Here is a 72,089-nt window from a genome sequence, read left to right on the forward strand (position 1 = left end):
CTATTTGCCCCCAATTGAAGTCTTCAAGCGACCTATTTCCTCATCTGATGAGAAGGTCAAGGCACCTGCTGTTATCGATGAAGGCATTCGTCCATTGGATTGTCAGTTCCGCAAAGCTGCATCTTACTCCACCAATGATGACTCTGCCACTCATGACTCTGCCGCCAATGCTTCCAAGCAAAATCCTCAAGCCACAGCTCCAAGGGTGTTGACCGATCGTGAGCTTCTCCTCAGTCTTCACCAGAAGGTCGATCGCAACCATAAATGGGTCAAGCGTCAGTTTGGTTCAATTATTTAGAACATGGCCATCACTCAGAATTCAGTGAAGAAGAACCATTACTACCTCCATGAAGTATTTGATCGCACCTGGGCTGTTCTGACTCATCTCTACCGTGAAGATGACCTCAAGACGATGGGCTTCAAGCATGATTTTGACTGGTCTCAGCCACCTTCGAAGAAATTCAAGAAGGTCAAAGTTCCTCACTTGGTGGCCAGCTCTTATTCTTCACCGCGCGAGACGGATGAGCATGAAGATTTGGACAGCATTGCGGCAGGCCCTACTTCAACAACTAACCCCAACAACGATGGCGCTCCTCCATCGACTCAGTGATGCTATTCTTCAGGGGCATTAGTCCTCACTTTTCGTCCCTTTTGGTCATTCGATGACAAAAGGGGAGAAATTTGAGTTAGTCTTCAAGCGGGTCTGCTTATATGGGCTTTTTTTGCTAAGTTACAACTCTCGTTCTTCTGAAGATTTATTGGATCAAGTTGTAAACTTAAGTCCTATGGTGGTCTGATACTTTGTGCTATGTTCTTCTGCATGCTATTTCCTCATGTATGATAATGCACGCATGTTGAATTACATCAGTCACCATATTTCATCATGCATTTTAAATTATTCATATTATATGTTAAATGCGTGTATGAATTACAAGATATAGAGGGAGATCTCCATGATTCTACTATTCAAATGTGCATTGCCTCAAAAGCAAATTCCTCACTATGCACATCTTCATAGGGAGTTCTTCTATATCTTGCAATCAAATTCCTCAATATCAGTATTTACACTTCATATGTTTATCCCCGTTGAAAACTTAACCTATATTTTCATCAATCACCAAAAAGGGGGAGATTGTAAGTGCATCTAGTGCCCCTTAGTGATTTTGGTGTATTGAAGGCTTATAGGTTAAGGGACTAATGCGTTTGTGAGTGTACACAGGTCTATAAGTCTATGAGGAGTTTGATATTTAGAGAGAAAGTCAACCCCTAAAAATGAATGTCTTCAACTGGAGACTTTGGATTTCTGAAGACTTTCTGAAGACTTTGAAAGTGAAGAAATTGATGTGACCATGAAGACTTGATATTCATGCGAGGAACATGAAGCGTGAAGACTTTTGTTTTCATAGTCTCATTTTCTCTTTCTTGAGTCATAGGAAACACCGTACTGTTAAAGGGGGTCGAGGTAAAACTAAGGAAAAGTTTCCAGGTGATGCTCAACTCAAAATCCTACACCTACCAATCTCTTCGAGTGAAGCCATTAGAAATCTCATATAGTTCAGTCAATTTCTTAGTGACAGAGACGAAGTTCTTCTGCTCTCTGAGGAATTTGTTCTGACTGAGGAGTTAGGAATTCGCCAGTGCGGATTGCCTACAAGTGAGGAACATGATAGCCCTGAGGAATTTGAACCTCAAATTTCTGACCGTTGCTGTGCTATGCGCCAGCTGTCCCAAAATATCTTATCCACCTAACGGTCATATCATTGAAGGGAATTTATGCCTTATCATGTCAAGCTGCTCCCTAGGCTATAAATAGATGCCCCCTACAACCACTAGTTGGTTGGCTGCTCCGCGAGAAACTAACACTTGTCATTGAGAGCATCCCATCCTCCGAGGACTTTGAGCGAAAATCATCAAGTGAGGAAAAACCCAAAACCCAAACCCAAACACCTAAAAACCCAAAGTGATTAAGCATCACTGAAGAGATTGTTCCTGTGTGGAACCGACGCTTGTTACCTTTGAGGACTGTGCATCCTCGAGACGGTTAGGCATCATGGTCTAGAGCATCCAAGAGGAAATTGTGGATCGTCGAGTGACCAATTTTGTGAAGGTTTGGAAGTCACCTGAAGACTTACCATGAGTGATTGGACGAGGTCTATGTGACCTTAGTTCAAGGAGAATACAGTGAGGACTGTGTGTCTGGGACTGTGTGTCCTCAGGTTTAAATACCTAGCTGCTCCAACCAGACGTACAACTGTCACAGCAGTTGGAACTGGTCTACCAAATCATTGTCTTCACCGAGCTAACTGGTTCTATTTACTCAACCCTTCCATTTCCTCATTACTATGTTGTGTAACTATTCATATCTGTTTGAAGGCTTTGACTGAAGACTTTCTCAATTTCCTCAGTTCAATTTCTTCAGTCTGTTTGTCTTCACCCTATTTTATCTTGTGCTTACACTTTCTGTACTCTGTGTTTGTTTTCAATTCATCATGATGTCCATGCTTATGTTATGTCATGTCTGCATCTGAGTACTTATTCCGCTGCAAGTCGTTCTTCGCTTAGGAATTTCCTCGCCCTGAAATTCCTCAGTGAAGAATTCATAAAAATCACCTATTCACCCCCCTCTAGTCGACTTAACGCACTTTCACAAGCTCGCCACTACGATTGAAAGCGCGTTCCATTGTATGAGGCCTTGGTGGAGGAACGACGTCATGTGAAGTGATTGGATGCACAATGGTGTCAGTTGCAGCATTGGCTTCGGGCTCCACATTGTATTCAGTTATGACAGTGTCATTGGCTTCAGTGGTGTTGGTGGTGGCAGCCTCATTGTTTTCAACCTCCATCTCTTCAATGACTGGAGGGTCAGGCACTATCACATTCTCTTCTTGAGTGACTGGATCACTGGCAGGGGGAGTAGCGTCTCTCTCTTCTTCTTTTTCTTCTTCGGTTGATGCAACCGGAATCTCTTCAGCACCTTTAGCTTCAGACTCAGAAGCAGACACGAAAGGGATGGCTTCAGGGAACACTTGACGTGCTACTGAGCTTGTGTGTTGCACATCCTCTTCTAGAATGCTTGACATGGAGACCTGAGCCTGAGGCCTTTGTGAAGCCTGCGGAATGCTGGCGACGCCTTTGGAGAGGAAGTGGTCTGTTCCATGTAGTTGTCATCATCAAGCACCGGAGTGGTGACTTGAGCTGGTGGAGTACGTGGGATCTCATCTTGCAGGGGGTGTCTGGTTGTTGCTCTACCCATGAGTCATCTTGAGCAACTGGCGTCAAGGGACGACCAATGCTAATGAATTCACTACTCATGAGAGCGGGCGATAATACCGGTTGGGGCTCGAGCTGAGGAAGGACTTCATCATCATTAACATTGTCTTCACGACCAATGTCTTCAGCTGTGTTGGGGTCAACAACTGGAATCTCTTCACTTTCTGGAGCCTCTATGGAAGCAGGCTCATGAATCACAAGGCGGTGTTCGCGGTTGTCAGGTGGAGCAACAGAGATTGGCTTGACATTTAGCGGTACTTGGGCAGAGGCACGCTCTTTTCTTGAAGACTTTGAAGCCTTTGTCTTTAACTTCTTCTTCGAGGGAGCATCATCAGAGGTGTCTTTGTGCTTCCTCTTCCTGGCTTCGGCTTCGACTTGCCTAGTCTTTTTCTGCTCAGAAGCTGTTGAGGGGACCTTTGGCTTCGAGCCAGTCATGCTGGCAGGGAATACTATGATTGGTCGTTCCTGCCTTGGAGCTTCGGGAATGGCTTCAGCAGACTTCTTCTTTTTCTTCGCAGCCATCTTGGGGTCGATGCTAGGATGCCCAAGTGCTTTTCTCTTCTCAGCCTCGTTGTGCGCTTGCACACATTTCTGCGCATAGTATGTCATGCGCTCGCGTGAGCCTTTGGCTTCTTCACGCTTCTTATTGAACTTGGTCTTGAGGTCATTCATCATTTTCTTGAATATTTGCACATCAGCAACACTGAGCTTGGCCATGTGCTTCTTGAAATGTGCTTTCTCATGTCTATCTTGTTCTTTAGCTCGATTATTTTCTGAGCCAAAGCAAGTTCATTGGCAATGGCTCCATGGAAGGTGATGCTGATGTCCACAGGCAGCTGCAGATCATCAATGTTGATGCTTTAGTCCTCAAACCATTCATCAATGAAGTTGTTTAGTATATCAGCATCAAATAGAGGCAAATCGTGGAAGATCTCAGCCTCTTACTGTTGGGGAACGTAGCAGAAATTCAAAATTTTCCTACGTATCACCAAGATCTATCTATGGAGAGACTAGCAACGAGGGGAAGGAGAGTGCATCTACATACCCTTGTAGATCGCTAAGCGGAAGCGTTCAAGTGAACGGGGTTGATGGAGTCGTACTCGTCGTGATCCAAATCACCGATGACCAAGTGCCGAACGGACGACACCTCCGCGTTCAACACACGTACAGCCCGGTGACGTCTCCCACGCCTTGATCCAGCAAGGAGAGAGGGAGAGGTTGAGGAAGACTCCATCCAGCAGCAGCACAACGGCGTGGTGGTGATGGAGGAGCGTGGCAATCCTGCAGGGCTTCGCCAAGCACCACGGGAGAGGAGAAGGACTTGGGAGAGGGGAGGGCTGCACCAAAGGCAAAGGTGTGTCTTGAGAGGCCCTCCCTCCCCACTATATATAGGGACAAGGGGAAGGGGGAGGCGCCCTAGGGTTTCCCCTAGGGGGGGCGGCAGCCAAGGGAGGTTTCCCTCCCCCCCCAAGGCACCTAGGGGTGCCTTCCCCTTGTGGGACTCTTCCCCCCTTTAAACCCTAGGCGCATGGGCCTCTTGGGGCTAGTGCCCTTGGCCCATGTAGGCCAAGGCGCACCCCCTACAGCCCATGTGCCCCCCCGGGGCAGGTGGCCCCACCCGGTGGACCCCCGGGACCCTTCCGGTGGTCCCGGTACAATACCGATGACCCCGAAACTTGTCCCGATGGCCGAAACAGGATTTCCTATATATAAATCTTTACCTCCGGACCATTCCGGAACTCCTCATGACGTCCGGGATCTCATCCGGGACTCCGAACAACATTCGGTAACCACATACAAACTTCCTGTATAACCCTAGCGTCATCGAACCTTAAGTGTGTAGACCCTACGGGTTCGGGAGACATGCAAACATGACCGAGACGTTCTCCGGTCAATAACCAACAGCGGGATCTGGATACCCATGTTGGTTCCCACATGTTCCACGATGATCTCATCGGATGAACCACGATGTCAAGGACTTAATCAATCCCGTATACAATTCCCTTTGTCTAGCGGTACGATACTTGCCCGAGATTCGATCGTCGGTATCCTGATACCTTGTTCAATCTCGTTACCGGCAAGTCTCTTTACTCGTTCCATAACACATCATCCCGTGATCAACTCCTTGATCACATTGTGCACATTATGATGATGTCCTACCGAGTGGGCCCAGAGATACCTCTCCGCTTACACGGAGTGACAAATCCCAGTCTCGATTCGTGCCAACCCAACAGACACTTTCGGAGATACCTGTAGTGCACCTTTATAATCACCCAGTTACGTTGTGACGTTTGGTACACCCAAAGAACTCCTACGGTATCCGGGAGTTGCACAATCTCATGGTCTAAGGAAATGATACTTGACATTAGAAAAGCTTTAGCACATGAACTACTCGATCTTTGTGCTAGGCTTAGGATTGGGTCTTGTCCATCACATCATTCTCCTAATGATGTGATCCCATTATCAACGACATCCAATGTCCATGGTCAGGAAACCGTAACCATCTATTGATCAACGAGCTAGTTAACTAGAGGCTTACTAGGGACATGGTGTTGTCTATGTATCCACACATGTATCTGAGTTTCCTATCAATACAATTCTAGCATGGATAATAAACGATTATCATGAACAAGGAAATATAATAATAATCAATTTATTATTGCCTCTAGGGCATATTTCCAACAGTCTCCCACTTGCACTAGAGTCAATAATCTAGTTCACATCGCCATGTGATTAACACTCACAGGTCACATCGCCATGGGACCAACATCCAAAGAGTTTACTAGAGTCAATAATCTAGTTCACATCACTATGTGATTAGCACTCAATGAGTTCTGGGTTTGATCATGTTGCTTGTGAGAGAGGTTTTAGTCAACGGGTCTGAACCTTTCAGATCCGTGTGTGCTTTACAAATCTCTATGTCATCTCCTAGATGTAGCTACCACGTTCTATTTGGAGTTATTCCAAATAACTGTTCTACTTGGAGCTATTCTAAATTGTTGCTCCATTATACGTATCCGGTATCTCTACTCAGAGCTATCCGGATAGGTGTTAAGCTTGCATCGACGTAACCCTTTACGACGAACTCCTTTACCACCTCCATAATCGAGAAAATTCCTTAGTCCACTAGTTACTAAGGATAACTTTGACCGCTGTCCTGTGATCCATTCTTGGATCACTCTTGTACCCCTTGACTGACTCATGGCAAGGCACACTTCAGGTGCGGTACACAGCATAGCATATTGTAGAGCCTACGTCTTAAGCATAGGGGACGACCTTCGCCCTTCTCTCTATTCTGTCGTGGTCGAGCTTTTAAGTCTTAACTTCATGCCTAATAACTCAGGCAAGAACTCCTTCTTTGACTGATCCATCTTGAACACCTTCAAGATCATGTCAAGGTATGTGCTCATTTTGAAAGTACCATTTAAGCATTTTGATCTATCCTTATAGATCTTGATGCTCAATGTTCAAGTAGCTTAATCCAGGCTTTCCATTGAAAAACACTTTCCAAATAACCCTATATGCTTTCCAGAAATTCTACATCATTTCTGATCAACAATATGTCAACAACATATACTCATCAGAAATTCTATAGTGCTCCCACTCACTTCTTTTGGAAATACAAGTTTCTCATAAACTTTGTATACACCCAAAATCTTTGATCATCTCATCAAAGCATACATTCCAACTCCGAGATGCTTACTCCAGTCCTTAGAAGGATAGCTCGAGCTTTGCATACTTATTAGCATCTTTCAGGATTGACAAAACCTTCCGTTTGTATCACATACAACCTTTCCTCAAGAAAATCATCGAGGAAACAATGTTTTTTGCCATCCTATCTGCAAGATTTCATAAATAATGCAGTAATCGCTAATATAATTCCAACAGACTCTTAGCATAGCTACGAGTGAGAAAGTCTCACCGTAGTCAACTCCTTGAACTTGTCGGAAAACATCTTAACGACAAGTCGAGCTTTCTTAATGGTGATACTTACCATCATTGTCCGTCTTCCTTTTAAAATCCATCTGTACTCAACAGCCTTACGACCATCGAGCTGTTCTGCCAAATTCTACACTTTGTTTTCATACATGGATCCTCTCTCGGATTATATGGCCTCGAGCCATTTATCGGAATCCAGGCCCACCATCGCTTCTACATAGCTCGTAGGTTCATTGTTGTCTAGCAACATGACTTCCAAGACAAGATTACGTACCACTCTGAAGTAGTACGCATCCTTGTCATCCTACGAGGTTTGGGAGTGACTTGATCCGAAGTCTCATGATCAATATCATAAGTTTCCACTTCAATTAGTGTAGGTGCCATAGGAACAACTCTTTGTGCCTTGCTATACACTAGTTGAAGTGACGGTTCAATAATCTCATCAAGTCTCCACCATCCTCCCACTCAATTCTTTCGAGAGAAACTTTTCCTTGAGAAAGGACCCGATTCCAGAAACAATCCCTTATTGCTTTCGGATCTGAGACAGGAGGTATACCCAACTGTTTTGGGTGTCCTATGAAGATGCATTTATCCTCTTTGGGTTCGAGCTTATCAGCCTGAAACTTTTTCACATAAGCGTCGCAGCCCCAAACTTTTAAGAAATGACAGCTTAGGTTTCTCTAAACCATAGTTCATACGATGTCATCTCATCGGAATTACGTGGTGCCCTATTTAAAGTGAATGTGGTTGTCTCTAATGCCTAACCCATAAACTATCGTGGTAATTCGATAAGAGACATCATGGTATGCATCATATCCAATAGGGTGCAGTTTATGATGTTCGGACACACCATCACACTATGGTGTTCCAGGCTGTATTAGTTGTGAAACAATTTCCACAATGTCTTAATTCTATGCCAAACTCGTAATTTAGATATTTATCTCTATGATCATATCATAGATATTTTATCCTCTTGTCACGACGATCTTTCAACTTCACCCTGAAATTACTTGAACCTTTCAATAATTCAGACTCGTGATTCATCAAGTAAATATACTCAACATCTACTCAAATCATCTGTGAAGCAAGAACATAACGATATCCACTACACGCCTTAGCACTTATTGGACTGCACACATCAAAATGTATTACTTCCAACAAGTTGCTTTCTAGTTCCATTTTACTGAAACCGAGGCTTTCAGTCATCTTGCCCATGTGGTATGATTTGCATGTCTCAAGTGATTCAAAATCAAGTGAGTCCAAATGGTCCATTTGCATGGAGTTTCTTTATGCATATACACCAATAGACATGGTTCGCATGTCTCAAACTTTTCAAAAATGAGTGAGTCCAAAGATCCATCAACATGGAGTTTCTTCATGCGTTTTATACCGGTATGACTTCCGTGGCAGTGCCACAAGTAGGTGGTACTATCATTACTATCTTTTGGCATGAACATGTGTATCACTACGATCGAGATTCAATAAACCATTCATTTTAGGTGTAAGACCATTGAAGGTATCATTCAAATAAACAGAGTAACCATTATTCTCCTTAAATGAATAACCGTATTGCGATAGACATAATCCAATCACGTCTATGCTCAACACAAACACCAAATAACAATTATTTAGGTTTAACACCAATCTTGATGGTGGAGGGAGCGTACGATATTTGATCATATCAACATTGGAAACACTTCCAACACATATCGTCAGCTCACCTTTAGCTAGTCTCCGTTTATTCCATAGCTTTTATTTCGAGTTACTAACACTTAGCAACCGAACCGGTATCTAATACCCTGGTGCTACTAGGAGTACTAGTAAAGTACACATCAACACAATGTATATCCAATATACTTCTATCGACCTTGCCAGCCTTCTAATCTACCAAGTATCTAGGGTAATACTGCTCCAGTGGCTGTTCCTCTTATTACAGAAGCACTTAGTCTTGGGTTTGGGTTCAACCTTGGGTTTCTTCACTAGAGCAGCAGCTGAATTGCCGTTTCATGAAGTATCCCTTCGTGCCCTTGCCCTTCTTGAAACTAGTGGTTTCACCAACCATCAACAATTGATGCTCCTTCTTGATTTCTACTTTCGTGGTGTCAAACATCGCGAATATCTCAAGGATCATCATATATGTCCCCGATACATTATAGTTCATCACGAAGCTCTAGCAGCTTGGTGGTAATGACTTCGGAGAAACATCATTATCTCATCTGGAAGATCAACTCCCACTTGATTCAAATGATTGTTGTACTCAGACAATCTGAGCACAAGCTCAACAATTGAGCTTTCTCCCTTAGTATGTAGGCTAAGAAAATCGTCGGAGGTCTTATACCTCTTGACGTGGGCACGAGCCTGAAATCCCAATTTCAGCCCTCGAAACATCTCATATGTTTCGTGACGTTTCAAAACGTCTTCGGTGCCTCAATTCTAAACCGTTTAACTGAACTATCACGTAGTTATCAAAACGTGTATGTCAGATGTTCGCAACATCCACAGACAATGTCCGAGGTTCAGCACACTGAGCGGCGCATTAAGGACATAAGCCTTCTATGAAGCAATGAGGACAATCCTCAGTTTACGGACCTAGTCCGCATAATTGCTATTATCAACTTTCAACTAATTTTTCTCTAGGAACATATCTAAACAGTAGAACTAAAGCGCGAGCTACGACATAATTTGCGAAGATCTTCTGACTATGTTCAGGATAATTAAGTTCATCTTATGAACTCCCACTCAGATAGACATCCCTCTAGTCATCTAAGCGATTACATGATCCGAGTCAACTAGGCCGTGTCCGATCATCACGTGAGACGGACTAGTCATCATCGGTGAACATCTTCATGTTGATCGTATCTACCATACGACTCATGCTCGACCTTTCGGTCTCTGTGTTCCGAGGCCATGTCTGTACATGCTAGGCTCGTCAAGTTAACCCTAAGTGTTTTGCATGTGTAAAACTGTCTTACACCCGTTGTATGTGAACGTAAGGATCTATCACACCCGATCATCACGTGGTGCTTCGAAACGACGAACTTTAGCAACGATGCACAGTTAGGGGAGAACACTTCTTGAAATTTTAATGAGGGATCATCTTATTTACTACCGTCGTTCTAAGCAAATAAGATGTATAAACATGATAAACATCACATGCAATCAAATAATAGTGACATGATATGGCCAATATCATATAGCTCCTTTGATCTCCATCTTCGGGGCTTCATGATCATCATCGTCACCGGCATGACACCATGTTCTCCATCATCGTGTCTTCATGAAGTTGTCACGTCATCTATTACTTCTACTACTATGGCTAACGCTTTAGCAATAAAGTAAAGTAACTACATGACGTTTATGTTGACACGCAGGTCATAAATAAATTAAGACAACTCCTATGGCTCCTACCGGTTGTCATACTCATCGACATGCAAGTCGTGATTCCTATTACAAGAACATGATCAATCTCATACATCACATATATCATTCATCACATCCTTTGGGCCATATCACATCACATAGCATACCCTACAAAAACAAGTTAGACGTCCTCTAATTGTTGTTTGCATGTTTTACGTGGCTGCTATGGGTTTCTAGCAAGAACGTTCCTTACCTACGCAAAGACCACAACGTGATATGCCAATTGCTATTTACCCTTCATAAGGACCCTTTTCATCGAATCCGATCCGACTAAAGTGGGAGAGACTGGCACCCGCTAGCCACCTTATGCAACTAGTGCATGTTTGTCGGTGGAACCGGTCTCACGTAAGAGTACGTGTAAGGCTGGTCCGGGCCGCTTCATCCCACAATACCGTCGAAACAAGATTGGACTAGTAACGGTAAGCATATTGAACAAAATCAACGCCCACAACTACTTTGTGTTCTACTCGTGCATAGAATCTACGCAATAAACCTGGCTCTGATACCACTGTTGGGGAACGTAGCAGAAATTCAAAATTTTCCTACGTATCACCAAGATCTATCTATGGAGAGACTAGCAACGAGGGGAAGGAGAGTGCATCTACATACCCTTGTAGATCGCTAAGCGGAAGCGTTCAAGTGAACGGGGTTGATGGAGTCGTACTCGTCGTGATCCAAATCACCGATGACCAAGTGCCAAACGGACGGCACCTCCGCGTTCAACACACGTACAGCCTGGTGATGTCTCCCACGCCTTGATCCAGCAAGGAGAGAGGGAGAGGTTGAGTAAGACTCCATCCAGCAGCAGCACAACGGCGTGGTGGTGATGGAGGAGCGTGGCAATCCTGCAGGGCTTCGCCAAGCACCACGGGAGAGGAGAAGGACTTGGGAGAGGGGAGGGCTGCACCAAAGGCAAAGGTGTGTCTTGAGAGGCCCACCCTCCCCACTATATATAGGGACAAGGGGAAGGGGGAGGCGCCCTAGGGTTTCCCCTAGGGGGGGCGGCCAAGGGAGGTTTCCCTCCCCCCAAGGCACCTAGGGGTGCCTTCCCCTTGTGGGACTCTTCCCCCCTTTAAACCCTAGGCACATGGGCCTCTTGGGGCTGGTGCCCTTGGCCCATGTAGGCCAAGGCGCACCCCCTACAGCCCATGTGGCCCCCCGGGGCAGGTGTCCCCACCCGGTGGACCCCCGGGACCCTTCCGGTGGTCCCGGTACAATACCGATGACCCCGAAACTTGTCCCGATGGCCGAAACAGGATTTCCTATATATAAATCTTTACCTCTGGACCATTCCGGAACTCCTCGTGACGTCCGGGATCTCATCCGGGACTCCGAACAACATTCGGTAACCACATACAAACTTCTTGTATAACCCTAGCGTCATCGAACCTTAAGTGTGTAGACCCTACGGGTTCGGGAGACATGCAGACATGACCGAGACGTTCTCCGGTCAATAACCAACAGCGGTATCTGGATACCCATGTTGGTTCCCACATGTTCCACGATGATCTCATCGGATGAACCACGATGTCAAGGACTTAATCAATCCCGTATACAATTCCCTTTGTCTAGCGGTACGATACTTGCCCGAGATTCGATCGTCGGTATCCCGATACCTTGTTCAATCTTGTTACCAGCAAGTCTCTTTACTCATTCCATAACACATCATCCCGTGATCAACTCCTTGATCACATTGTGCACATTATGATGATGTCCTACCGAGTGGGCCCAGAGATACCTCTCCGCTTACACGGAGTGACAAATCCCAGTCTCGATTCGTGCCAACCCAACAGACACTTTCGGAGATACCTGTAGTGCACCTTTATAATCACCCAGTTACGTTGTGACGTTTGGTACACCCAAAGAACTCCTACGGTATCCGGGAGTTGCACAATCTCATGGTCTAAGGAAATGATACTTGACATTAGAAAAGCTTTAGCACATGAACTACTCGATCTTTGTGCTAGGCTTAGGATTGGGTCTTGTCCATCACATCATTCTCCTAACGATGTGATCCCGTTATCAACGACATCCAATGTCCATGGTCAGGAAACCGTAACCATCTATTGATCAACAAGCTAGTTAACTAGAGGCTTACTAGGGACATGGTGTTGTCTATGTATCCACACATGTATCTGAGTTTCCTATCAATACAATTCTAGCATGGATAATAAAAGATTATCATGAACAAGGAAATATAATAATAATCAATTTATTATTGCCTCTAGGGCATATTTCCAGCACTTACTTGCTCTTGATCAACATTTCTAGAGCTTCATCTCCAAGATCTTCATCACTTGATAGATCGATGGTATTGTCCTCATTGCGTAGAACGACAGCAGGTGTGAGGTCATGCCTAGAAATCATCTTGGGGTTCTTGGTCTTCTTGGAGACGCGAGATTGATCTTCAAGCTGCACACTGAGTTCAGGAGGTGTACTTTTCAATGTCTTCACAGTCGAAGCTTTTGGTGTTGTAGAGGGCTTTGAGGCTTTTGACTTTTTCTTCTTCTGCTTTGGTGGTGTAGGTGCATCCTCAGAGTCTGCATCATCACCAGATTGTTCTACAATGGCCCTCTGAGCAGCAATATGGGAGAGGAGCCCATCAAAGCTATTAAAGGGGCCGATGACATTAGGATTGGCGTCTCGTGTGCCATCCAGCCTTGGAGTAGATGGACCAGGGTTGAAGTTGAGTCTGAATGCCTTCCTGTTCTTGGTAGCCGACTCCTTTGCAAACTAAAAGTTGCGCTTCAAGAGATCATCGTCATGACACCATCGAAGAGATGATGGGTCGGCATTTTCTGGCTGAGGTCCTCGGACCATGCACGGATAGAAGCCTTGGGCAATAGCTTCAGGATTCACCTTGGGTTGCAAATTCTTGTAAAGAATATCGCCCCACGGGCGCTTGATAGCATTCTTTTCAGCATACTCAGGAGTGACGAAGTTATACTTGAACCACTGTTCAGCCCAATATCTTCGGATCCACTGTATCTGGTCTTGCGCTGATTGTAGCTCTCCTCAGGATCAGACTTGTAAAGTTCATAGAGATCCGGAGGCAGATCTAGAGCAGTATTTCCACGACGCTACCTGCCACCCTTTCTTGCAGATTTTCCAGTTGCCATTATATTCAGACAAAGAGGCTTCAAGACAGTGAAAGGCTTTTGACGACTTGTCAAACAAGAACTGGCTTCAGGAGAGTCAATGTGATGTTGTAAGTATTCTGCAAATGAATGCAGACTATGAGAACCAAGGGATTCTCCCATGGGCATGTACCTGTGACAGCATTAGAGATGCGAGGGAAGGGGAAGAGGTCATGTGCATTCTTAGAAGATTTTGAAGATAAATCAGTTTGAAGATATTAACCTCATAGTGCGAAGACATTCACTTATTTGAAGTGAGTTGGTTCCAGATTTGTATGAATCCATGAATAAGTACAAGTGAGGAATCTAACTAGTTATGAAGCATAAGTGAATATACTTTGCAAGATATGAGATTCAGAAAGAGAAAGATCCAGATTTGGAAGTGCAGAAACCACTTTTGGTTGAAGTGGATGAATTTGACAGATCGAAAAAGTGGTAAAAAGTGAGTTTTATTTACCACTGAAGAACTGCTAGACGGGGTAGAACAGATGTCGAGCAGTCCAATCTCCCGCACCCTAACTTGGCGGCGGAAGACACCTACCGCGACGGTGGAGAAGACGAGGTCCGCGACGGGTGTGAGGACGGTGTCGAAGAGGTCGCGGCAGCTAAGCGCTTCGTCTCCGGTGTCGACGCGAGCTAGCGGTGGCGCTAGGGTTTGAGCGAGATGGCGAGGTGGAAGAGGAGATAATGACCGTGCAGGTGTGTATTTATAAGGTGAAGGGCTGTGCAGCGCAATTACGTAGGTGCCCCTAGCGGTTCACATCTGATGAACACGTGGCATGCATGCAACTCATTGAGAGTTGTTCCATGTTCCCACGCGCGTCTGGTTTGTCGGGTGGTCATTCCAGCTTCTCCGGTATTCAGCCAAAAGAGATATAGCATTAAAACAGTTTTAAATGTGCGTATCTGTATCTTTAGCTGACAAGGACGTAGTGAAGACATTTGAAATGTTTCAACAGAATGAATATGACTAGATAGACAGAAATTGAGGTAGAAGCATAGAAGGGGTTAGGGTCCGATCACATTCACTTAGTTCAGAAAATGGCAAGTTCGAATACATAGCTATAAATGAATGTTGTGGAGGAACACACACACACACACACACACACATATATATATATATATCAGAAAAGACCAAATCAACATTGTGAAGATAAACCTTAAGGACAAATCAATGTTGAAGACAAACTAAATATGAAGATAATGTAATCATGACGCCAAATGAAAATCTTCAAGAAAGTTTGGAGGTGGCGTTACCCACGTATAGGAATTATTAGACCCAGACACAACGCACAATTATCGTGGCGCTCTGAAGTCAAATTCTGCATTAATGAATTCACACTTAGAGGGTAGGTCTTCATTTATTTAAGATATACGTTACTTCGTGTGTTGCATATCTAAGTCATCAACATGCATAAGCGGTAGGATGTGTGTCCATTCACAAGACATTCGATGATTCTAAGTTATTTAGCCCACACCGCAGCTTGCAAAACCTTTTCTCATCCAAGGGCTTTGTGAAGATATCTATTAATTGCTCTTCAGTGTTGATGTGAATGATATCAATGTCTTCCTTCATGACATGATCTGCGAGAAAGTGATGATGGATCTGAATGTGCTTTGTCTTCAAGTGTTGAACTGGATTGTTGGCAATCTTGATGGCGCTTTCATTGTCGCAGTAGAGTCGCACATGCTTCAGGTGGATGCCATAGTCCTTGAGAGTTTGCTTCATCCATAGAAGCTGAGGGCAGCAAGATCCAGCAGGAATGTGTTCATATTCAGCAGTGGAGAGTGATACACGGTTATGCTTCTTTGAAGACCAACAGACAAGAGATCGTCCAAGGAAGTGACAACACTAATTCACTTTCGTCAAGCCCTGTGTACAACCCACATGGATCAGGTCTACACAAAAAGAGAGAGAAGGACAAATAATCACTTGTTGTTGATTGGATTATGATTGTTAAATGATATAACACTGGCACCGCATTAAAAATGACTACGCCAGCAACTCGTGCAAGAATCAGAGATGACGGTGAAGTACCTGCAAATGTTTTTGGGATTGTCCACTGACCATTGAATAATCAAACAGTTATTGTCAAACTGATGCTTGCAAATACAAAATGCATCAATAAACTTATGGAATGCTATTGCAAATAATCTTCATTTTTCTCTCATTGTGATGTCACTTGCTAAGACTATGATTCAGCTAGATTGCAAACACAACATGTTTTCTACCCTTATCTCTAGCAAGTTTATATTTAGCATTCATATGGTCAATGTTTTCCTTAGTTAACTCATGCATTTTTAAAATCAATTCAGCACGTTGTTTAGCATCAAAATTAACCTTCTCCGAAGATGGAAGAGGCAACAAATCAATAGGTGCACAAGGTAGGAAAACATACACAATTTCAAAAGGACACATTTTAGTAGTAGAATACAGTGAACGATTATAAGCAAATTCAATATTAGGCAAGCATTCTTCCCACATTTTCTTATTATTTTTCAAAACAACCCTAAGTATAGTAGACAATGTTCTATTGACTACTTCAGTTTGTCCATCAGTTTGGGGGGTGACAAGTAGTACTAACAAGTTGTTTAGTCCCCAACTTAGCCCATAAACATCTCCAAAAGTGGCTAAGAAATTTAGTATCATGATCTGAATCAATAGTACTTGTCACACCATGCAAGCGAATAATTTCATGAAAAAACAAATCATCAACATTAACAACATCATCGCTTTTATGACATGGTATAAAGTGCGCCATTTTTGAGAATCTATCCACGACAACAAATATGCTATGCCTCCCCTTCTTTGTTTGAGGTAAACCTAAAATAAAGTCCATAGATATATCCTCCCAAGGAACACTAGGTACAGGCAAAGGCATATATAAACCATGAGGATTGAGTCGTGACTTAGCTTTTTGACATGTAGTGCAGCGAGCAACAAAACGCTCAACATCTCGTCTCATCTTTGGCCAAAAGAAATGTTTAGCAAGTACGTCCTCCGTCTTCTTCATGCCAAAGTGTCCCATTAATCCTCCTCCATGAGCCCCCTGCAACAACAAAAGACGAACGGAGCTAGCTGGAATGCATAGCTTGTTAGCACGGAACACAAATCCATCATTAACGACGAACTTGTTCCACGTTCTTCCTTCTTTACAATTATGCATTACATCTTTAAAATCAGCATCATGCACATATTGATCTCTGATGGTCTCCAAACTAAACATTTTAAAGTCAAGTTGTGAAAGCAGAGTATAAGGACGAGACAATGCATCAGCAATAACATTTTCTTTACCCTTATTGTGTTTAATGACATAAGGGAAAGTCTCAATGAATTCAATCCATTTAGCATGTCTACGATTCAATTTAGCTTGACTTTTAATATGTTTCAAAGATTCATGATCAGAATGTATAACAAATTCTTTCGGCCATAAATAATGTTGCCATGTTTCTAAAGTCTGGACAAGAGCATATAATTCTTTATCATAAGTAGAATAATTCAGACTAGGCCCACTCAAATTTTCAGAAAAGTATGCAACAGGTTTGCCATCTTGTAATAACACACCTCCTAAGCCAATTCCACTAGCATCACATTCAAGCTCCAAAGTCTTACTAAAATCAGGAAGTTGGAGTAAAGGAGCATGTCTCAACTTATCTTTCAATACCGTGAAGGCTTCTTCCTGTGCGGTACCCCAAACAAAAGGCACATCCTTCTTTGTAAGCTCATTGAGAGGTGCAGCAATGGTGCTAAAATCTCTCACAAAACGCCTATAGAAACTAGCGAGTCCAAGAAAACTCCTTACTTGTGTGACCGTTTTGGGCTGCTGCCAACTCTCAATAGCTTCAATCTTGGCTTTATCAACTTCAATTCCCTGTGGAGTAACAACATAGCCAAGAAAAGATACTCGATCGGTGCAAAAGGTGCACTTCCCAAGGTTACCAAACAAATGTGCATCACGTAGAGCAATAAAAACAACACGTAAATGTTCCAAATGTTCTTCCAAAGATTTGCTAAAAATTAGTACATCATCAAAATAGACTACCACAAATCGTCCAATGAAAGCACATAAAACTTCGTTCATTAATCTCATGAAAGTACTAGGTGCATTAGTTAATCCAAAAGGCATGAATAACCACTCATATAAACCAAACTTAGTTTTAAATGTTGTTTTCCATTCATCTCCCAATTTCATACGAATTTGATGGTATCCACTACGCAAATCAACTTTGGAGAATACTATAGAGCCACTCAATTCATCAAGCATATCATCTAGCCTAGGAATAGGATGACGATAACAAATAGTAATATTATTAATGCCTCTACAATCAACACACATACGCGATGTACCATCCTTTTCTGGCACTAGTATAATAGGAACAACACAAGGACTAAGAGATTCGCGTATATAACCTTTATCGAGCAGCTCCTGTACTTGATACATAATCTCCTTCGTCTCCTGTGGATTGGTATGGTATGTCGCATGGTTTGGCAGCAAAGCACCGGGAATTAAGTCAATCTGATGCTCAATCCCGCGAATAGGTGGTAATCCCGGTGGCATGTCTTGTGGAAAGACGTCAACGAACTACTGCAAAATGTTAGTGACGGCAGGAGGCAAAGAGGAAGGCACGTCCTCGAATGAAAATAATGCCTCTTTGCACACAAAAGCGTAGCAAACAGATTTGCTGAAATCTAGCTCATCAATATCAGATTTGGTGGCAAGTAAACATGCACTTTTCAATTTAATTTCAGAAGAAACACTAGATGGTTTATTATTAGGATTCATTTGTTGCTCAAATTCTTTTGCCACAATCTGATTTTTCACTCTTATTTTTCTCCTGTTTTGCTTTATTAGCTCTATTAATATTATCTTTCAAAATGGAATCAGGAGTCATAGAAAGCAAAGTAATATGTTTATCCTTATGAACAAGAGTATACTGATTGTTTCTACCATGGTGTACATAATTTTTATCAAATTGCCATGGTCTACCAAGTAATAAGGAACATGCTTGCATGGGTACCACATCACAATCAACATAATCAAAATATGTAGAGATACTAAAATGCGCACGAACAATACATGTTACCTTAACTTTGCCGCTGTTGTTGAACCATTGGATGTAGTAAGGATGTGGATGTGGTCTTGTGGTGAGAGATAGCTTCTGCACCATCTCCATGCTAGCCAAATTATTGCAGCTCCCTCCATCTATGATGACGCGAACAGAACGTTCCTTCACAACTCCCTTTGTATGGAACAAATTGTGCCTCTCATTTTGCTCAGCTTGCATGACCTGCACACTCAAAACACGTTGAGCAACTAAACTTTCATACCCGTCAGCGTCGTCAACAGCCATGAATTGCGTCTCATGATCAAAATCATCTCCACTGTGTTCTTCACTTGTAATAAGAGCCAAAGTCTCCTCATCATAGTCACTCATGGACTCATACCCACCATCTTCAGTAACAATCATCACACGCTTAGATGGGCATTCTCTCGCATAATGACCTCCAACCTTGCAACGACAATAAACAATATCATGTGTTTGCCCAGTTGATGCCATGGATCAAGCAGAGCTCTGTGCAGGCCCAAAAGGTGTGCTCTTGCCAGATAGTGGTGGTTGTGCCTGCTTTCTTGTATCACGGTTCGAGTTGGCGGATGAAGTAGGCGATGCTGCAGTAGGACGTGTGGAAGTAGAGGATGTACGTGGTGTCCATGATGAAGATCGTCCTGCAGAAAAATTAGTTCGCGCCAATGCCTGTCGATTCTGAACTTCACGTTCAGCTTTGTAGGCAAGATGGAATAAACGTGTGATATTATTATACTCCTTATACTCGAGAATGGTTTGAATCTCTTTATTTAATCCACCCATAAAACGTGAAAGCATAGCCTCATTATCCTCAACAATACCACATCTAAATATGCCAGTTTGTAATTCCTGATAATACTCCTCTACAGAATTTTTTCCTTGTCTCAAACGTTGCAGTTTTTTGAAGTAATTCACGTTGATAATATAGTGGAACCCAACGAGTGCGCATAGCAGTTTTCAAAGCAGCCCAAGTAGTTGGAATAGGATATAATCTACAATGTTCAGACCACCACACACATGCAAAACTAGTGAAAGCACAAACAGCAGCAGCAACCCGTCTCTCCTCGGGATATCGTAAACATGTAAAACGTTGTTCAGTTTCTAACTCCCAAGTAAGATATATATCAGGAACATATCTACCCTCAAATGGTGGAATATTCAATTTCAGTTTAGGAATATGGTCATGATCTCGTACCTGAGGTGGTGGTGCAGGCCTACCATTGCGATTATTTGCATGCGGACGACCTGGTGGTGGTGCTGGTGGTTGCACGTAGTTCTGATTTTGATCAACCTCATCCTCATAATCGCGCACGTAATCGTCCTCCTCCTCCGCAGCAGCATGATCCACAGAAGCATCAACAGTAGTAGCAGCGACACCAGAAGTTTGGCCATGCTCAAGAGGAACACGGATCGCTCGTCGAAGGGCTGTTTCGCGACATGGAGGTGGTGGTTGTTGTTCTTGCAATGGTGCAGGAGAGGCCGCTGATGGTTGTGGTAGACGCGCGAGTACTTCATCAAACTTGGCGTCCAACTTGGCGTCAACTGTCTTCTCAATGTCATCAATCCTCTCCAGTGCCTTTCCAAAGCTGGCCATCACGTCTTCCACCTGTTGACCTAACATTTACTGAAATTTATCATGAAGCTCTTTCTTCGTCATGTTCTCCCAGTCAATCTCTTCGGCTTGTGACCCTGCCATGGTTAGCAGCAATAGAAACACACAAGAATATGATCCTACAGACTACTAGAAAGTGGCAGTTTGTCACAAATCCGTCAAGCAAATCTCAAATTCTTACCAGTTCTTACCAAGTGACAGGTGGTGATTGGCAACCGTTGTAGTCAAAAATCTCAAAGCTTGGATAAAGCAATTACCAGGGAGAGTCAAACGCACGACGTAGATGTATGTGGAGCTGGGAAGGCATATAATATGGTAGCAAAAAGGGTCAGTAATAATCAATTCAGAGATGCAAAATTGAATAAACGCTCAACAACGGTACTGTGCTGGTCCTAGGCTAGACCGTACTAGAGACGCGAGCCTAGAACACTACCAAAATCACGGCGCAGCACAGAAACAAGGGAAAAGCCCACTGGAAAAAAAAATCTCTCTTTTTTTGCGCTACTCTTTTTTTTGCGAAAAATCACTATAATGGCGAGTGTCTCAAAACTCTTCCCAAGTCAAATTGACAAGATAGGCACGAAATTGTTTTTGACTATTTTTTTTCCAGAAATCAGGGCAGCGATGACGAAAAAGTGTAACAAAAAATCACTATGATGGCGAGTGTCTCAAAAGACTCAGAAAAGCCTAAAAACAAGATAGGGAAAAATATTTGCGCGTGCCAAAATTTTGGCCTAAAAACTGCCCGAGGGTCTCCAGACTCTTTTTTTTTGAAACCTACTCAGGCAAGGAAACATGAATCGAAAATTAGATGGATCTCGAAAACAAACCTAATATGAAAAGAACTCGGATTGGTGGTGGATATATGGTGGTAGGATATGGCAGCGTTGGTGGGATATGGCAACGGTGGTGGTATATGTTAGCGGTGGTGGGATATGGCAGCGGTGGTGGGATATGGCAGCAACGATGAAGATGGTGCGGCAGCGGCGTGACAAACTGTGATAGAACTCGAAACTCTCAAGGACTAGACGCTAAGACCAGCAACTAGACACGACGGTGCAACCACAAATTCAACAAATCAAACCCCAAAAAAGATTATGCAAAGGCTCAGATTGGTTCGGATATGATAAACTAACCCTAATTTTTTTGGCTTTTTCGTGCACTATAGGTATGAAGAACAGACTCGGTCTAAACTACGAAAAACTGGAAAATCTCACCGAGCAACCTGTAAATTTGATACCACTTGATACAGGCGAGGTGTCCTGATCTTTCCATGAGATGATAACTATCGATTTGGTGGAGACGACTTTGACAAACCTACTACAGATGTGCACGATGTTGCGCCTTAACAATCGCTAAACCAATCTCCGGAGGTTACTGACGATGCCGGAAGCACGATCAGCCCGACCATGAAGGTCTATTCCTGCATGCAATTGAAGAACAAGCAAGAATATGATAATGCAATCTGAATATTGCAAATATATATGAAGTGTTGATAAAAGTGAGGTTCTAAAGGCGGTCTTGGTCTGGTTGTTGGACACAAACGAAGTACACAAAGTTGCAACAGTGGCTAACTTTTAACTAATTAAAACTCAAAGTCTAAACGACGCCCTAAGGCTGTATATATGGAGAAAAAGGGGGAATTTTGTGTCCCTTGGAGGAGGGGTCCGAAAGCAACCCTAACTCTTGTTTCCCCACACATACGGACTCTAAAACAACCTATACTTAAGTATTTCGAAATTACATGGGCCTGACCCAATAATAATGTGACGCGGCACCTAGAATAGCCTCTGGACGAAATTTATGAAGTGACATCTTGTATATTTCGTCCAAGACTTCATGCACTCCTTATGGTGGCTTCAAAGTCCTGAAATCATCACTTGCAACTTCGTTCTTGTTCCCCTTGCGTATGCCATCATCTCCATGCTTGGTCTTGCTCCAGTGTTCATCCCTCTTTTCCATGCCAGGCCCTTCATTTGTAAGCAAAACAAATGTATTCAATTTAGGCAGCATCATATTCTCATGAACATTAGAATCATTACCAAGAAACGAAAGTACCTGATAATTTAATTGGCGTGTGCGAGCTCTAGTAATTGGTCCAATATATGTAGCAGTAGGGGCTGTGGGTGTAACAATGGTATTGATGTCCTCATCACCATGGCAAGTAATTTCCGATTTAAGAGTTAATTGTAAAAATGCAGAGTTTGAAGTGTTGAGGAACAATTTTTAAAATAAAAATATATAAGGAATTAGCATTATATTCATTGCAATTTCTTGGAATAAACGCTATTTCACACAACTTTTAAGAAAACTATTTAAACCCAATGCCTGGTAGCAGACCCCAAAATTAACAGTTCAGATAATGTAGTAAAACAAAATATATTCAGATTTAAGTCCATGAAGATGAAGACTAAGGGTTGGTGTGAACTGCACACGTACGCGACTGGGAAGCGAGGGTGGGTGGAGGACTGGAGGTGTGAAGAAAGAGAGCGCAAAGGTGCTAGGGTTGGTGGGGGTGAGGTTGGTGGAATGCTGACAGCAGAAGTTAGATATCTGAGTTGTACCGTTAGACATTTGAGGCAGCGAAAAAGACCGCCATCCAACACATTAACGTACGCGACTTGTGCGTCCGCTCGCGTAGTCCACATAGGCAAAGGGACACTGTGCATCGCATCCAATGGAACGAACGAAGGTCTTACACTATCAACGCCGAGAGAGAAAGAGAGAGAGAGAGGGAGGGAAGGGCGTGGATTCGATAGAGACCTTTTTCATCTCCCACACACAACCTCCTCTTTGATTTTGTCTTCCCACTTCCCAAGCTAGGGTTCAGGCCACCGCCGCCGGCGTCCCATCGCTCCTCCGGTGCTGGCCACAGAAGGAAGGCCGGCTTCTCCACATATCTTCTCCTCTTGGTGACTCCCTCATAGTAGTAAGGTGTGCCGCTGCTCTCCGCCATGGCCCCGACGGCAAGGCGGCGATAAGAGTTAGAAGACGGGCGAAGCTGCGGAAGGCTCGAGGTGGTTGTGGCGGCGATCTTTTGAGCAGCGTCGCCCGACGAGCTCCACATGCGGGAAGGCATCTCCACGGACGTGCGCCGCCACGTCCCTGCGCCGACGTCGGCCTTGCGGCAAAAGAGGGCTACCCCGCCCACGCAGCCGGTCAAGTTGCATCTGGAGGCGAGGAGGGGCAGCAGCCGCACCTGGAGAAGGTTGTCCCCGGCACCCGCAGCCTCGTCGTCGACCTTGCCCACACCTTACTACTACGAGGGTGCCATCAAGAGGAAAAGAAATGTGGAGAAGCCTACCTTCCTTTTGTGGCCAGCGTCGGAGGAGCGATGGGACGACACCGGCGGCAGCCTGAACCATAGCTTGGGAAATGGGAAGACAAAAATCAAAGAGAAGGTTGTGTGTGGGAGATGAAAAAGGTCCCTATCGAATCCACGCCATTTTCCCTTTTCTCTCTTCTGACGTTGATAGCATAAGACCTCCGTTCGTTTCACTGGCTGCGATGCATAGTGTCCCTCTGCCTATGTGGACTGCATAAGCGGACGCACAAATCGCATATGTTAATGTATTGGATGACGGTCTTTTTCGCTGCCTCAAATGTCTAACGGCACAATTCGGATATTTAACTTCTGCTGCCAGCATTCCACCAACCTCACCCCCACCAACCCTAGGACCTTTGTGCTATCTTTCTTCACACCTCCAGTCCTCCACCCACCCTCGCTTCCCAGTCGCGTACGTGTGCAGTTCACACCAACCCCCACACTGATCGCCCGCATCTGCATCGGGAGCGTGAAGGAAGAAAAAATAGGAGGACATGACGCTGCTGTGTGTGCCGCTGGTGGGGCGGACGGTCGAGGAGATGAAGATCGACGCGGCGGCCGCAGCGGCCGCAGGGGGCGACCTTGTCGAGATCCGACTGGACTACATCGAGGGGTTCCGCCCGCGGGAGGACCTTCCACGTCTGCTCCACAGCTGCCCACTCCCCGTCCTTGTCACCTACCGGTTCGGTCTCCTCTTCGCCTGCTTCTCGATCCCCGATTTGGTTGTTCTGAAATTTCGCGTCCGTGTTGCAATATTCGGAACGGGCGTGCAGATACTTGCGAATAATCAAATTCGGAACGGGCGCGCAGATGCTGCTCACCGGCCTGGAGTGTTCCCTTGCTTGCTTTTGTGCATCCTAGCTTTTGTGTTGTTTTAGTTTTGGGTTGGTTTTTTTAACACCTCACCATATATTAGTTAGCAAAAAAATATTCACACAACGGAAATTGCTAATTGAGCTGGAGCTCCATGGAGCCCTTGGTTTGAAAAATTCAAAAAACAATTTTTTAGGTTTTGAAAAATTCTGAAAAACACACACATACATATGGATGTATACTACTCCCTAGTGTCAAAAAACGTCTTATATTTTAATACGGAGGGAGTACTTGTCTGCAAAGTTTCATGGTGAAATACTTTTTTGAGCGAGGTACACAAAAATGACAAAACCACGTATTTCTAGCACATGACTATAAAAGCACATGATTTTTTTTGGTACAGCTCAAATCAAAACGTATTTGGTGATGAAATTTCACGCGCATCTAATATAGCTATCTAAGTACTTGTGTATTTGTTTTCAGTTTTTTTTTGAAACTTAAAAAGTTGATTTTTGAAAATTTTGGGCTCAATCTCGCACATGAGGGAACGTCACCAAGCACCGTATGCAGCACCTTATTAGGGTCCCTCCTAATCAGTTTCGATGCAAGAACCAAAACCTTGTGATCTCAAGCTTTCCTGACAGAAAATTTTCTAGACACATTAAATAGAAAAATAAATAAAAGATTATACTTTATTACAAACACATTTATGGTAGAAGTCCTTTACGAACATGCACTTTTTGATACTCCCTCCATTCCACAATATAGTGCGCCCGCGCTTTTCAAGATTCAAGTTTGACCGTAAATTTAACCAACGACACTGACTGCGGCAGGGGCAAAAATTATATCACTGAATTCGTATTTTCGATGTGAATTTAGTGGTATAATTTTTGCCCCCGCCGCAATCGGTCTCGTTGGTTAAATTTACAGTCAAACTTGGATCTTGGGAAACGCGGACGCACTATATTGTGTAATGGAGGGAGTACTAGCAAAAGGGTCCGTTGCAACAGGTACAAAATAAATAAATTTTAATAAAACAGTTAGCACCTTCCTTCATCATTGCTTGTGAGTCATATGCATTGAGATTAATTATGAAAAGAAGCCTAATTATTCTAGTTCTAGTGGTGGTAAAATTATGGCATTGACAACAAAACAGTTAGCACCTTCCTCCATCATTGCTTGTGAGTCATATGCATTGAGATTAATTATGAAAAGAAGCCTAATTATTCTAGTTCTAGTGGTGGTAAAATTATGGCATTGACAAGAATATGAAGCACCATATGAAAGGTATCAAAAAAGCAGGATGCCAGCGGAAATGCGAAGATCAAACAATTTCATATGTCCAGCTAGCTTGCTAAATCATTTTATACAAGGAGGCTGTGAATAACTGGTCAGGTTAATTAGTTAAATAGTTAACAACAAACAGTAGTTTGTTCTTGTTTGTAAAAAATACAGGATGCTAATGCTTGCCATAGAGCTGATGATGATTTAACGTTAGATCTCAACATACACATAAAACTAAGTATCAACTGCAAATGATTGCATTGAAACAGCAGAACAGGCCCCAAATGTTGCCGATCTGCTCCGACGAGCTGTGGTTATAGAACGAACTAATGCTGGTGGTCAGTGAGGCATGGGTAGCACCAGTTGGATCATTCCTGCAGAGCTTCAAGCATGGCAAGAACACTACGTACCTGATGCAACACTTGCTTGTAGTGGCCATGGACAAGAAAGAAAGTTCATGAGTAACTTTGGGTCTTTGGTGTCATTCAGAATGAAACAACATAGAAGTCAACACTATTTTGAACACCAAACTTGATATCTTACCATCCTTCTCTGTTGGAGCAGGACCATGTCAGGAATTTACGCACAACTATGTGACACTTGAAGATGATAGGGAAGAAACTAACAAGCCTGTTATAGATGGCACAGTTGCGCTCTTTCCCCGCACATGTAGTGCTTTGCCAAAACAGTTTAAACAACGAGTATGTAGGTACACACGGACTGTGGAATCCCCCCAAAGTCAATCTGTTCACCTAATAAGTGGATGATTATGATACTAAATTCAAAAGCATACTGCCAAGTTGGTACAGTTCGACTGAATTAAAATACAAATTCATGCAAGACGCGAATTACCTGATACAAAAACCACAAAAATAATAATCAAGGATCAACTGTGGACCAATTATGACCCGAGGCAGATCTGACCCTGGGAAAGAAAATTTGAAGGGCCTTGGATGTCACTGACTAATCTCATGAAGAACTATTACATTTGCGGTCATATCATATATCGATCAAACATCATTATTTAGAAATGACATATTTCGCAAGAAAAATTCTAATTAAGCATCTAATTGTGCCCTTAAATTTGAAATCACTAATAGTAAGAAGACATGTGCTGAAGTAACAATTGTACGCTACCTAGCTTTCGCTCCCTGTGGCAATGGCCCCATGACAGGAATCAGGAAAACTACACACAAAAAATCAACTAATGCTTTTAGGAAAATTCATCAAACAACTAACTCCCAATTGTTGTGCCACCACTGCATCATAAGAGCAGTTCATTTTGTGTACATCATAGAGCATCTACACAGAACATGATTCATGTACATCATACAGAGGCCAATAAACTATTGAGTTTAAACTGATGGGAAAGACAAAGCTTGAACTTGGTAGATTTAAGGGAGACGACTGTAGTTGCAGTTGGATCGCGATGAACACAGTGAACACACACGAGATTTTGCTTAGCGCACTGACTTGCTGCTTTTCTGTATTTCTCCGCTATTTATTCAGAGTACAAAGAAGTGGCGCTAGTCCCCCGGCTACTGTGGCCTTGACCCGCTCCTTGCTCTGTGCCATCCCATGACCAGCTCGTTGAGGCCGCTAAATACTCTAACAGAAAGCAAATAAACCGGCTAGGCCGATACATAGCCTACCGGGCGTTATTTCTGAAGAAATGGAACGCTAACAAAGATACTAGGCGAAAACGCTGCCATGGCAGTGATCTGGAGAATGGGGTTAACCAACAATGACTATAGTAAAAGAACTTCCTATATAATAATCATATTGCAATCTTCTAAATACAAAGTGCAGCAGAGGCCTGCTGTTATGACCGGCATAGGGGCTTAGCCCAGTGGGTTATGGCCCAAGTATCTTAATTAGGGGCTTAGCCCAATTATCTTACCGTATTAGTATCGTTTGCTTAGGAGTCAAGTAAACCTCTCTATATAAGGAGAGGAGATGTATCAATCTAATCAAGCAAGAAGCAATCAATATTTGCTCGGCTTCCCTTAGGGAGCCGGGAGACCTAAACCCTAGATGCCTCCTGCTTTCGCCGCCGCTGCTCCCGTCGCAAGGACGGCGCCACGCCGCCGGCCGCCGCGCACCAGCCCTCGCCCTTCCCCCTCCTTCCCCTACAACCTACGCCCTAGATCCGGTAGGGCCCTAGCTCCTACCAATTTGGTAACTAGAGACTTGGGTCCGATCATGTCTTCGTCAACACCATTGCCGCCGCTGCCCGCCTCCACCTCCGCGCCGATGACCACCGCGCCGATGACGTCCACCCCGATGACCACCGCCGGGGTCTCCACGCTGTCGGGCCCGGTCACCACCGCGGGCTCCTCACCGCCACCGGCACCCATCACGTCCGCGCCGCCGCCGACCGCCGTCTTCACGCCGGAACAGATGACCAGCACGCTGCGGGATCTCGTGACGGCCGTCCAAGGGCTCCACCTCAACCAGTACCACCAGTATATGGTTGGGCCGTATGCACCTCCGCCGGCTGCGTCGATCGCCGCCTACGGTCACCCCACGCTGCCATGGCCGTCCCAGGGCGCGCCTACCTACAGCGGGCAGCCGCCGCTGCCGTTCCAGGCGGGCTCCCCTGCGCTGCCGTGGCCGTCCCAGGGCGCGCCTGCCTACAGCGGGCAGCCGCTGTTGCCGTTCCAGGCGGTTCCCCCTGTGCTGCCGTGGCCGGCCCAGGGCGCGCCGGCCTGCACCAGGCTGCCGCTACTGCCGTTCCAGGCGGGGCACCCCGGCGAGACCACTCCGGCCGCGGCTCCTCTATGGCATCTGCCGCCGCCGCTAGCTGCGGCTCCCCTATGGCATCTGCAGCCGCCTTCCCCCGTGGCAACCGACGCACCCGCCCACCCTCCACAGCCGACGCTGCAACCACCGGTGCCACCTCTGCCCAGCTCAGGGACGTCCTCGCCGGCCGGCCTTTTGATACATCAGGTCCGGTTTCCGGCCTCCCCGTCGCCACTACCAGCTTGGGCGGCTGGGTCTTCGCCATCGCCGGTCTACACCACGGCTCCGGAGCAGCCGACCCTGTTTTCGCAGTTCGGCGGGCCATCCAGCTCCGCGGGTCCTTACTCGGAGTACTCCGACCAGGCGCCACCCGCCTCGCTGCTCCGCACCTCCGAGCCAGCTCGACACGACGCTCCGACCCAGACACCGCCGCGGTTCGCGAAGATCGACTTCGCCACCTATGACGGCATGGAGGACCCCCTCAACTGGCTCAACCAGTGCGACCAGTTCTTTCGCGGGCAGCGCACCCTCGCCTCGGAGCGCACCTGGCTCGCCTCTCACCACCTCCGCGGCGCGGCACAGACTTGGTACTACGCCCTCGAGCAGGACGAGGGCAGCATGCCCCCTTGGGAGCGCTTCCGCGAGCTCTGCCTCCTTCGTTTTGGGCCCTCGATCTGCGGGAGCCGCCTGGCGGAGCTAGGCCGCCTTCCCTTCACCTCCACGGTTCAGGACTTCGCCGACCGTTTCCAGGCCTTGGCATGCCACGCGTCGGGCGTGACGGCGCAGCAGCGGGCCGACCTCTTTGTCAGTGGACTTCCGGATCACATCCGCGTGGACGTGGAGCTTCGGGGACCCCAGGATATCCAGACGGCCATGTACTATGCCTGCGCGTTCGAGCGCCGCGCGGTGGCCGTCCAGCAGGAGTCACCGTCCCGGGCCACTGGGTCGCTACCCTGGCCAGATCTCGCTCAGGGTTGGCCTGCTCAGTCTTCCGCGGCACCCCTCGCTGCGACCGCGGCTCGCCCGTTCCGCCGGCTCACCTCGGCCGAGCTACTCGAGCGTCGCCGCCAAGGGTTGTGCTTCAACTGCGACGAGCCCTACATGCCCGGCCACGCCTGCCCGCGACTCTTCTACCTGGAGGTTGCAGACTACATTCCGGAGGACGCCGTCGCCGCCGACCTTGCCGCCCCAGCTGTCGCGGAGGTGTTTGACGCTGGTTGATCACCTCGAGGAGTTCAGCAAGCGCTTCCCCACCTTACAGCTCGAGGACGAGCTGTTTGTGCAGGCGGGGAGAAGTGTTATGACTGGCATAGGGCTTAGCCCAGTGGGTTATGGCCCAAGTATCTTAATTAGGGGCTTAGCCCAATTATCTTATCGTATTAGGATCGTTTGCTTAGGATTCAAGTAAACCTCTCTATATAAGGAGAGGAGATGTATCAATCTAATCAAGCAAGAAGCAATCAATATTTGCTCGGCTTCCCTTAGGGAGCCGGGAGACCTAAACCCTAGACGCCTCCTGCTTTCGCCGCGGCTGCTCCCGTCGCAAGGACGGCGCCACGCCGCCGGCCGCCGCGCACCAGCCCTCGCCCTTCCCCCTCCTTCCCCTACAACCTACGCCCTAGATCCGGTAGGGCCCTAGCTCCTACCACCTGCCAAGCTTTAGGAAAAGGTCTAAGTAAAGCCGTTTCATTGTCGTTTAAGCCATCACCTCCAGTCCCTTACCGAGTCACCTGTTGGACTGTATTGCCGTGGTGGCTCGTTGTTGCAAAATATAACTAATTTCCACTGTACAACTAAGCACCATGATGCCTTACATAAATGCTGTGCATATGTGTCTGTTTTTTGCAGGCCTAACTGGGAAGGAGGTCGCTATGATGGTGATGATGCCACTAGATTTGAAACACTCTGTTTAGCTATGGAACTAGGTGTAGACTATGTTGACATCGAGTTAAAGGTTTGTTTACACATTGGAAATTTTCTGATGCTCACCATTTTGTGAATACTGGATAATGCAATATGGACAAATTCTGTGGATACATGTCAATGTCATGTTAGTTTGCACAAGACATTTCATGATTAAACTTGTCCCTAAACGTAGATTAGTAAAAAAAACAAGTATTACATATGGAAAGAAACTCTGTTTTGTTCTCTTTCTACCACTGATGATACAATGGTTTTGCTACTAGATTTGTTAGCTGGTGTGTTAGATAATCATATGGATACTCTCATGGCCAACATATTTTGCTATGTTGCAGGTTGCTGACAAATTTGTTGATTTTCTTTCTGGTAATAAGCCAGATAAGTGTAAACTTATTGTTTCTTCACATAATTATGAAAGTACCCCATCCTGCGAGGAGCTTGCAAATCTTGTAGCCAGAATACAAGAAGTTGGAGCTGACATAGTTAAAGTTGCAACAACTGCTACAGACATTGTTGATGTGTCAAGGATGTTCCAAGTGATGGTGCACTGCCAAGTAAGTGACAGTTTCTAGAATCCAAGAAAGATTTCACTATTTCCTCCCAGAAACTTGTGTCTGTCTTGTATATTCAGTCCTTATGTCTTTTGATTGAACTTGGCCTTCTCAATATTGAAGATGTGCTCCGTAGAACTTGAAAGTTAACTATGGCCCATTGCTGTTAAAAAAATTGAATCTCTACAGTTGTGCTTCAGTTAAGCCAGATGAACAGCACCCACCTGTATGTACTGTGCAAGAATTAGTTGGTCCATTTCCCTGTATGTTCAAATAATAGTTTATTCAATATAGAATAGAATATCGAAGAAAAACAAGCTAGCTGTCTTAATTTGTGAAATTTTCCCTGTCCTTACTTTATTAACTAGCTACCTTTGTGTCCATCCGGTTTGTCTGCTGAACACGGTATTTTGGCAAATACGGTATCATTTTTTTTGTAAATACAATACTTTTAGTAATAATAAATGCATTATCAAAATATTTTGGTATGATCGTCGTAAATACCATATTTACCAAAGTTGACATGGACATTGAATTACAATAGTCAATAATCACATATTTACATGTCACTACTCTCTAACCCATTGGTATGCTTATTTAGTAATTGTAAGTTAATAAGCGTCCATGGTGTTAATGCCATAATATAATTAGTTCTACAGTTTTTTTTCTCAAATTCAAGTGATAATGACAGTAGTTTCTGCTATTTTCTCAACTACTATTACTTATAATCAGCAAATTAGCACTTTCCATCTTGAAAGAATTAATATCCTACAGAGAACAAGAGTTAAGGTACTCAACAGCTGTTTCATATAATCCTTTATCTCTGCTAATTTAGATTTGCACCCAGCGGCATATGCTCTCGGGCTAAAGATATAATTGCCAAATTTTTAAAATTACTGATGGTAATGTCTGTACTTTCTGCACGTACAAATTTCGTGAAAACTTGCATTTTTGTGGCCTGGGTGAAGAAAATAAATCTGGGGACCAAAAGATATAATCTGCTATTTTTTCGATCTTATTATTCATTTATCTTGGCTTTAAAGCTTGATATTATTGATAAGAAGCCAAACATCAGTTTGGCTAATTGCAATCTGATGTGCACTTACATGCTAAGGATTTAAGTTACATGATTTATTAATTCATGCCGGCCTATACATTGCCATTTCACTGATTAATAGAAATGACAGGTGCCTATGATTGGATTGGTGATGAGTGAGAGAGGTTTGATGTCAAGGGTGTTATCCCCAAAATTTGGTGGATATCTTACCTTTGGAATACTTGATGCTACTAAGACATCAGCATCTGGGCAACCAACACTTGAAGAATTATTGGACATTTACAATATAAGGTGTATAGGACCTGATACAAAAGTTCTTGGTCTTATAGCCAACCCAGTAAAGCAGAGCAAGAGCCCAATTTTGCACAATAAATGTCTACAGTCTGTTGGATACAATGCTGTTTATCTTCCACTTCTGGCAGACGATCTTGCTAGATTTCTTGACACATATTCATCTCCAGATTTTTCAGGATTTAGGTACTAATTCTAATTCAGCAAAGTAGAAAAAGAATACATTACTAATCTGTAGGATTGCTTAGAATGAAATGATTATTTTGCTATGATCTTGATGAGCACGTGGCTGTGCATATTGGAAATAATCCCTGAAAGACTGAGAAATCTATCAGAGGTTCCCACCACATCAGATCTCATAATTGTTCACTTGTGCATTTGTATAACTGTATCACTAGCTATGCATATCCCCACTTTTGCCCTTTTAATGTGTTTTTTCATCATCTTTCCTTTTTCAAGTTCAAACATTCTTAGCATGCTTAATAAACACTGATCTGCGTGGTTTGTGCAAGGTAGCTAACACAAGCATTTTTAACACAAGGAGTGAACTAGAGAACGAGCTATTATGGTTCTTAGATAGGAGGTTTATGCCGTGCCGGGGGAGATACTCTTGGGCAGATGAGTTGCTGGCCGGCAGGTGACGCCCCATCTGCTATGAGAGAGGTAACGGGGTAGAGGAGACAACAGGAGATTAGGAACCAGACCTTCGTTGAAGCCTTACACGTGACTCGACTTGGAACACAACTAGAATTCAGACTCTTACCTGCATATACTCAATCAAACTATTCAAGTACGAACTGACTATTCCATTAGGGATCAATCCTAACTAGAAGACAACTCAAAAGGGAACTTGCCTTGCTCTGCTGCAGCCTGACCATTAGCGATCATCTTCAGCTGTACCTTCCCACTGAACAAGCACATGCTTGACATCACGACGTAGGCTTACACCGAGGATCTTGGCTGGCTGCATGATCACCTTGCCGTCTTCCACACGAGGCAGTGAGGAGGTCTTAGCCAGAGGGTCACCATGGAATTTCTTCAGAAGACTAACATGAAAGACATCATGTCGGTTTGTACCTGGAGGGAGTTCCAGACGGTATGCTACTGACCCTATATACGCTCCAATACCTTGAATGGTCCATAGTATGTGGGAGCGAGCTTCCCGTGCACATGCTCTGCCAAGGATTCTACTGTTCTGCAGCGTAGTCACTACCAAGCTCATTCTCCCATCTCAAACAAGAGTTCCCGGTGATTATCATCATATAACTCTAGCATATTGCTGGGCTTGCAGGATGTGTCCCCGGACATCCTGGAGGAAGGCATTGCGGTCCCGTAGAGCTGAATCCACTGAGGCACTGACTCAGTGTTGGCTGCACCAGGTGTTTAATCCAACAAGGAAGAGTATTTGTTGGCGTAAAACCTGGAAAACAGCATGTAGGTGGTGAAGGTGCTCTAACCAGGATGAGCTATAAACCAATATATCATCAAACAATACAAGTACGAATCGACAGAGGAATGGTCGAATGATATCATTCATCAAAGCTTGGAATGCCGCCAGAGCATTAGTCAGGCCGAATGGCATGACAAGTTACTCATAATGGCCATTGTGGCTATGGAAGGCTGTCTTGGCGATTTCGTCGGGGTGCATGCACACTTGATGGTAGCTAGAGCGATGGTCGAGCTTAGTGAAAAAGCACGCATCTCGAAGCTCATCCAACAAATCGTTGACAATAGGAATCTGGGACTTACGGTTGATCGTGTATTCATTCATGGCACGTTAGTTGACTCATAATGGCCATTGTGGCTATGGAAGGCTGTCTTGGCGATTTCATCGGGGTGCATGCACACTTGATGGTAGCTAGAGCGATGGTCGAGCTTAGTGAAAAAGCACACATCTCGAAGCTCATCCAACAAATCGTTGACAATAGGAATCGGGGACTTACGGTTGATCGTGTCTTCATTCATGGTACGTTAGTTGACAAAAAAACAGCATGAGCCATCTTGTTTGTTGGTTGCCCTGGAATTCCTTAAAGTATTTTTGCTTATTTGTAGTTCATTGTTCACCTGGATTTCGAGATTCTCCGGCCAATAGAAGTAAGAAGTAAGAGCACTAATGTAGAATACTTCATGGAGTTAAATTTGGTTTAAATTCATAAATAAGAATGTGTAGACACACTATTCATTTATTGGAATGAATCTAATCTGAAAGATGGACTCTTGCGAAAGTTACATACATGCATGGTAAAAAATTCTTATAGAGCATCAACTATAAATATATCATGTAATTTAAAACCATGCATCACTTCTCTTATTCTTTTAGTTAGTAACTAGGCGATGATCCAGCAAAAGTTACACAAACGGGTGCTAAATACTGAAGTTTTCTGTTATGTACAATAAATTTTTTTTGAACTGGCACAATATAGAACACGAAGACTGGATGAAGAACACAACATCAAGGAACAGAACTAAGAAAGGAAATCAAGGGAAGGTAATCGTTTACTTCATCAGTAAGTATGAGTCAGATCATCCCAAAATATCAGAATCTAAACCATTAAGCATAAGAAGAACGCTAGGATATGAAGCACTGAAGAATTAAGTAGGTACCTCTCTCTAAAATCTATAATGATTGTATTTCTCTTAGACTGTTTGTGGAGAGTGTGTAGCTCTAGGACAGACCCTGCTTCTTTGCTACTGTACGTAAAAAAGAACTGATTTTCTAAAGATGTAAATTCAATACTTCGACATAACAAAAGGATCACTTGTGATATAGGAACTCCAGGATAACAGCCTTGCTAGTCATGCTAAGAATTGAACAGTAACTCTGTCCATGTGTGCCTGAGCTTACTACCTACCAAGGCATTTGAGATTTACAATCCACCAAGCAAGGTAACCATGTATTGCTAGGTCCTGGCTATACCTTTCAAATTTACAAGAAAACATGACACAAAAAGTAAATAGATAAAAATGCATGGACTGATAGATAACTCCAAATTTTCAGCAACCCATTGCTTGAAAAAACATTGATGTTTGTAATACCCTGATCGAGGAAGGGGATCAGCGATCCAGAGAGAGGTGAGGGGATGAGCTTGGGGAAGGGGTTGAGATTTCAGAGGAAAGGTTGAGAGTACAGAAAGTGTTTTCCACACGCATGTCTCGCCCACTGACAGCCGGGAGCACCCCAAAGGGAGAGCAACTGCAACTCGCAACCTCACGCGGACCTGTGGAGTCCGCCTCGCAAAAGAATGCCGGACACCGTGTGCGCTCTATTCCTAGGGAGCTTAGAAAATTTAGTTACTAGAAGACAACTCGAAGGGCAACATGCCCTTGCTCTTCTGCAACCTAACCAGCCCCAGGTTGGGCTTTGCACCTTGTGTAGGGAATACCCCACATAACACGAGCAGTACCTCAGAAAACCAGAACTCTTGCACTCCTATAAAATCAATTTCTAGAAAGTCATTTCAGCCCTTTTCATTGGCACATTTCACAAGAGCAATTTTGTTTTACACCATTTGACTTTGTGTAACGCAGTTGCTCTCTTCCTTTCAAAGTGGATGCAGTACATTGTTGCCATGAACATGATGCTGTTGCTAAGGTACCTGGATGCACTGTACTTCTTTTGTGTCTACTTCATTAATTAGCTTCCACTTTCTCTTTGTTTGACCTGCTATTTTGTTGTGTTAATCTGCAGTCAATAGGTGCCATAAACACTATAGTTAGGAAATCAGATGGCAAATTAGTGGGCTACAATACAGACTACATTGGAGCAATTTCTGCTATTGAGGATGGCATAGGAGGTTTTAGCAATCTTAATCGATTCCCTTTTAACAGTTATTTGGGAGTCATGCACAAATATCACATGATTTATGTTCCACAGGTCTGGGGTCAAAGGATGCTGCTATGTCACCATTGTCTGGCAGGCTTATTGTTGTTGTAGGTGCTGGTGGTGCTGCTAAGGCAATTGCCTATGGGGCAAAGAAGAAGGGTGCAAGAGTTGTAGTAGCAAATCGTACCTATGGTAAGATTTGTATTTATCCGATTTGAAATTCATATTCATACGGTCTTGATATTTTGGGCCCACATGTTTGGAAAATGAAGGGTCGGGACATGTTATCATTGTCGCCAATCCCTTGGTGACGCTGACTAGGCTTCCTGACAAGCATCCAACTCTATTGCACAGAGCAATTGGTTGCACCCATGTTTTAATTCCCAACGACCAAATCCAGTGCCATGTCGTGTTATGATTAGAGCGCGCCAACCTTAGTGCAATGGATCGTTGTTTATCGTGATTTCGCCCTTCTCCTGATATCTTCACCTCTTATTGAGCTTCATGTTAAAATTTAACTGTTAGCAATATAGATAGTTAGCTTTTAGTTGCACCTAACCCTAGATTATCCTCCTAACAATATGTTATTTTGATTGTATGGTGGTTGTACCAATTGCGTGTGCATCATGCCATGTGCAGTGTTCCCCAGCTCTCTATCACATGATATCAACAACAACAACAACAACAACAACAACAACAACAACAACAAAGCCTTTAGTCCCAAACAAGTTGGGGTAGGCTAGAGGTGAAACCCATAAGATCTCGCAACCAACTCATGGTACATGGATAGCAAGCTTCCACGCACCCTTGTCCATAGCTAGCTCTTTGGTGATACTCCAATCCTTCAGGTCTAACAGACTCCTCCCATGTCAAATTCGGTCTACCCCGCCCTCTCTTGACATTCTCCGCACGCTTTAGCCGTCCGCTATGCACTGGAGCTTCTGGAGGCCTGTGCTGAATATGCCCAAACCATCTCAGACGATGTTGGACAAGCTTCTCTATCACATGATATCAAATTAGTTAAATCCAACCTAGCATGGTTTCCCGCCATGACTGTCGCCGCTGAGTTCGCAACCACCATACGTGCTCTCAGCCTCTCCACCATGTCCTCACTCGGGCGTTGCTACCATCCCCCTCATGCACGTCCAAGCCTAGCCCCCCGCTACCTATTCCAGTTGTGTTTGACGCCTCTAATTATTCAAACTCTGGATGTTCTTCCTCGAGTTCCTTGGCGGTCAGGCTTGTCACAGTCAAGCTTGCCTCCGGCGACGCCACTCCCGTGCCTTCATGCTCGGTTCGCGTTGGTGCTCTTGTGCTTTGTCCTAGGATTGACCCGCATCATGAGGTCTCTTGCAGAGGACGGTATTGTCGTCTTGGTGAACTGTCTAATCATCCATTGAGATCGCCGTCGTCTTACATGTGCCAAGTCCTACCGCAGTACTCTCGGGACCCTCATTGGCGCCACACCATGACCAAAGCGCGCTGCTTTAGAAGGGCAGGTGGTCGCTCCTTTCGCTCGGTACAAAGCGCTTTGGATCATCAAAGGCTTAGCCGGTGGGTCGACTATGACGAGACCTTTAGTCTTGCCATCACCGCGGTTGACCAAACCTGGGGATGGTTTTCGTATAACCGGGTGTATTGGTTCAGTTTAATCAAGTGGGCTTCCTTGGTTTGGTCGCTAATGGATTGTATCTGCTAACAGTTTGGTTGGGTTCAATTTCATGTGAATAATAGGTGGGTGTGATCAGGTATGGGCTTGAACCGTTCTATTTCCAACCAAGCTCAACCCGTGGTTCCAAACCGGTTCCTGAGATTGGTTCGAACTTTGTAGGCTAAGAAGCACGGATACGGGGATGGAAGCACGGGGATACGCATACGGGGATACGGGATACGACATTTTCCAAAAACAGCCATTCGGGGATACGGCGGGGTATATAAGTATTTAGAAAAATAGATATGGAAGTATTTAGAAAAATAAATTTGAATTAAGATGTAATGAGAAATTTTTTTAGTACTGGATATATATTGTCTCCTTTCTATTCAAAGACTGAGAGCAGTGCACTCAGAGCCCATGTAGTTGTCCGTCCACTTAGAGCCCATGTAAGGCCCAATTTCAGAAAACCCTAGACTAGTAGTAGCACTCCAGCTGCTCCAGCCGACCCCAACCTCCCATTCTCGTACTCCCTTTCTAGCCGCCAGTGAAGAAAGGAAACGACAGCGCCGCCAAATCGGCAGCTTGCATCACCCATCTTCTTCCCGCCCAAATCTTCTTCCTCGCTGGCCACCACACTCCCCATCTTTCTTCCTGCCGGAGCTTCTTCCTTGTTGGCGGCCGCCTTGCCATCTTTCTCTACCAAGATCTCCTTCCTTGCTAGCAGCCATTGAGGTTAACTGCTCGACCATGGTTGCTATCGGGAAGATAACTGGGTAGCAGCATGGTCACTGGAGGCTGGCTGCCGAGTCCCCACCGTGTCCACGTCGTATCTAGGCCGTATCCCGATTTTATTTCTTTTTTTAATTCGAAAAAGATGGGATACTGCGGGATACGCGTATCCAGCCGTATCCGGGCGTATCCCCGTGTCCCCCCGTATCAGGACGGCAAATCGGCAGTTCTGGCCGTATCGGTGCTTTTTAGTTCGTGGGTATGCTCGACAACTCGCTCTTTCCCTGTTCCTATAGCCGCCGCCGCCACCTCTTCCCGTCTCGGCGTTCCCGCCCACGCGATGCTGAACCGCAGTGCCGCATCAAAGGAGAGTCGTCCAGCGGCGCCGGCGGCGTCGACACCCTCGTGGGAGCAGCTGAAGATCATGCTCAGCTCAGGACTCGGAGGTGCGACGGCGGCCGCGCGCATGCACGACCCACCGCACTGACAAGAACGGGCGGCGTCGGCGCCTGAGGTGCATCGCTCTGCTCGACCACTGCCGCACTCAACCACTCCTTTACAAGCTGTTCACAAAGGCAGAGAGATGGGAGCAGCACCAGGCCATTTGCCATGAACGTAGGAGGCAACATGGTATGGAACTGTTATTTACCCATTGGCTAAAACCATGGTTTCAACCATCGGCTCAGTTTAGTTTAGGTGGAGTGAGGACGTGGTTTAGTTTGGTTTGGGTTTAAATAAAAATTAAAGAGGTTTAGTTAGGTTCGGTTTGCCCAAATTGATCATGCGGGTTCAATTGAGGTTTAGTTCAGTTCCCCAACCGTTCTCAGATTTACGGTTGAGCCATTCGGCAACTAGACATCAAGAATACCTTCGTCAATGTCACCATTGACGAAGAGGTTTACCGCAAGCAGCCTTCTAGCTTCGTCGTTCCATTGCGATCTAACCATGTTAGCAGGCTACACTGCTCTCGGTACGGTTTGAAACAAACACCTTTCGTGTGGTATCAACGCTTCACGTCCCACCTTTGCCAGCCTCATCCCCGATATGTCTTTGTTTGTTCTAACTAATTTGCATCCAACTTATTATTCGGATTACTTGACTTTCCCATGACTCGGTTCTCTTATATCATCCTCGCTAATTTGGAACTAGGTCTTGGAACAGTCAAGCAATCCTCATCTAGATGCTTGTAGCAATTTAGCTCCCGGGCTCAATGGATCCCGATATTTTGGGAAATATGAAAAATATATTGAGAAATACGAAAAATATATTTAGAACTTTCAAAAAATTCCAATTTTTCTCCATGGATGTGTTCTACATATCTGTAAAGTTTTTATTAAAAAATACATTAATTTATTGGCTACACAAAAGGATGAATTTATAGCTCCAAAAACCAAAAAGTTTCTCTATTTGATCCACATATTTGTCTATGTTATGTACAACACAGTTGGTAAGATATGGATGAAAAGTTGTGCGTAAATATTGCACATATGTAAACTAGCTAAATACCCGTGCTGATGTAGGGTGGAAACCCTAGGGGCCGATCTTTCATGATTGGAGCAGATCCTACGAAGAACACAAAGAACACGAGGGGGAAAACACGAGGGGAAGGGGAGGAATCACTCAAATCAACAAGAAACAATCACACATGTGCTAGATCCAAGTACCCATAGAGATCACACGGTCCAAATCCAACAAAGGACGATACAGACGGTAACTAGTTCATCTCCGTGAGGAGGTCTTGAGGGGTCATCCCATGAAGGGGTCTTGAATCCAAGGTGGATCTTCTCCGAAGAGGGAGCGGTCTCTCCCGATGGAGTAGATCCGGATGGATGAGTAAAGCTCTATCTCAAATGAGCTAAACCTATGCTAACCCTATCTAGTAGGAGGAGGAGGTCTATTTATAGTCTTAGTGCAAATGGGGGCGAAGTGAAGGGGTACATGGGCCTCGGGCCCGAAATTGTGCGCAGACAGGTACCGGACGTCCGGTGGGTTACGGTCGTCCGGTGGCTCGTGGGCGTTCGGACGTTCGGTAGTCTTCGGACTTCCGCTGCTTCTGGCTCGATGGAGGTGGCACCGGATTTTCGAAGATGGCCGGTCGTTCGGTCGCGTCGGACATCCGCTGTTTTGGCTCGGGTGCGGGGACGTCGGACGTTCGCTCGTTGTAGCTTGCACTGGCCGGGGCCTGGGCAGGCTGGGGCTTCGGGTGCCGGACGTCCGGCGCTGACCGGTCATCCGGTGGCTGTAGCTTCAGTGGCAGCTCTTCTTCTTGTCCTTGGCACTTGGTGTCCTCGCCGTTTTGTCCGTTGGATGTAGTTGCTCCTTGGCTTTCCTCCAAGTACATGATTACACATAGTGTTTCCGCTTGAGGTAGCAGCCATGTCTCATGTATAGAAAGTGGTAGTTCGGAGAGGAGCGAGTTCACCTTATCCTGGATAGCTTTTGCTCGGGCTCTTGTCATTGGTCCAAGTGGTGTCGTAGGGGGCGTAGGTAGGTCCATGGGGATGACCTTGGGATGCTCCGCATCATCTCCCCCCCTCCCCGCCGGAAAGATCCGACCTCGGATCGAAATCTTCATCACCATGGCACGGCGAGAGATCCTTGACGTTGAAGACGTCGCTCACGTTGTGTTTGTCGTGCGGGAGGTCGATCTTGTAAGCGTTGTTGTTGTAGCGTGCTAGCACCCTAAAGGGTCCATCGGCTCGTGGTAGAAGTTTGGACTTGCGTTCGTTGGGGAAGCGTTCCTTGCGAAGGTGTAGCCACACGAGATCTCCAATGTTGAATATCATGGGTTGCTTGTTGACGTTGAGCTTGGTCGCGAGTCGTTGTACTTGGCGCTTGATGGTGTGCCTTGTATCTTCATGCATCTTCTTGAGATAGTTCACTCGTTCACTCGCGTTCTTGTAGTGGTAGAGGGAGAATGTCCAATGGGGACAACGGGTTGAATCCGCAGACGACCTCGAAGGGGGACTTGCCGGTAGTCGAATGTCTTGCGCGGTTGTAGGCGTACTCGGTGATCGGTAGGCACTCTTCCCACTCCTTGATGTTCCTCTTGATCAACACGCGTAGTAGAGTGAAGAGTGTTCGGTTCGTCACTTTCGTTTGGCCGTCGGTTTGTGGATGGTATGCCGTGGAGAATAGTAGCTTGATTCCGAGCTTGGTGCATAAGGTCTTCCAAAAGTAACTCAAGAACTTGACGTCGTGGTCCGAGACAATCGTCTTTGGTACTCCATGTAGGCGCAAGATTTCCCTACAAAAAAGGTTTGCAACATGTGAAGCATCGTCTATCTTGTTGCAAGGAATGAAATGAGCCATTTTAGAGAATCGGTCCACAACAACAAACACGGAATCTTTGCCATTTCTAGTTCTAGGCAAACCAAGCACAAAATCCATGCTAATATCTTCCCATGGGTGATAAGGAATTGGAAGGGGTGTATAAAGACCATGAGATTGAGCTTTGGACTTAGCTTTGCGACATGTCGAACATCGGGTGGTGAAGCGTGAGACATCGTGGGACGTCTTGGGCCAATAGTAGTTCTTGGAGAGCGTAGCGAATGTCTTGTCGCGTCCAAAGTGTCCCATTAGTCCTCCATAAGATTCTTGCAAAAGCAACAAATGAAGAGAAGACTCGGGGATGCATAGTTTGTTAGCTCTCATAAGATAACCATCCTTGATGTAATAGCGTTCCCAAGATGTATGCGTCAAACATTTGGCATATGGAATAGCAAAAGTAGGATCATGCGCATACAAGTCTTTTATGTGCTCAAAGCCTATGACATTCAATTCCAGTTGAGTAACAAGCATGCATATACGAGAAAGCGCATCCGCCACGACATTTTCCTTGCCTTTGATATACTTGATGACATAAGGAAATGACTCAATGAATTCACTCCATTTAGCATGACGCTTGTTCAACTTAGTTTGACCCTTAAGGTACTTAAGCGTTTCATGATCGGTATGAATGATAAATTCATGAGGGCGAAGGTAATGTTCCCATTCACGCAAAACTCGCACTAAAGCATATAGCTCTTTGTCATAGATGGGGTAGTTGAGTTGCACTCCAGAAAGTTTCTCACTAAAGTACGCTATGGTGCGCTTTTCTTGCGTTAACACACCTCCTATGCCATTACCACTAGCATCGCAATAAACTTCAAAAGGTTTGTCAAAGTTGGGTAATGCAAGCACGGAAGCATGAGTAAGCAAATTCTTAAGCTCATTGAATGCGGTATCTTGGGATGGTCCCCAAACAAAAGGCACATTCTTCTTGCTCAAAGCATGCAAAGGTGAAGCAATGGTGCTAAAATCCTTCACAAATCGACGATAGAAACCGGCTAAACCAAGGAAACTACGCACTTGTTGCAAGTTGGTTGGTTGGGGCCAAGTTTTAATAGCATTGATTTTAGATTCATCTACATGAATACCCTTAGAAGACACAACGAAACCCAAGAAAACAAGCTTATCAACACCAAAAGGCATTTGTCCATATTAGCATAAAGGCGCTCTTTTCGAAGGGTTTGCAACACGGTCCTAAGGTGGGTGACATGATCTTTGAGAGATTTGCTAAACACAAGAATATCGTCAAAGTAGACCACAACAAATACACCAATATAGGGTCGAAAAACAAAATGCATGAGTCGCATGAAAGTACCGGGTGCTTCGGATAAACCCATTGGCATAACAAACCATTCATATAAGCCAAATTTGGTCTTAAATGCGGTTTTCCATTCATCACCTTCTTGGATGCATATTTGATAGTAGCCACTTTTAAGATCAATCTTAGAGAAATTGGTGGCTCCGCTAAGCTCATCTAGAATATCATCTAGGCGTGGAATAGGGTAACGATACCACAAGGTAATAGCATTGATAGGACGACAATCAGAACACATGCGATATGTACCATCTTTCTTGGGAACAAGGATTACCGGGACGGCACAAGGGCTCAAACTTTCTTGTACATGGCCATTGTTGATGAGTTGTTGTACTTGCCATTGGATCTCCTTAGTTTCCTCGGGGTTGACGCGGTAGGGAGCCTTGTTAGGAAGGGGTGCTCCGGGGATGAGGTCGATTCGGTGCTCGATGCCTCGTAGTGGAGGTAGACGCGGAGGTAGCTCGTCGGGGAAAACATCTTGGAATTCCTACAACAGAGAAGATAACACTAACGGTAGATTGTGAGAGGTGTTAGCTTTTGGTGCGTCATCCTTGCACAAAAGGACATAGTGCATGACACGTGATGGGTTCTCACACACTTCTCTCATCTCACGTTTGGTGGTAAATAGAACTAAGTTCTTGTCGCTCATCGTGGAGGCACTCAATTTTGGCTTGTGGTGCTCACTCTCTTTTTGGTGGTTCGCTCTTTCACTCTTCTCTTCACGATAGGTGGCTTGCTTGTCGGCGATCACTTGGCTTGGGGACATAGGTAGAAGGACGTACTCCTTTCCTTTCATCTTGAAACTATAGTGGTTCGTGCGGCCGTTGTGGATGACACCTCGATCAAATTGCCATGGTCGCCCAAGAAGGTGGCAGACGGACATTGGAACGACATCACACTCCATTGTGTCTTCGTATGCTCCGATTTTGAAGGAGACTTGCACTCTATGCTCGACTTGGATAGTGCCGGAGTCGCTAAGCCATTGAATTTTGTAGGGATGTGGGTGCTTCATCTTGGCCAATTGGAGCTTGGAGCATAGTTCTTCACTTGCCAAGTTATGACAACTCCCTCCATCGATGATGACCTTGACGGACCTTCCATTGATGCCGGCCTTGGTATGGAATATATGGCATCTTTGGTCGTCTTCTTGTTGATGTTGAAGAGTCAAGACCTTGAAGACAACGAGAGCGGGGCTCGGATCTTTGTCACAAAAGACTTGATCATCTTCATCTTCGTTCACTTGCCAGTGCATGGCCACTTGGTCAAGGGCTTCCATTTCTCCTTCGCTCATGGAGTCATATGTACCATCGTCGTTGAAGATCATGGTGCGCTTGTTTGTGCATTCGAAGGACTTGTGGCCTCGACCGCCGCATGTAAAACATTTGAAGGAACTTGTTTTGATGGTCTCATCGGTTGGGGTAGAGGATGACGAAGCTCACGGCTTGAAGTTGCTTGTTGTAGGAGGATGACTTAAGGTTGTCGAAGTTTTCTTGTAACTTGACTTGTCGCCGTTGCTTGTAGATGGCTTGGTTGAGGTAGGAGGTGTTGGAGTCGTTGAAACTTGAGATTTGGAGAAACCATAGGTCTTGGATGCGAACTTGGCATATTTGAAGTCATCTTGCACTTGACGTTCCGCCTTGGTAGCTTGATGCACTAGCTCGATGAGGTTCGAGTATGGTTGGAAGTCGGCGATCTTCTTGATAGGATGATTGAGTCCATTCAAGAAATGTGCCATAGTTTTCTCATCATCTTCCGTGACATTAGCTCGTATCATGGCAATCTTCATTTCCTTGTAGTATTCTTCAACGCTCTTGGATCCTTGCTTGAGGAGTTGGAGTTTCTTGAAGAGGTCACGGTTATAGTATGTTGGCACGAAACGTGCTCTCATGACATCCTTCATTTGCGCCCAAGTAGTGATGGGTGGTTCACCTCTTGCCTCACGGCGCTCAATGACTTGTTCCCACCAAATGAGGACGTAGTCTTGGAACTCAAGGGTTGCCATCGCGATCTTCTTCTCTTTCTCATAGTTGTGCAAGCGGAAGATTTTGTCAACCTTCAATGCCCATGATAGGTACTCTTCGGGATCATTGCTTCCATTGAACTTGGGCATGGTGAACTTAAGCTTGCCGTATCGTTGCTCTTCATTGTGTTGGGGTCGAGGGTGATGACATCCTTGATGAGGAGGATTGTCTCCCTCAACTTGCTCTTGTCTTGAAGGATTTCCATTGTCTTCTTGTTCTTGGTGAACTTGAGGTGCTTTGTCGAACTTGTGGAGGAGCTTGAGGAACTTGACGATGCACTCTTGATTGAAAAATCCTCTCTTGAACCTCTTCGCGAAGCGCTTCTTGTTGTTCACGAGCTTGTCGGTTGCGCGTGGCTACGGCTCGACTTGAATCTCGAAGGCACGTTGCGCCTCAAGTGCTTGAGCTTCACGTAGTTGTTGTTCTTGACGTTGTGCCTCGGCATCTTGTTCATCTTGATGTAGTCTCGCTCGCTCTTCCTCTTCTTGATGGCGTTGGCGTTGCCGTTCTCGTGCTTGCGCAAAAGTAGCTTGGTTTTGACGGTGTCGTTGCTCTTGAGAGTCGTTGTCGTGTAGAGGATTACGGTTTGCTTGACGATCTTGGCGCGCGGCACTTCAAAGAGTATTCGATGTCGGAGTACTTGAGCGGGAGATGGTGTCATCGGAGTGTCGACTTGAGCGGCTCCGTCTTGAGTAGGATGAAGTGGAAGAAGAGCGGTTGAGCAACAAAGCACGAATCTCGTCCATTCTTGCGTCATTCTCTTGTTTGTGGTCGTCGAGCTTGTTGTCGAAATAGTCTCTTGTACGTTGCTCGGAGAGTCGCAAGTCGGTGGCGAGGTTGTTGATGCGTTCGTTCATTGCTTGTTGCTCTTGATGCAAAGCACGTTGTGCACCAAAGAGGTGGCTCTTTGTGACGTAGGAGGACATGTCGTCGTCTTGCTCAATGAAGAGTGGATTGGTAGAAGTGCTTGGCCTATCCATCATTCTAAACAAATATGTGAGTGGGAGAAAGAGAAGAACTTATTCCAAATGTACCTTGACCGATGTTGCGGTCAAGACGGATCAATGATCACTCAAATGTGGAACAAGGAAATAGCACAATTGGTACCAATTCTTGTCAGTTTCTCACACCTACACAAGTAAAAGCTTATGGTGGAGCTCGGTTAGGATGGTTGCACAAAATTTGATGCAATTGTTAGTGAGCTTCAATAATGTTGGAAAAGATTCACAAATTTGCAAATGCAACAAGTAGACTAATAGCAAGATATGGTACACGGGAACTCACACACGGAGAGATAAATGGGGTCGTGCAACCAAGGAGTGAGCCAAAATGTGAAATCCACGAAAATGCTCTTGTTGCACAACACTAGAGAGATGCTAGCACGATTGCATAATAGGCGGATACGAAGACTTGTGCACAACCTACTAAGCAAAAATGCAACGACTTCTATCCCAAGTATGCTCTATGTATGGTGTTTCAATGATATGATCCAAGATGATCTAGTATGACAATCTTAATGTAGTATGATGCTATGGTTCTTGCTTAAAAGCTCTTTGCTTATGTTTCCCTTTTGCTTAAAAGCTTGTTTGGCTCTTTCTCTTTTGAGCTCTTTTCTCATGCAATGCTTCACGAACCAAGATAGCAATTGTGTATGCGATGACAACTTTATGACACCAAAAGATGATACCGAGATATGCACCAAGATGATATGGTATGTATGCTATGGAAAGTATGATCACTAAGGTGCACAAGTCACGTTGCCGGCAATACTTAAAGGCTAGTCTCGATGGGTAAGATACGCAAAATTGGGCTATGGTGGTTATCAATGTAAATGGCAAGATTGTATAATAATGGGGTGTCACGATACCAAGATGAGGTTACCGATTCTTGCTTATGGTATGGTGTCAAAATGGTGAAGTGGTTGTTGTCGATGATGAGCGGCGGTGATGTTGATGTCGAACCGTCCCTAAGTAGCCGAAACACGTTAGGAAACGGGAACCGCAACTCAAATACTCAAAGCACAATGTGGCAAAATTTTGTCGGAGTGCGAAGTGAGTAAACAATGGGGGTTGCGGAAAGTGAGAGTGGTATTGAGTTGGTTTGGAAAAATATTAATGGGGGTTATTGCATGGTTTAAAAAAAAGTCGATAGGAGGTGGCATGTATCGATTTGAGGAGTGGAAGCGATGTAAGTGAAACCAACAAACTCCCCTTTAATAGTAGAGATGTATAATTTTGTTTTCAGAACTGTTTGAGGATTAAGACCTCCCCCTTTTTTTTCCCTAAAAGGGCTCACTTTACACCGTATTGAGCAGTGAACCTACTTTGCGCTAGATACCATACCATCTTAAAGTTAGTATGATTTTCTTACATGATTGCTTTTTGTTTCATCTCTTGTTGGTCCATACTCGATGTAAGCCAAATGGTCATTTAGATGAATGATGTCCGTATCGTAATACATCTTGTAATTTGAAAATATTCTCCATTTCCCCAGAAAAGGCAGTTACTCTTGCCAATGCAGTTGGTGGCCAGGCCCTGAGGTTAGCCGACCTGGAAAATTTCAGGCCTGAAGAAGGGACGATCCTCGCTAATGCAACATCATTGGGGATGTACCCAAATGTTGATGGCACTCCTGTTCCGAAGGTCTCTCTCACACACACACGAGCAAGCAAGCAAACTTGTTTCATTCTAACAAAATTAAATTTGGGGATCCTTTTCCTTTTAATCTTTCATTCCATCTTTAACATGCCCCCTCGGTGTATTTGAGGAATTCTCCCTTTGGATCTGCAGAAAGCTTTAAGGTTCTATGATGTAGTGTTTGATGCGGTATATGCCCCAAAAGTTACCCGGCTTCTACGAGAAGCAAAAGAACATGGAGTGAAAGTTGTTAGCGGTGTAGAGATGTTTGTTAGACAAGCCATGGGCCAATTTGAGCATTTCACTGGTGGTATAGAAGGTATCTTCTATCAACTTCAGGATAACCCTTACTTTACCAAATGATGTGACTGCACCCGCAGCTTACTTATCATAAGTTACTATTTTTTACACTCTTTTTCTGCAGCTCCTGAAAGCCTGATGCGCGAGATAGCAGCACAGTATACCTAGCAGGTTCCTTTGTCCATCTTTTGGCATCTTCATCGTACAGGTCATTGTGGTAACACATGCATAACACAACAATGCGTGAAGCTAAGAACATGATTTATGTTAACCAGATTTGATTATCTCATTAATTCTTATAACGATGAACTTTCATGCCATATCAAAACCAGAAGTCCAACATGCATACCTACAATAGGTCAAATCCTCAATTCCACTCGAAAAGTAAAAAAGAACAGAATATCTCGAATTGTTGTCATGCTTCATTTAGCTTTGTTGCTTTCCTGTTATATGTTATATGCACGCATGTTTTTCACGAATTTGTACAACAAAGGTTGCTCAAACCCCAAAGGACTTTGGGAATGAATGCAAGCAGTTTCTTATGTTTTTCTTGCTGGGAATAGTATTCAACTATTCGTAGTGCATAATGTGACAAGTTCGGGCTGGTTATTACTTACTTTTACTAAGCAGAATGTAGCCCTTACCAGATTGTTTGGTTGCCAGAGCAATTTAAGTGCGAATTTCGTAGGGTTAGAATGCAAAGATTGCTGTTCTTTTATTTTCACAGAAGAGGTGTGCTATTTACAACGGTTATGGTAATAATAATGGGGTGTAAATTAGGCATATAATTTGCGATATTGCTGCTGTAGATGTATTGCCAATTTTGTTCAGCTTCTGTTGTGCAAATTTTTGTAAGAGTTTTCTTTTGACACATGAAAATAACATGGGCTGATTCTAGAAAATACTTATTCCGTGCTATATATTTTGCGAAACACCAACACACATTGTACTGATCAAAACTACTTTTCCAAAGTCGCTTCTTGGAGACCATCTGGTATAGGGCAAACTGTAGGGGTGGCCCGATCTTCACGAATTGGAGGTGGATATGATGAAGAACACGGGGAAAAACACGAGGAATCACTAGTAATGACAACGGAAAAAAGCCTCGAGCTAACGAAGGTCAATACAAGAGATGCACTTGAATCCAAACAACAATCAAAGGGAAAAGTAAACGAAGAATAGTTCATCCCCAAATCCGAAGAGATGGAGGTCTTGAATTTCACATGCAGAATCTTCTCCATGGAAGGAGTTCTTGTGCCCATGGGAGCCTTCACCACAAGGATGGTCCTGTACTCCAATGGAGTCTTCTCTACAAGGGAGGCCTTGTACTCCAGTGCAGTCTTCTCTGAGTCTTCTCCACAAGGGAGGCCTTGTGCTCCTCGGAGTCTTCTCCACAATGGAGGAATGCCACTAGGGGAGGTAGATGGCAAAAGCTCTTATCTAGTAATCTTTGCTAACCCTGTAGAGGAGGTGGGGATCCCACGAAGGGGGAAGGAGGGAAGAGCCTAAAAGCTGCACACAGGCAGTTACCCGGAGTCTCCAAGGTCTGGAGTGTACGGGGTGGTTGGCCTGGAAGCTCCAGCTGTCTCCTAGAGGCTCGGTGAAGGCACATGGCCCGAAGGCTTTGGCTGTTTCTCCGGGCGCTCTTGGCTTGGGGCCGGAGTGTCTAGGGGTATCTCCGGGTGTTGATCCGGGGCAACCCGTAGGGGTGGCCTGGTCTTCACGACTTGGAGTTGGATTTGAGGGAAAACGTGAAGAACACGAGAGAAAGAGGTGATAAACACAAGGGAAACAAGCACAAATCAACACACAAGTGGCAACGCAAGATACACATGGATAATTCCTTGATCCCAGCCATCCACAAGAGACGGAGGGAGCAAGATAGAGTTCTTCCCCAAATCCTAATACAAGGAGGATTTGTGCTCATGGAGCCTTCACCACAAGGGTGGCCTTGTACTCCACGGAGTTTTCTCCCTCAGGAGGTCTTGTACTCCCATGAAGTCCCTTCAAGAGGAGGCTTTAATCTCCACTAGGAGAGTTCCCACAAGGAGAGAATTGGTTCCCTTATAAACGGAAAAGCTCTATGTTTGAGTTCCCTTATACATTGGCAAAGCTCTATGTTTGAGTTCCCTTATAAACGGGAAATATACAAAGTGTACATGACTATATTATATATAATAGAGGATGCCCAGTGCGTTGCTGCAGGAATTGGTTGATGAAAATTTGGGTTGATAATATGAAAACCAAAATTAAAGTACACAACTTATATTTTATTATGTATAGTTGTAACAATATTTATTGAATATAAGTAGAATAATTGAATGGAAAACATTTTCCCATGCATGGTTGAATGTTGTGATGAGCCTTATCCCATTCATAGTTGTATGGTGAGGTGGCATATTAGATAAATAAGTTAAGAGGATGACTCTCTTAGGTATATAGGATATGATTACTCTAACAAAAATAACTGGCTTGGACAAATTATCCAAAAGATTCTTCAAGTTGAGTGGATAACAGATATTGACAAGCTAGTATTATAGTTGTATATTTTCTATGGATTGCTCAAGATGTAACTACTGTTTGTTTTTGCTTTCAGGCTGATGGTGAAATAACTGGCTTGGACAAATTAGCCCAAAGATTCTTCAAGATGAGTGGATATCAAATTTTGACGCCTACCCATTTTTCCACTGTGGGGGCTTATTGTAATGTCAAGTATCACCTACTTGTCACCTGATCTAAATAAAAAGTGTTGCATTCGTCTTGTTATCAACGTATAAGTAGTAAAAAGGGGCACACGAATAAAGAGAAAATTCAGGTTCAAATCAAATCATATTGACAAAAAGGAAATGTCATAACTATGATTCGGTGGTTGCATGCTTTTTGTTTTACATGCGGTGGTTGCATGTTTTTTGTTTTACATGTGGTGGTTGCATGTTACTCCCTTCATTTCTTTTTACTGCGCGTATAAGTTTTGGTCAAAGTCAAACTACACAAAGTTTGACCAAATTTATATTAAAAAATATGAACATCTACAATATTAAAACTATATAATATGAAAATACATTTCATGGTGCATCTGAAAATATGGATTTCGTATTGTGAATGTTGATATTTTTTAATATAAAGCTAGTCGAACTTTACCAAGTTTGACTTTGACCAAACTTTATATGCAGACTGGGAGTACTAGTGTGAGAACTGCACATGTCCACTTGCTTGGTCAATTCAAGTGATTTTGAGCTCGTGCCTTCTTTTTACATCATCCTCTTCCTTCCAGCTCGGTTGTATATACATTGACAAAGGCATGAACAGCCTATTTTCAGAGTTTAATTTACTAGTACTATGGATTTTTTTCATTTTTTTATTCAAAATGGATTAACCGTCAATATTTCCAAATAGTAGAATATTCACCATCAATGACTCATTTTCATTTTATGTATGCCGTCGCTATATTTGGGAGCTTCCAGGGAGAATCTTTAGCTCGGTTGCGGGCACTCCATTGAGATTCCTTTTGATAAGGAAGATCTTCATGGATTCATTTCTGGAAACCTGGAAGAGGTTGTAGCTCTGATTTCCTAGTGGCTTGGAGCAAATGTTCCTTGAAATTGTTCCATGGGCAAGAGTTTGGTTGTCCATGGACCAATTAGCATTGTTGGATGTGTGCTTTTCTACTGCAAGTTAGCTTTGGCTTCAGCTGTAGGAGGGGGGCTCATGTATTGCGGGAAGCCATAATCATGAAGTGGATCCTTCGATCATCCTGCTCACTGCAATGTATATTCACATTCCTGTAGGGTCAGGCAGTGATGGACATCGCCAAGAGGCATCTGCAAAATTGATGTAGGGCCAAAGCCCTAGGTAGTGATCTTTCACGACACAATGAACATAGGGAAGAACATGAAGAAATTACAAGAGAAAGATTCAAGAACAAGTCAAATCACACATCCACACAAGATCCACAAAGATACATGAACAACAAAGGGAACAAAGATACAAGGTTCATCCAAAATCCAATAAAGGAGATGAGGTCTTGAATCCAAGATGGATCTTCCCTAGATGGGGTCTTGCTAGGGGGTCTTCTCACATGGAGGCCTTGATCTCCATGGGAGAGAGGTAGATGAGCAAAGGTCTCTCTAATCCGAGCTATCACTTTGCTAACCCTAGCAAGAGGATGGGGATGGTCTATTTATAGTCTAGGTGAAGTGGGGGGGGGGGGGAGGGTTATATGGCCTCTTGGCCGTGGCTGCGCCGCAGGCGCTGGATGTCCGGCACGACTCGGGGCGCCGGATGTCCGGCGGGGTGGTGGTCCACATCTACATCGGTACTGGCGGATTTTCGGAGAGGCGCCTGATGTTCGGCCTGTCACGGGGCGTCGGATGTCTGGGGGTTGTCTGAATGCCCGACCGTTGTAGATTCGCCTGGCGCCTGTTTTGCTCTGATCTTCCACTGTTTGGTGGTGCCAGATGTTCGGGCTTCGGCCAGACGCCTGACCGTTGTAGCTTGGTGGCGACTCCACTTGAGGCAATTCTTGATCCGCATCCGTGGTGACTTGTCCTATGATCTAAGATCCTCCATGGTCGTCTCCTCGGTACCTAAGCACACATAAGTGTCTTCGCTTGAGGTAGTAACCATGTCTCACATGCGGAAAGTGAAGGTTCGGAGAGGAGTGAGTTAACCTTGTGTAACGCCCCGGATGTAACTTTCCTAATTTGTACTCCAACTCTTGCCGTTTCCGGCGTTAAGTTATTTTATTTTCTCGGGTTCGGGTCTTTGTCTCCGTGTGTTGTTATCGTCGTCATGCATCTCATATTATGTCATCATGTGCATTGCATTTGCATACGTATTCATCTCTTGCATTCGAGCATTTTCCCCGTTGTCCGTTTTGCATTCCGGCGCTTCGTTCTTCTCGGGTGGTCATTTCTAGCTTTCTTTCGTGTGTGGGGATTAAACATTTCCGGATTGGACCGAGACTTGCCAAGCGGCCTTGGTTTACTACCGGTAGACCGCCTATCAAGTTTCGTATCATTTGGACTTCGTTTGATACTCCAACGGTTAACCGAGGGACCGTAAATGCCTCGTGTGTGTTGCAGCCCAACACCCCTCTTATTTGGCCCCAAACCCACCTAACTCTGCTCCATCACCTAGAGCGTTCGATCACGATCGCGTGGCCGAAAACCGCACCTCATTTGGACTCTCCTAACTCCCTCTATGCCTATATAAAGCCCCCTCCAAATCCGGATCCTCCTCTCCCTCCGAAACCCTAATTTCTCCTCCGTAGCCGCCGGACACGTCCGGGTGGACCGGACGCGTCCGCTCCGCCGCCTGCAACCACTCCCTGCCTGCCACGTGGCCGCGCGTCGCCGCCCACCGCGCCGGATCTGTTTACCATTTGCATTTTTGCCATGCTTGTTTGAACCTGTTAATGGATGAATTGTCCGTAGCTCAGTGCTAGACTTTTGTTAAGCATCTTGAATGCTTCCCTGCCATGTATTTTGATGCCATGTTTGAGTGCTGTAGCATGTTCATCTCATTGCATTTAGATGCCTACTTGCTGTAAATCGCAGACCGGTGTCATATTTGAATCGCTCGCCATTTCCAAATCGTAACTCCGATTCCGGCGTTCTTTATATCGTTTTCAAGCGATTTCATCTCATCTTTCCAGTGGAACACTTGGATTCCCAAGTTGAGGCCAGGTTCATGCATTTCCTGTCACATCTTGCGTATGCATCCCGCATCGCATCCCGCATAGCATATCATCCTCGCATCATATTGTTTGATCCTTGCACGTGGTTGATTGTGTCCTTGTTGCTTGTTTGTCTTGTTTGGGTAGAGCCGGGGGATGAGTTCGCTAACGAGGAGCCCGTTGAGTTTGCTTTCGAGGATCCAGTCAACTCTGACAGCTTTACAGGCAAGATGATCATACCCTCGAAATCACTACTATCTTTGCTATGCTAGTTTGCTCGCTCTTTTGCCATGCCAATGCTACGATGCCTACCATTTGCTTGTCAGCCTCCCAAATTGCCATGTCAAACTCTAACCCACCATGTCCTAGCAAACCGTTGATTGGCTATGTTACCGCTTTGCTCAGCCCCTCTTATAGCGTTGCTAGTTGCAGGTGAAGATTGAAGGCCGTTCCTTGTTGGAACATTTATTTACTTGTTGGGATATCATCATATTATCTTGTTATCTTAATGCATCTATATACTTGGTAAAGGGTGGAAGGCTCGGCCTCTTGCCTAGTGTTTTGTTCCACTCTTGCCGCCCTAGTTTCCGTCATATCGGTGTTATGTTCCCGGATTTTGCGTTCCTTACCCGGTTGGGTTATAATGGGAACACCTTGATAGTTCGCCTTGATTAAAGCTTTTCCAGCAATGCCCAACCTTGGTTTTACCAATTGCCACCTAGCCTCTTTTCCCTTGGGTTTCCGGAGCCCGAGGGTCATCTTATTTTAGCCCCCCCGGGCCAGTGCTCCTCTGAGTGTTGGTCCGAACCAGGCAGCCTGCGGGGCCACCTCGGGGAAACTCGAGGGTTGGTTTTACTCGTAGCTTGACCTATCTGAGTGTGCCCTGAGAACGAGATATGTGCAGCTCCTATCGGGATTTGTCGGCACATTCGGGCGGTGTTGCTGGTCTTGTTTTAACCTGTCGAAATGTCTTGAAGAACCGAGATACCGAGTCTGATCGGGACGTCTTGGGAGGAGGTCTATTCCTTCGTTGACCGTGAGAGCTTGTCATGGGCTAAGTTGGGACTCCCCTGCAGGGATTGAACTTTCGAAAGCCGTGCCCGCGGTTATGGGCAGATGGGAATTTATTAATGTCCGGTTGTAGATAACTTGAACCTAAATTAATTAAAATGAATCAACCATGTGTGTTACCGTGATGGCCTCTTCTCGGCGGAGTCCGGGAAGTGGACACGGTGTTGGAGTAATGTTTGCGCAGGTTGCTCTCTAGTTTCTCGCTCGCGCTTTGCCTCCTCTTCTCGCTCTCTTTTGCGAATAAGTTAGCCACCATATATGCTAGTCGCTTGCTGCAGCTCCACTTATATTCACCTTACCCTACCTATTAAGCTTAAATAGTCTTGATCGCGAGGGTGCGAGATTGCTGAGTCCCTGTGGCTCACAGATTACTATTACACCAGATGCAGGTCCAGGTGATTCCGCTCCAGGTGACGCGTTCGAGCTCAAGTGGGAGTTCGACGAGGACTCTCAGCGTTACTATGTTTCCTTTCCTGATGATCAGTAGTGGTGCCCTGTTGGGGGTGATCGGGACCATGTCGCTTGTTGGGTTATTTTTCATTTTGGCGCCGTAGTCCGGCCATGAGTGTTTGGATGATGTATGTTATTTATGTACTTGATTGACGTGGCGAGTGTAAGCCAACTATGTTATCCCTTTTTCATTATATATATTACATGGGATGTTTGTGATGATTACCTGACTTGCGACATATGCCTTCAATGCGATTATGCCTCTAAGTCGTGCCTCGACACGTGGGAGATATAGTCGCATCGAGGGTGTTACAAGTTGGTATCAGAGCCTTCCCCGACCTTAGGAGCCCCATTGCTTGATCGTTTTTAGCAGCCGAGTTGTGTCTAGAAAAATGTTTTGAGTCATTTAGGAATTATATATCGGAGAGTTTAGGAATTATTTTTACGTCCCAGTCTCCTCATCGCTCTGGTAAGGCATCCTGACGTAGAGTTTTGACTCTTCTCTTCTCAAATTTCACTAATTTTTTTTTAGGATCACGCGGGTATCTTGGAATCGTTCCGATGGTTTTATGATGAGAACATTGTTTTGGTGCCTCCTGTCAGGGGTTTAGTGGAAGTGTCCCGGGGAGTTGAGCTCTGAGGTGTTGTCATCATAATTTTATCGTTGCAATTCTGGAATACTTGAGTTTAGTACGCCGACATCGAAAATCTCTTTTATGCAGTTCGTTGGTGAGATAACCTCGACGCCACCCAGTACTGGGGCGGGAGTTCGGGAGTATCGCCATAACTTGTATAACGGATGCTTTTCGAAGGTTGAGGTAGATGGTTTCCGAAGTTTTTCTTGGTTACGTGTTGAAGGATGGATACAGCTGGATGTAGGATTTGCTAGTTTGGGTGAGATATTATGCTTCCCCTGTATCCCAAACACCTGATTGCATAACCGGAAAGGTTTGGGAGTTTCATAGGTGGGAATTCTAGTAGCTCTAGTTCTTCTTCCACGGATATTGGTTTGAGATTGGGATTTCTTACCGATTATTCGTTCTTGATCCGTACCTTGTTGATTTATTTATCTACCTTAATTCAACGTGGCTTCTCAATTTATGGATATGTGACCATTTCAAGAGGAATGCATTCGTTCATTTTGTTTGGATGTGAAGACTTTATGTTGCAATTTTCATTCCGTTGGTTTCAGCTTCATTTATCTGTCTATGTGCTAACGGTGGTCAACCTCTTCAGGATGGCTCCCGCTAAGAGCACCAGTCAGAACCAGAATCAAGATCCGCCACCACCTCCACCTCCTCCGGAGGCATGGCAAGCTGTGATGGCCGCTACCAATGCAAACACACAGTTGATCATGCAAATTCTCCAAGAGCGCAATCAAGGCAGCCAAGGGAATCAAGGCAACAATCAGAATCATTTTGCTACACTGAACCAGTTCCTTGCTAATGGGCCAAAGACGTTCAGCAATTGTGTTGAGGCAACCGATGCTGACAATTGGTTTGTGGATCTGTGTAAGCATTTTGAGTGCAGCATCGTCAGGCCTGAAGATTTCGTCAAGTTCGCTTCCTTCCAACTCAAAGATCAAGCTGCAGAATGGTTCCAGCAGTACAAGGATTCCAGAGGTGGACGTGTGATCACTTGGGATGAATTCCGTCAAGATTTCCGAGCTCATCACATCCCTCAGAGCGTGGTTGAAAGTAAGCGTGAGGAATTCCGCAACCTGAAGCAAGGCTCTTTGTCTGTCTATGACTACAACAAGTTGTTCCAGAAGCTCGCCCGCTTTGCCAAGCAGGACGTACCTGATGAGAAGAGCATGATATACCAGTTCAGGGGTGGTCTCAGAGAAGAAATTCAGCTCGCTCTTGTTCTCTTTGAGCCCTTGAGGTACGATGAGTTCTACAACATGGCACTGAAGCAAGAGGCCGCTCGGTTGAGGTGTGATGCTTCCAAGAAGCGAGTCAGAGATGCTACTCCCTCTTCCTCTACTCAAGTGGCCAAGCAACAGAAGTATTGGCTTCCTCCTCCTCCGTTCCGTCAGCCGTATCAGCAGAAGAGCAAAGGTGGCAGTGGTTCTTCCCACCCACCCAACCCTGGCTTTCAGAACAATACTTTGTCTCAACCTCCAAGATCGAGTGCTCCATACCACCGCCCGCTTTCAGAGGTCACGTGCAACAAGTGCCAAGAAAAGGGTCACTATGCCAACAAGTGTTTCAACCAGAGGTGTCTTCCTCCTCCTCCTCCTGTGAGATCGGCAAGTACAGCTGTGGTCAAGCATAACCCCAAGCACGCCAAGGTCAATTTGATGAATGCAGCTCAGGCAGAGGATTCGTCGGATGTCATGATGGGTAACCTTCCTGTTAACGATGTTCCCGCAAAAGTTCTTTTTGACACTGGTGCATCGCATTGTTTCATGTCAAAGCCATTTTTTACCAAGCATGAGTTCGTTTCTTCTCATTTGGGTAAACAAATGGATATCGTTTCTCCTGGCAAACGTTTGAGTGCTAGTCTGGAGGTGCCAGATGTTACTATCACGTTGGGCGATTACAAGTTCCTTTCTTCCCCAATGGTTCTTGGTAACTCGGATATTGATCTTATTCTCGGGATGGATTGGCTCTCTAAGCACAAGGCTCAGCTTGATTGTGCAGCCAGGCAGATTCAATTGACTCATTCGTCTGAGGATGTAATTGTCTTTGCCGCTCGGGATAATACCATCCGTCTGTTTTCTCTCAATGAGAAGGATGAACTGGATGCTATCTCGCAAATTCCAGTCGTTTGTGAATATCAAGACGTCTTTCCAGAAGAGCTTCCAGGAATGCCTCCGCACCGGCCAGTTGAATTCGTTATTGATCTTGAGCCCGGTACGGAACCTGTGTGCAAGCGTCCTTACAAGCTCGGACCTGAAGAGTTGAAGGAGCTGAAGAAGCAACTCGATGAGCAAGAGAGAATGAGTCTCATCCGGCCTAGTTCTTCTCCGTGGGGTTGTGGTGTTATTTTTGTGAAGAAGAAGGATGGACGGACCGACTTTGTGTTGATTACCGTCCATTGAACAAGAAGACCATCAAGAACAAATACCCACTTCCCAACATCAATGAGCTGTTTGAACAACTCAAAGGTGCCCAAGTATTCTCCAAGCTTGATCTCCGTATGGGTTATCATCAGATTCGTATTCGTGAGCAAGATATTCCCAAGATGGCCTTCAGGACAAGCTTTGGTTCGTATGAATACACTGTCATGTCTTTTGGCCTCGTCAACGCTCCTCCGACGTTCTCTCACATGATGAACTTCATCTTCAACGCCTACACCAATGACTTCGTGTTGGTCTATCTCGACGACATTCTGGTTTTCTCCAAGAACAAGGAAGATCATGCCAAACACTTGCGTTTGGTGCTTGATAAGCTCAGGGAACATCAGTTCTATGCCAAGTTCTCTAAGTGTGAATTTTGGCTCGACGAGGTTCTTTATCTTGGTCATATCATCTCCGCCAAGGGCATTGCCGTGAATCCTGAGAAGGTGTCTGCAATTGTGAATTGGGAACCTCCTCAGAATGTGAAGCAACTCCGCAGTTTCCTCGGTCTCGCAAGCTATTGCCGAAGATTCGTTGAAATCTTTTCTAAGATCGCGAATCCTCTCTCAAATCTCCTCAAGAAGCACGTCAAGTACGTTTGGTCTCCGGAGTGTGATATTGCTTTCAACACTTTGAAAGAGAAATTGATCACTGCTCCAGTTCTGACTCCGCCTGATGAATCCAAACCGTACGAGGTCTTTTGTGATGCCTCTCTCCAAGGTCTTGGCGCAGTGTTGATGCAAGAAAAGAAAGTTGTTGCTTATACCTCTCGCCAGTTGAAGCCCAATGAGAAGAACTACCCCACTCATGATCTCGAGTTGGCGGCAGTTGTGCATGCTCTTTTGACTTGGAGACATCTTCTATTGGGAAGAAAAGTGGACATTTTCACTGATCACAAGAGTCTCAAGTACATCTTCACTCAGCCTAATCTCAACCTCAGGAAAACTCGATGGGTCGAAATGATTCAAGAGTATAATCCGAGTATCGAGTATACTCCAGGCAAGGCCAATGTGATTGTTGATGCATTGAGTAGAAAGGCTTATTGCAACAGTCTGATTCTCAAGCCTTATCAACCCGAGCTTTGTGAAGCTTTCCGCAAACTTAATCTGCAAGTTGTTCCTCAAGGTTTCCTCGCCAACCTTCAAGTCTCTCCTACCTTGGAAGACCAGATTCGCCAAGCCCAGCTTCTTGATGCTATGGTGAAAAAGGTGAAGATTGGGACTGCCAAGAGTCAACCCAAGTACAAGTGCTACTGCCTTGATGACAAGGATACTCTCTTCTTCGAGGATCGTATTGTTGTGCCCAAAGGTGAACTTCGTAAAGTGATCATGAACGAGGCTCACAATTCTCTCCTCTCCATCCACCCTGGGAGCACGAAGATGTATCAGGACCTCAAGCAAGCTTATTGGTGGACTCGAATGAAGCACGAGATCGCTCAATTCATGAATGAATGTGATGTCTGCAGAAGAGTGAAGGCAGAACACCAAAGGCCAGCAGGTCTCCTCCAACCTCTTGCCATTCCAGAATGGAAGTTTGACCACATTGAAATGGACTTCGTGACTGGGTTTCCAAAGTCCAAGCGTGGCAATGATGCTATATTCGTTGTCATCGATAAACTCACCAAAGTGGCTCACTTTCTGCCTATCAAAGAGTCGATCACTGCAGCTCAATTGGCGGAACTCTATACCTCTCGAATTGTCTCTCTGCACGGTGTCCCACAGGTGATCTCTTCAGACCGTGGCAGTATCTTTACCTCCAAGTTTTGGGATTCCTTTCAGAAGGCCATGGGCACCAACATCCGCTTCAGCACAGCTTTCCATCCTCAAACTAGCGGTCAAGTCGAGCGTGTCAACCAGATTCTTGAAGATATGCTCAGGGCTTGTGTGATCTCCTTCGGCATGAAGTGGGAGGATTGTCTTCCTTATGCTGAATTCTCCTACAACAACAGTTTTCAAGCAAGTTCGGGCAAGGCCCCATTTGAAATTCTATATGGCAGGAAGTGCCGTACCCCTCTCAACTGGTGTGAAACCGGTGAACGTCAGCTTTTGGGTAATGACTTAATCACAGAGGCAGAAGAAATGTGCAAAGTCATTCGTGATAACCTCAAAGCAGCCCAATCCCGCCAGAAGAGCTACTATGACAGTAAGCACCGTGATTTGTCTTTCGAGATCGGAGATCATGTTTACCTCCACGTCTCTCCTATGAAAGGTACTCGTCGCTTCGGTATCAAAGGGAAGCTTGCCCCCAAATACGTGGGACCTTTCAAGATTGTCAGCAAGAGAGGCGACCTCGCCTATCAACTCGAGCTTCCTTCAAACTTTGCAAATGTTCATGATGTGTTCCATGTCTCTCAGCTCCGAAAGTGCTTCAAGACTCCTGACCGCACCGTCAACTTCGAGGACATTGAGCTCCAAGAAGATCTCTCCTATCGTGAGCACCCAGTTGCCATTCTTGAAGAGACTGAACGCAAGACTCGCAACAAGTCAATCAAATTTCTCAAAGTCAAGTGGTCACACCATTCCGACCGTGAAGCTACCTGGGAACGCGTGGATCACCTCCGTTCTGAGTACCCGGTGTTCTTTCAGTCCTAGATCTCGGGACGAGATCCTTTCGTAGTGGTGGAGTGTTGTAACGCCCCGGATGTAACTTTCCTAATTTGTACTCCAACTCTTGCCGTTTCCGGCGTTAAGTTATTTTATTTTCTCGGGTTTGGGTCTTTGTCTCCGTGTGTTTTTATCATCGTCATGCATCTCATATCATGTCATCATGTGCATTGCATTCGCATACGTGTTCATCTCTTGCATTCGAGCATTTTCCCCGTTGTCCGTTTTGCATTCCGGCGCTTCGTTCTCCTCGGGTGGTCATTTCTAGCTTTCTTTCGTGTGTGGGGATTAAACATTTCCGGGTTGGACCGAGACTTGCCAAGCGGCCTTGGTTTACTACCGGTAGACCGCCTGTCAAGTTTCGTATCATTTGGACTTCGTTTGATACTCCAACGGTTAACCGAGGGACCGTAAATGCCTCGTGTGTGTTGCAGCCCAACACCCCTCTTATTTGGCCCAAAACCCACCTAACTCTGCTCCATCACCTAGAGCGTTCGATCACGATCGCGTGGCCGAAAACCGCACCTCATTTGGACTCTCCTAACTCCCTCTATGCCTATATAAAGCCCCCTCCAAATCCGGATCCTCCTCTCCCTCCGAAACCCTAATTTCTCCTCCGTAGCCGCCGGACACGTCCGGGCGGACCGGACGCGTCCGCTCCGCCGCCCGCAACCACTCCCTGCCTGCCACGTGGCCGCGCGCCGCCGCCCACCGCGCCGGCCCGGGAGGCCCGCAGCCGGCCCCCGAGGCCCGTAGCCGCCGCCGCCGCCCGGGTCGTCCTCCACCGCCCGCGCCGCCCTTCTTCTCCGCGGCCGACGCCGCCTCTACTCGCCGCCGACTCGCCGGCCGCCGCGCGCCAACTCCGGCGGCTCGGCCTTCGCCTCCGCCCGCCGGCCCCCGCCTCTGCCCGCCGCCCGGTGCCTCCGGCGCCACGAGATCCGGCCGTCGCGGGCCCTTGCGCCGCCGCCCCAGCCACCGGCGACCTCGTCCTCACCGGCCGCCGTCCTCGTCCCCGCCGTGCTACAGTGCGCGCCGCCGTGAACAGTGCTCGACCGCGCCTCGGAATCCGTGCAAGCCCTAGATCTGAGAGAGGTTGAATTTTCGTCTAAGTCCCCGATATTGCAGATCCATATGCCCCTGTTCCTGGCCCCGTAACTTTGCATCCGTAGCTCCGATTCATGCATATAGCATATCAAAATGTTCGTCTCAGAGAGTACATCATTTCATTCCATTGCATCATTTTCATTTGAGTTCATCTTGATGCCCGAAATGCTGTTAGAAGAGGGCTACTTGAGTTAATTGTCAGATCGGCTACTCCATCTTAGACATTTGTCATTTTTGCCTTGATTATTGTGTGCATGATATGCCCTGATGCTCTACATATGTTTTGTTAAGGGTTTTGTCATCTTTCCATAGGTGCAACCCATGTATTTTTGTGATGTGTGTGGTGTCTAGTGCAAGCTTGCAAAGTGAGGCACTCGGTAATTCTGTTTTCAGGGACTTAGTAATTTCACAAAGTCCTGGGATTGTTTATCTCATGATGCCTTATGTTCATGTTGTTTCCTAGTGATCCGTGCCTCTTTTGAGGATGATAAGTAAAGGAGTTTTGTTAATATTGTAGTGCTCTATCCATCCATGTCCTTGTTTTCAATTATGGAGCACCCTAGCTTGAGTCAATCGAGCTCTACTTTTGCTACTTTGTGAATCTGGGCAGATTGTCAACTTGTTTGCAATTTTGCCGATGATGTTGTAGTTGATCCGTGCATGCTATGCCATTGTTCTTGCCATGTATAGCTTGAATTTTGTGCCTTCTTAATGGATGTATGCTTGTCTTGCCATGACTTGCACCGTAGTGAGTGCATCGAGCTCGTAAACATGCCTACTTGAGTTATATTTCAGCATGTGCCAGTTTTCACTAAGTCTGAAAACTGATTATGTTTTTGCTATGTTCATGTGCTTGTTAGTATATTTTCTGATCCCTTTTGGCTCAAGGTCACTAAGGGACTTTTGTTAAGCTATTTGAGTAGCTCCATGCCATATTTTACTTTGCCATGTTCAGGTCCTGTAACATGTTGTTTTGTTGCTCCGAAGAGAGCTACTTGGTCTGAAATTTCAGACAAGTGTTAATTTCACTAAGTCTGGGATCTGTTTACCATTTGCATTTTTGCCATGCTTGTTTGAACCTGTTAATGGATGAATTGTCCGTAGCTCAGTGCTAGACTTTTGTTAAGCATCTTGAATGCTTCCCTGCCATGTATTTTGATGCCATGTTTGAGTGCTGTAGCATGTTCATCTCATTGCATTTAGATGCCTACTTGCTGTAAATCGCAGACCGGTGTCATATTTGAATCGCTCGCCATTTCCAAACCGTAACTCCGATTCCGGCGTTCTTTATATCGTTTTCAAGCGATTTCATCTCATCTTTCCAGTGGAACACTTGGATTCCTAAGTTGAGGCCAGGTTCATCCATTTCCTGTCACATCTTGCGTATGCATCCCGCATCGCATCCCGCATAGCATATCATCCTCGCATCATATTGTTTGATCCTTGCACGTGGTTGATTGTGTCCTTGTTGCTTGTTTGTCTTGTTTGGGTAGAGCCGGGGGATGAGTTCACTAACGAGGAGCCCGTTGAGTTTGCTTTCGAGGATCCAGTCAACTCTGACAGCTTTACAGGCAAGATGATCATACCCTCGAAATCACTACTATCTTTGCTATGCTAGTTTGCTCGCTCTTTTGCCATGCCAATGCTACGATGCCTACCATTTGCTTGTCAGCCTCCCAAATTGCCATGTCAAACTCTAACCCACCATGTCCTAGCAAACCGTTGATTGGCTATGTTACCGCTTTGCTCAGCCCCTCTTATAGCGTTGCTAGTTGCAGGTGAAGATTGAAGGCCGTTCCTTGTTGGAACATTTATTTACTTGTTGGGATATCATCATATTATATTGTTATCTTAATGCATCTATATACTTGGTAAAGGGTGGAAGGCTCGGCCTCTTGCCTAGTGTTTTGTTCCACTCTTGCCGCCCTAGTTTCCGTCATATCGGTGTTATGTTCCCGGATTTTGCGTTCCTTACGCGGTTGGGTTATAATGGGAACACCTTGATAGTTCGCCTTGATTAAAGCTTTTCCAGCAATGCCCAACCTTGGTTTTACCAATTGCCACCTAGCCTCTTTTCCCTTGGGTTTCCGGAGCCCGAGGGTCATCTTATTTTAGCCCCCCCGGGCCAGTGCTCCTCTGAGTGTTGGTCCGAACCAGGCAGCCTGCGGGGCCACCTCGGGGAAACTCGAGGGTTGGTTTTACTCGTAGCTTGACCTATCTGAGTGTGCCCTGAGAACGAGATATGTGCAGCTCCTATCGGGATTTGTCGGCACATTCGGGCGGTGTTGCTGGTCTTGTTTTAACCTGTCGAAATGTCTTGAAGAACCGAGATACCGAGTCTGATCGGGACGTCTTGGGAGGAGGTCTATTCCTTCGTTGACCGTGAGAGCTTGTCATGGGCTAAGTTGGGACTCCCCTGCAGGGATTGAACTTTCGAAAGCCGTGCCCGCGGTTATGGGCAGATGGGAATTTGTTAATGTCCGGTTGTAGATAACTTGAACCTAAATTAATTAAAATGAATCAACCGTGTGTGTTACCGTGATGGCCTCTTCTCGGCGGAGTCCGGGAAGTGGACACGGTGTTGGAGTAATGTTTGCGCAGGTTGCTCTCTAGTTTCTCGCTCGCGCTTTGCCTCCTCTTCTCGCTCTCTTTTGCGAATAAGTTAGCCACCATATATGCTAGTCGCTTGCTGCAGCTCCACTTATATTCACCTTACCCTACCTATTAAGCTTAAATAGTCTTGATCGCGAGGGTGCGAGATTGCTGAGTCCCTGTGGCTCACAGATTACTATTACACCAGATGCAGGTCCAGGTGATTCCGCTCCAGGTGACGCGTTCGAGCTCAAGTGGGAGTTCGACGAGGACTCTCAGCGTTACTATGTTTCCTTTCCTGATGATCAGTAGTGGTGCCCTGTTGGGGGTGATCGGGACCATGTCGCTTGTTGGGTTATTTTTCATTTTGGCGCCGTAGTCCGGCCATGAGTGTTTGGATGATGTATGTTATTTATGTACTTGATTGACGTGGCGAGTGTAAGCCAACTATGTTATCCCTTTTTCATTATATATATTACATGGGATGTTTGTGATGATTACCTGACTTGCGACATATGCCTTCAATGCGATTATGCCTCTAAGTCGTGCCTCGACACGTGGGAGATATAGTCGCATCGAGGGTGTTACAAGTTGGTATCAGAGCCTTCCCCGACCTTAGGAGCCCCATTGCTTGATCGTTTTTAGCAGCCGAGTTGTGTCTAGAAAAATGTTTTGAGTCATTTAGGAATTATATATCGGAGAGTTTAGGAATTATTTTTACGTCCCAGTCTCCTCATCGCTCTGGTAAGGCATCCTGACGTAGAGTTTTGACTCTTCTCTTCTCAAATTTCACTAATTTTTTTTTAGGATCACGCGGGTATCTTGGAATCGTTCCGATGGTTTTATGATGAGAACATTGTTTTGGTGCCTCCTGTCAGGGGTTTAGTGGAAGTGTCCCGGGGAGTTGAGCTCTGAGGTGTTGTCATCATAATTTTATCGTTGCAATTCTGGAATACTTGAGTTTAGTACGCCGACATCGAAAATCTCTTTTATGCAGTTCGTTGGTGAGATAACCTCGACGCCACCCAGTACTGGGGCGGGAGTTCGGGAGTATCGCCATAACTTGTATAACGGATGCTTTTCGAAGGTTGAGGTAGATGGTTTCCGAAGTTTTTCTTGGTTACGTGTTGAAGGATGGATACAGCTGGATGTAGGATTTGCTAGTTTGGGTGAGATATTATGCTTCCCCTGTATCCCAAACACCTGATTGCATAACCGGAAAGGTTTGGGAGTTTCATAGGTGGGAATTCTAGTAGCTCTAGTTCTTCTTCCACGGATATTGGTTTGAGATTGGGATTGGGATTTCTTACCGATTATTCGTTCTTGATCCGTACCTTGTTGATTTATTTATCTACCTTAATTCAACGTGGCTTCTCAATTTATGGATATGTGACCATTTCAAGAGGAATGCATTCGTTCATTTTGTTTGGATGTGAAGACTTTATGTTGCAATTTTCATTCCGTTGGTTTCAGCTTCATTTATCTGTCTATGTGCTAACGGTGGTCAACCTCTTCAGGATGGCTCCCGCTAAGAGCACCAGTCAGAACCAGAATCAAGATCCGCCACCACCTCCACCTCCTCCGGAGGCATGGCAAGCTGTGATGGCCGCTACCAATGCAAACACACAGTTGATCATGCAAATTCTCCAAGAGCGCAATCAAGGCAGCCAAGGGAATCAAGGCAACAATCAGAATCATTTTGCTACACTGAACCAGTTCCTTGCTAATGGGCCAAAGACGTTCAGCAATTGTGTTGAGGCAACCGATGCTGACAATTGGCTTGTGGATCTGTGTAAGCATTTTGAGTGCAGCATCGTCAGGCCTGAAGATTTCGTCAAGTTCGCTTCCTTCCAACTCAAAGATCAAGCTGCAGAATGGTTCCAGCAGTACAAGGATTCCAGAGGTGGACGTGTGATCACTTGGGATGAATTCCGTCAAGATTTCCGAGCTCATCACATCCCTCAGAGCGTGGTTGAAAGTAAGCGTGAGGAATTCCGCAACCTGAAGCAAGGCTCTTTGTCTGTCTATGACTACAACAAGTTGTTCCAGAAGCTCGCCCGCTTTGCCAAGCAGGACGTACCTGATGAGAAGAGCATGATATACCAGTTCAGGGGTGGTCTCAGAGAAGAAATTCAGCTCGCTCTTGTTCTCTTTGAGCCCTTGAGGTACGATGAGTTCTACAACATGGCACTGAAGCAAGAGGCCACTCGGTTGAGGTGTGATGCTTCCAAGAAGCGAGTCAGAGATGCTACTCCCTCTTCCTCTACTCAAGTGGCCAAGCAACAGAAGTATTGGCTTCCTCCTCCTCCGTTCCGTCAGCCGTATCAGTAGAAGAGCAAAGGTGGCAGTGGTTCTTCCCACCCACCCAACCCTGGCTTTCAGAACAATACTTTGTCTCAACCTCCAAGATCGAGTGCTCCATACCACCGCTCGCTTTCAGAGGTCACGTGCAACAAGTGCCAAGAAAAGGGTCACTATGCCAACAAGTGTTTCAACCAGAGGTGTCTTCCTCCTCCTCCTCCTGTGAGATCGGCAAGTACAGCTGTGGTCAAGCATAACCCCAAGCACGCCAAGGTCAATTTGATGAATGCAGCTCAGGCAGAGGATTCGTCGGATGTCATGATGGGTAACCTTCCTGTTAACGATGTTCCCGCAAAAGTTCTTTCTGACACTGGTGCATCGCATTGTTTCATGTCAAAGCCATTTTTTACCAAGCATGAGTTCGTTTCTTCTCATTTGGGTAAACAAATGGATATCGTTTCTCCTGGCAAACGTTTGAGTGCTAGTCTGGAGGTGCCAGATGTTACTATCACGTTGGGCGATTACAAGTTCCTTTCTTCCCCGATGGTTCTTGGTAACTCGGATATTGATCTTATTCTCGGGATGGATTGGCTCTCTAAGCACAAGGCTCAGCTTGATTGTGCAGCCAGGCAGATTCAATTGACTCATTCGTCTAAGGATGTAATTGTCTTTGCCGCTCGGGATAATACCATCCGTCTGTTTTCTCTCAATGAGAAGGATGAACTGGATGCTATCTCGCAAATTCCAGTCGTTTGTGAATATCAAGACGTCTTTCCAGAAGAGCTTCCAGGAATGCCTCCGCACCGGCCAGTTGAATTCGTTATTGATCTTGAGCCCGGTACGGAACCTGTGTGCAAGCGTCCTTACAAGCTCGGACCTGAAGAGTTGAAGGAGCTGAAGAAGCAACTCGATGAGCAAGAGAGAATGAGTCTCATCCGGCCTAGTTCTTCTCCGTGGGGTTGTGGTGTTATTTTTGTGAAGAAGAAGGATGGAACGGACCGACTTTGTGTTGATTACCGTCCATTGAACAAGAAGACCATCAAGAACAAATACCCACTTCCCAACATCAATGAGCTGTTTGAACAACTCAAAGGTGCCCAAGTATTCTCCAAGCTTGATCTCCGTATGGGTTATCATCAGATTCGTATTCGTGAGCAAGATATTCCCAAGATGGCCTTCAGGACAAGCTTTGGTTCGTATGAATACACTGTCATGTCTTTTGGCCTCGTCAACGCTCCTCCGACGTTCTCTCACATGATGAACTTCATCTTCAACGCCTACACCAATGACTTCGTGTTGGTCTATCTCGACGACATTCTGGTTTTCTCCAAGAATAAGGAAGATCATGCCAAACACTTGCGTTTGGTGCTTGATAAGCTCAGGGAACATCAGTTCTATGCCAAGTTCTCTAAGTGTGAATTTTGGCTCGACGAGGTTCTTTATCTTGGTCATATCATCTCCGCCAAGGGCATTGCCGTGAATCCTGAGAAGGTGTCTGCAATTGTGAATTGGGAACCTCCTCAGAATGTGAAGCAACTCCGCAGTTTCCTCGGTCTCGCAAGCTATTGCCGAAGATTCGTTGAAATCTTTTCTAAGATCGCGAATCCTCTCTCAAATCTCCTCAAGAAGCACGTCAAGTACGTTTGGTCTCCGGAGTGTGATATTGCTTTCAACACTTTGAAAGAGAAATTGATCACTGCTCCAGTTCTGACTCCGCCTGATGAATCCAAACCGTACGAGGTCTTTTGTGATGCCTCTCTCCAAGGTCTTGGCGCAGTGTTGATGCAAGAAAAGAAAGTTGTTGCTTATACCTCTCGCCAGTTGAAGCCCAATGAGAAGAACTACCCCACTCATGATCTCGAGTTGGCGGCAGTTGTGCATGCTCTTTTGACTTGGAGACATCTTCTATTGGGAAGAAAAGTGGACATTTTCACTGATCACAAGAGTCTCAAGTACATCTTCACTCAGCCTAATCTCAACCTCAGGAAAACTCGATGGGTCGAAATGATTCAAGAGTATAATCCGAGTATCGAGTATACTCCAGGCAAGGCCAATGTGATTGTTGATGCATTGAGTAGAAAGGCTTATTGCAACAGTCTGATTCTCAAGCCTTATCAACCCGAGCTTTGTGAAGCTTTCCGCAAACTTAATCTGCAAGTTGTTCCTCAAGGTTTCCTCGCCAACCTTCAAGTCTCTCCTACCTTGGAAGACCAGATTCGCCAAGCCCAGCTTCTTGATGCTATGGTGAAAAAGGTGAAGATTGGGACTGCCAAGAGTCAACCCAAGTACAAGTGCTACTGCCTTGATGACAAGGATACTCTCTTCTTCGAGGATCGTATTGTTGTGCCCAAAGGTGAACTTCGTAAAGTGATCATGAACGAGGCTCACAATTCTCTCCTCTCCATCCACCCTGGGAGCACGAAGATGTATCAGGACCTCAAGCAAGCTTATTGGTGGACTCGAATGAAGCACGAGATCGCTCAATTCATGAATGAATGTGATGTCTGCAGAAGAGTGAAGGCAGAACACCAAAGGCCAGCAGGTCTCCTCCAACCTCTTGCCATTCCAGAATGGAAGTTTGACCACATTGAAATGGACTTCGTGACTGGGTTTCCAAAGTCCAAGCGTGGCAATGATGCTATATTCGTTGTCATCGATAAACTCACCAAAGTGGCTCACTTTCTGCCTATCAAAGAGTCGATCACTGCAGCTCAATTGGCGGAACTCTATACCTCTCGAATTGTCTCTCTGCACGGTGTCCCACAGGTGATCTCTTCAGACCGTGGCAGTATCTTTACCTCCAAGTTTTGGGATTCCTTTCAGAAGGCCATGGGCACCAACATCCGCTTCAGCACAGCTTTCCATCCTCAAACTAGCGGTCAAGTCGAGCGTGTCAACCAGATTCTTGAAGATATGCTCAGGGCTTGTGTGATCTCCTTCGGCATGAAGTGGGAGGATTGTCTTCCTTATGCTGAATTCTCCTACAACAACAGTTTTCAAGCAAGTTCGGGCAAGGCCCCATTTGAAATTCTATATGGCAGGAAGTGCCGTACCCCTCTCAACTGGTGTGAAACCGGTGAACGTCAGCTTTTGGGTAATGACTTAATCACAGAGGCAGAAGAAATGTGCAAAGTCATTCGTGATAACCTCAAAGCAGCCCAATCCCGCCAGAAGAGCTACTATGACAGTAAGCACCGTGATTTGTCTTTCGAGATCGGAGATCATGTTTACCTCCACGTCTCTCCTATGAAAGGTACTCGTCGCTTCGGTATCAAAGGGAAGCTTGCCCCCAAATACGTGGGACCTTTCAAGATTGTCAGCAAGAGAGGCGACCTCGCCTATCAACTCGAGCTTCCTTCAAACTTTGCAAATGTTCATGATGTGTTCCATGTCTCTCAGCTCCGAAAGTGCTTCAAGACTCCTGACCGCACCGTCAACTTCGAGGACATTGAGCTCCAAGAAGATCTCTCCTATCGTGAGCACCCAGTTGCCATTCTTGAAGAGACTGAACGCAAGACTCGCAACAAGTCAATCAAATTTCTCAAAGTCAAGTGGTCACACCATTCCGACCGTGAAGCTACCTGGGAACGCGTGGATCACCTCCGTTCTGAGTACCCGGTGTTCTTTCAGTCCTAGATCTCGGGACGAGATCCTTTCGTAGTGGTGGAGTGTTGTAACGCCCCGGATGTAACTTTCCTAATTTGTACTCCAACTCTTGCCGTTTCCGGCGTTAAGTTATTTTATTTTCTCGGGTTTGGGTCTTTGTCTCCGTGTGTTTTTATCATCGTCATGCATCTCATATCATGTCATCATGTGCATTGCATTCGCATACGTGTTCATCTCTTGCATTCGAGCATTTTCCCCGTTGTCCGTTTTGCATTCCGGCGCTTCGTTCTCCTCGGGTGGTCATTTCTAGCTTTCTTTCGTGTGTGGGGATTAAACATTTCCGGGTTGGACCGAGACTTGCCAAGCGGCCTTGGTTTACTACCGGTAGACCGCCTGTCAAGTTTCGTATCATTTGGACTTCGTTTGATACTCCAACGGTTAACCGAGGGACCGTAAATGCCTCGTGTGTGTTGCAGCCCAACACCCCTCTTATTTGGCCCAAAACCCACCTAACTCTGCTCCATCACCTAGAGCGTTCGATCACGATCGCGTGGCCGAAAACCGCACCTCATTTGGACTCTCCTAACTCCCTCTATGCCTATATAAAGCCCCCTCCAAATCCGGATCCTCCTCTCCCTCCGAAACCCTAATTTCTCCTCCGTAGCCGCCGGACACGTCCGGGCGGACCGGACGCGTCCGCTCCGCCGCCCGCAACCACTCCCTGCCTGCCACGTGGCCGCGCGCCGCCGCCCACCGCGCCGGCCCGGGAGGCCCGCAGCCGGCCCCCGAGGCCCGTAGCCGCCGCCGCCGCCCGGGTCGTCCTCCACCGCCCGCGCCGCCCTTCTTCTCCGCGGCCGACGCCGCCTCTACTCGCCGCCGACTCGCCGGCCGCCGCGCGCCAACTCCGGCGGCTCGGCCTTCGCCTCCGCCCGCCGGCCCCCGCCTCTGCCCGCCGCCCGGTGCCTCCGGCGCCACGAGATCCGGCCGTCGCGGGCCCTTGCGCCGCCGCCCCAGCCACCGGCGACCTCGTCCTCACCGGCCGCCGTCCTCGTCCCCGCCGTGCTACAGTGCGCGCCGCCGTGAACAGTGCTCGACCGCGCCTCGGAATCCGTGCAAGCCCTAGATCTGAGAGAGGTTGAATTTTCGTCTAAGTCCCCGATATTGCAGATCCATATGCCCCTGTTCCTGGCCCCGTAACTTTGCATCCGTAGCTCCGATTCATGCATATAGCATATCAAAATGTTCGTCTCAGAGAGTACATCATTTCATTCCATTGCATCATTTTCATTTGAGTTCATCTTGATGCCCGAAATGCTGTTAGAAGAGGGCTACTTGAGTTAATTGTCAGATCTGCTACTCCATCTTAG

The 72,089-nt window shown here is 45.7% G+C and overlaps 2 protein-coding genes across 4 annotated transcripts; both read left to right on the forward strand.

Moving 5' to 3' along the window:
* The first annotated feature begins 24,115 nt into the window (after positions 1 to 24,115).
* LOC125543787 (bifunctional 3-dehydroquinate dehydratase/shikimate dehydrogenase, chloroplastic) lies at positions 24,116 to 51,128 on the forward strand. 3 transcript variants are annotated; one of them, XM_087546969.1, is made up of 12 exons: positions 24,116 to 24,470; positions 30,476 to 30,581; positions 30,883 to 31,101; positions 32,286 to 32,632; positions 34,865 to 34,957; positions 35,975 to 36,038; positions 36,135 to 36,240; positions 36,321 to 36,461; positions 47,812 to 47,960; positions 48,108 to 48,273; positions 48,379 to 48,462; positions 50,851 to 51,128. In XM_087546969.1, exons 1-11 carry the CDS (start codon positions 24,283 to 24,285, stop codon positions 48,420 to 48,422), a joined length of 1,623 nt encoding a protein of 540 aa, XP_087403095.1. In that variant the 5' UTR covers positions 24,116 to 24,282; the 3' UTR covers positions 48,423 to 48,462; positions 50,851 to 51,128. The 3 variants fall into 3 exon arrangements, with proteins under 3 accessions (XP_087403095.1, XP_048563210.1, XP_048563211.1); XM_048707253.2 differs by lacking the exon at positions 34,865 to 34,957 and having other exon boundaries at positions 24,118 to 24,470; XM_048707254.2 differs by lacking the exon at positions 34,865 to 34,957 and having other exon boundaries at positions 24,118 to 24,470; positions 48,379 to 48,425.
* On the forward strand, positions 24,477 to 30,465 carry LOC147979506 (uncharacterized). Its single transcript, XM_087546968.1, has one exon. The coding sequence runs from the start codon at positions 27,920 to 27,922 to the stop codon at positions 29,846 to 29,848; it is 1,929 nt and encodes a 642-aa protein (XP_087403094.1). The 5' UTR covers positions 24,477 to 27,919; the 3' UTR covers positions 29,849 to 30,465.
* Positions 51,129 to 72,089: the final 20,961 nt, after the last annotated feature.

The sequence above is a fragment of the Triticum urartu genome, chromosome 3A (assembly GCF_056163025.1).
Source record: "Triticum urartu cultivar PI428250 chromosome 3A, HENAU_Tu73, whole genome shotgun sequence".
NCBI lineage: Eukaryota > Viridiplantae > Streptophyta > Magnoliopsida > Poales > Poaceae > Triticum > Triticum urartu.

What these genes read in the sequence shown, in the direction of transcription:
- LOC125543787 (XM_087546969.1), top strand. Translation starts at nt 24,283, where the DNA reads ATGACGCTGCTGTGTGTGCCGCTGGTGGGGCGGACGGTCGAGGAGATG. An exon ending in ATGTTGACATCGAGTTAAAG is followed by an intron (nt 30,582 to 30,882) that starts GTTTGTTTACAC and finishes GCTATGTTGCAG; the next exon opens with GTTGCTGACAAATTTGTTGA. An exon ending in AGTAGCAAATCGTACCTATG is followed by an intron (nt 36,462 to 47,811) that starts GTAAGATTTGTA and finishes CCATTTCCCCAG; the next exon opens with AAAAGGCAGTTACTCTTGCC.
- LOC147979506 (XM_087546968.1), top strand. Translation starts at nt 27,920, where the DNA reads ATGCCTCCTGCTTTCGCCGCCGCTGCTCCCGTCGCAAGGACGGCGCCA.